This window comes from Bufo bufo, chromosome 11, assembly GCF_905171765.1.
Source record: "Bufo bufo chromosome 11, aBufBuf1.1, whole genome shotgun sequence".
NCBI classification, from domain to species: domain Eukaryota; kingdom Metazoa; phylum Chordata; class Amphibia; order Anura; family Bufonidae; genus Bufo; species Bufo bufo.
In genome coordinates, this window is record NC_053399.1 from 100,003,574 (window position 1) to 100,074,474 (window position 70,901).

Below are 70,901 nucleotides of genomic sequence, written 5' to 3' on the forward strand. Positions count from 1 at the left end.
TGTCACACTTATTACTGCCCCCTGTCTCTGTGTGTCACACTTATTCCTGCCCCTGTCTCTGTGTCACACTTATTACTGCCCCCTGTCTCTGTGTGTCACACTTATTCCTGCCCCTGTCTCTGTGTGTCACACTTATTCCTGCCCCTGTCTCTGTGTGTCACACTTATTACTGCCCCCTGTCTCTGTGTGTCACACTTATTCCTGCCCCTGTCTCTCTGTGTCACACTTATTCCTGCCCCTGTCTCTGTGTCACACTTATTACTGCCCCCTGTCTCTGTGTGTCTCACTTATTCCTGCCCCTGTCTCTGTGTGTCACACTTATTACTGCCCCTGTCTCTGTGTGTCACACTTATTCCTGCCCCCTGTCTCTGTGTGTCACACTTATTACTGCCCCCTGTCTCTGTGTGTCACACTTATTACTTCCCCTGTCTCTGTGTGTCACACTTATTCCTGCCCCTGTCTCTCTGTGTGTGTCACACTTATTACTGCCCCTGTCTCTGTGTGTCACACTTATTACTGCCCCCTGTCTCTGCGTGTCACACTTATTACTGCCCCCTGTCTCTGAGTCACACTTATTACTGCCTCTGTCTCTGTGTGTCACACTTATTACTGCCCCTGTCTCTGTGTGTCACACTTATGACTGCCCCTGTCTCTCTGTGTCACACTTATTCCTGCACCTGTCTCTGTGTGTCACACTTATTCCTGCCCCTGTCTCTCTGTCTCACACTTATTCCTGCCCCTGTCTCTGTGTCACACTTATTACTGCCCCCTGTCTCTGTGTCACACTTATTACTGCCCCCTGTCTCTGTGTGTCACACTTATTCCTGCCCCTGTCTGTGTGTCATACTTATTACTGCCCCTGTCTCTGTGTGTCACACTTATTCCTGCCCCTGTCTCTCTGTGTCACACTTATTCCTGCCCCTGTCTCTGTGTCACACTTATTACTGCCCCCTGTCTCTGTGTCACACTTATTACTGCCCCTGTCTCTGTGTGTCACACTTATTACTGCCCCTGTGTCTCTGTGTCACACTTATTCCTGCCCCTGTCTCTCTGTGTCACACTTATTCCTGCCCCTGTCTCTGTGTCACACTTATTACTGCCCCCTGTCTCTGTGTGTCACACTTATTCCTGCCCCTGTCTCTGTGTCACACGTATTACTGCCCCCTGTCTCTGTGTGTCACACTTATTCCTGCCCCTGTCTCTGTGTCACACTTATTACTGCCCCCTGTCTCTGTGTGTCACACTTATTCCTGCCCCTGTCTCTGTGTGTCACACTTATTACTGCCCCCTGTCTCTGTGTGTCACACTTATTCCTGCCCCTGTCTCTCTGTGTCACACTTATTCCTGCCCCTGTCTCTGTGTCACACTTATTACTGCCCCCTGTCTCTGTGTGTCTCACTTATTCCTGCCCCTGTCTCTGTGTGTCACACTTATTACTGCCCCTGTCTCTCTGTGTCACACTTATTCCTGCCCCTGTCTCTGTGTCACACTTATTACTGCCCCCTGTCTCTGTGTGTCTCACTTATTCCTGCCCCTGTCTCTGTGTGTCACACTTATTACTGCCCCTGTCTCTCTGTGTCACACTTATTCCTGCCCCTGTCTCTGTGTGTCACACTTATTCCTGCCCCCTGTCTCTGTGTGTCACACTTATTCCTGCCCCTGTCTCTCTGTGTGTGTCACACTTATTACTGCCCCTGTCTCTGTGTGTCACACTTATTACTGCCCCCTGTCTCTGCGTGTCACACTTATTACTGCCCCCTGTCTCTGAGTCACACTTATTACTGCCCCTGTCTCTGTGTGTCACACTTATTCCTGCCCCTGTCTCTGTGTGTCACACTTATTACTGCCCCTGTCTCTCTGTGTCACACTTATTCCTGCCCCTGTCTCTGTGTGTCACACTTATTCCTGCCCCTGTCTCTCTGTCTCACACTTATTCCTGCCCCTGTCTCTGTGTCACACTTATTACTGCCCCCTGTCTCTGTGTCACACTTATTACTGCCCCCTGTCTCTGTGTGTCACACTTATTCCTGCCCCTGTCTGTGTGTCATACTTATTACTGCCCCTGTCTCTGTGTGTCACACTTATTCCTGCCCCTGTCTCTGTGTGTCACACTTATTACTGCCCCTGTCTCTGTGTGTCACACTTATTACTGCCCCCTATCTCTGTGTGTCACACTTATTCCTGCCCCTGTCTGTGTGTGTCACACTTATTCCTGCCCCTGTCTCTGTGTCACACTTATTACTGCCCCTGGTCTCTGTGTGTCACACTTATTACTGCCCCTGTCTCTGTGTCACACTTATTCCTGCCCTTGTCTCTGTGTCACACTTATTCCTGCCTCTGTCTCTGCGTGTCACACTTATTCCTGCCCCTGTCTCTGTGTGTCACACTTATTACTGCCCCCTGTCTCTGTGTGTCACACTTATTCCTGCCCCTGTGTCTCTGTGTCACACTTATTCCTGCCCCTGTCTCTCTGTGTCACACTTATTCCTGCCCCTGTCTGTGTGTCACACTTATTCCTGCCCCTGTCTCTGTGTGTCACACTTATTACTGCCCTTGTCTCTGTGTCACACTTATTCCTGCCTCTGTCTCTGCGTGTCACACTTATTCCTGCCCCTGTCTCTGTGTGTCACACTTATTACTGCCCCCTGTCTCTGTGTGTCACACTTATTACTGCCCCTGTGTCTCTGTGTCACACTTATTCCTGCCCCTGTCTCTCTGTGTCACACTTATTCCTGCCCCTGTCTGTGTGTCACACTTATTCCTGCCCCTGTCTCTGTGTGTCACACTTATTACTGCCCCCTGTCTCTGTGTGTCACACTTATTACTGCCCCTGTCTCTGTGTGTCACACTTATTACTGCCCCCTGTCTCTGTGTGTCACACTTATTCCTGCCCCTGTCTCTGTGTCACACTTATTACTGCCCCCTGTCTCTGTGTATCACACTTATTACTGCCCCTGTCTCTGTGTGTCACACTTATTACTGCCCCCTGTCTCTGTGTCACACTTATTTCTGCCCCCTGTCTCTGTGTCACACTTATTACTGCCCCCTGTCTCTGTGTCACACTTATTCCTGCCCTTGTCTCTGTGTCACACTTATTCCTGCCCCTGTCTCTGTGTCACACTTATTACTGCCCCCTGTCTCTGTGTCACACTTATTCCTGCCCCTATCTCTGTGTCACACCTATTACTGCCCCCTGTCTCTGTGTGTCACACTTATTCCTGCCCCTGTCTCTGTGTGTCACACTTATTACTGCCCCCTGTCTCTGTGTCACACTTATTCCTGCCCCTGTCTCTGTGTGTCACACTTATTCCTGCCCCTGTCTCTCTGTGTCACACTTATTACTGCCCCTGTCTCTGTGTGTCAGACTTATTCCTGCCCCTGTCTGTGTGTCACACTTATTCCTGCCCCCTGTCTCTGTGTATCACACTTATTACTGCCCCTGTCTCTGTGTGTCACACTTATTACTGCCCCCTGTCTCTGTGTCACACTTATTTCTGCCCCCTGTCTCTGTGTCACACTTATTACTGCCCCCTGTCTCTGTGTCACACTTATTCCTGCCCTTGTCTCTGTGTCACACTTATTCCTGCCCCTGTCTCTGTGTCACACTTATTACTGCCCCCTGTCTCTGTGTCACACTTATTCCTGCCCCTATCTCTGTGTCACACCTATTACTGCCCCCTGTCTCTGTGTGTCACACTTATTCCTGCCCCTGTCTCTGTGTGTCACACTTATTACTGCCCCCTGTCTCTGTGTCACACTTATTCCTGCCCCTGTCTCTGTGTGTCACACTTATTCCTGCCCCTGTCTCTCTGTGTCACACTTATTACTGCCCCTGTCTCTGTGTGTCAGACTTATTCCTGCCCCTGTCTGTGTGTCACACTTATTCCTGCCCCTGTCTCTCTGTGTCACACTTATTCCTGCCCCTGTCTCTGTGTGTCACACTTATTACTGCCCCTGTCTCTGTGTGTCACACTTATTACTGCCCCTGTCTCTGTGTGTCACACTTATTCCTGCCCCTGTCTCTCTGTGTCACACTTATTCCTGCCCCTGTCTCTGTGTGTCACACTTATTACTGCCCTTGTCTCTGTGTCACACTTATTACTGCCCCCTGTCTCTGTGTGTCACACTTATTACTGCCCCTGTCTCTGTGTGTCACACTTATTCCTGCCCCCTGTCTCTTTGTCACACTTATTCTTGCCCCTGTCTCTCTGTGTCACACTTATTCCTGCCCCTGTCTCTGTGTGTCACACTTATTACTGCCCCTGTCTCTGTGTGTCACACTTATTACTGCCCCCTGTCTCTGTGTCACACTTATTACTGCCCCTGGTCTCTGTGTGTCACACTTATTACTGCCCTTGTCTCTGTGTCACACTTATTCCTGCCCCCTGTCTCTGTGTCACACTTATTACTGCCCCCTGTCTCTGTGTGTCACACTTATTCCTGCCCCTGTCTCTGTGTGTCACACTTATTCCTGCCCCTGTCTCTGTGTGTCACACTTATTCCTGCCTCTGTCTCTGCGTGTCACACTTATTCCTGCCCCTGTCTCTGTGTGTCACACTTATTACTGCCCCCTGTCTCTGTGTGTCACACTTATTACTGCCCCTGTGTCTCTGTGTCACACTTATTCCTGCCCCTGTCTCTCTGTGTCACACTTATTCCTGCCCCTGTCTGTGTGTCACACTTATTCCTGCCCCTGTCTCTGTGTGTCACACTTATTCCTGCCCCTGTCTCTGTGTGTCACACTTATTCCTGCCCCTGTCTCTGTGATCACACTTATTACTGCCCCTGTCTCTGTGTGTCACACTTATTACTGCCCCCTGTCTCTGTGTCACACTTATTACTGCCCCTGGTCTCTGTGTGTCACACTTATTACTGCCCTTGTCTCTGTGTCACACTTATTCCTGCCCCCTGTCTCTGTGTCACACTTATTACTGCCCCCTGTCTCTGTGTGTCACACTTATTACTGCCCCTGTCTCTGTGTGTCACACTTATTACTGCCCCTGTCTCTGTGTGTCACACTTATTCCTGCCCCTGTCTCTCTGTGTCACACTTATTCCTGCCCCTGTCTCTGTGTGTCACACTTATTACTGCCCCTGTCTCTGTGTGTCACACTTATGACTGCCCCTGTCTCTGTGTGTCACACTTATTCCTGCCCCTGTCTCTCTGTGTCACACTTATTCCTGCCCCTGTCTCTGTGTGTCACACTTATTACTGCCCTTGTCTCTGTGTCACACTTATTACTGCCCCCTGTCTCTGTGTGTCACACTTATTACTGCCCCTGTCTCTGTGTGTCACACTTATTCCTGCCCCCTGTCTCTTTGTCACACTTATTCTTGCCCCTGTCTCTCTGTGTCACACTTATTCCTGCCCCTGTCTCTGTGTGTCACACTTATTACTGCCCCTGTCTCTGTGTGTCACACTTATTACTGCCCCCTGTCTCTGTGTCACACTTATTACTGCCCCTGGTCTCTGTGTGTCACACTTATTACTGCCCTTGTCTCTGTGTCACACTTATTCCTGCCCCCTGTCTCTGTGTCACACTTATTACTGCCCCCTGTCTCTGTGTGTCACACTTATTCCTGCCTCTGTCTCTGTGTGTCACACTTATTCCTGCCCCTGTCTCTGTGTGTCACACTTATTCCTGCCTCTGTCTCTGCGTGTCACACTTATTCCTGCCCCTGTCTCTGTGTGTCACACTTATTACTGCCCCCTGTCTCTGTGTGTCACACTTATTACTGCCCCTGTGTCTCTGTGTCACACTTATTCCTGCCCCTGTCTCTCTGTGTCACACTTATTCCTGCCCCTGTCTGTGTGTCACACTTATTCCTGCCCCTGTCTCTGTGTGTCACACTTATTCCTGCCCCTGTCTCTGTGTGTCACACTTATTCCTGCCCCTGTCTCTGTGTGTCACACTTATTACTGCCCCTGTCTCTGTGTGTCACACTTATTACTGCCCCTGTCTCTGTGTGTCACACTTATTCCTGCCCCTGTCTCTGTGTCACACTTATTACTGCCCCCTGTCTCTGTGTATCACACTTATTACTGCCCCTGTCTCTGTGTGTCACACTTATTACTGCCCCCTGTCTCTGTGTCACACTTATTACTGCCCCCTGTCTCTGTGTCACACTTATTACTGCCCCCTGTCTCTGTGTCACACTTATTCCTGCCCTTGTCTCTGTGTCACACTTATTCCTGCCCCTGTCTCTGTGTCACACTTATTACTGCCCCCTGTCTCTGTGTCACACTTATTCCTGCCCCTATCTCTGTGTCACACCTATTACTGCCCCCTGTCTCTGTGTGTCACACTTATTCCTGCCCCTGTCTCTGTGTGTCACACTTATTACTGCCCCCTGTCTCTGTGTCACACTTATTCCTGCCCCTGTCTCTGTGTGTCACACTTATTCCTGCCCCTGTCTCTCTGTGTCACACTTATTACTGCCCCTGTCTCTGTGTGTCACACTTATTCCTGCCCCTGTCTCTGTGTGTCACACTTATTCCTGCCCCTGTCTCTGTGTCACACTTATTCCTGCCCCTGTCTCTCTGTGTCACACTTATTCCTGCCCCTGTCTCTGTGTGTCACACTTATTACTGCCCCTGTCTCTGTGTGTCACACTTATTACTGCCCCTGTCTCTGTGTGTCACACTTATTCCTGCCCCTGTCTCTCTGTGTCACACTTATTCCTGCCCCTGTCTCTGTGTGTCACACCTATTACTGCCCTTGTCTCTGTGTCACACTTATTACTGCCCCCTGTGTCTGTGTGTCACACTTATTACTGCCCCTGTCTCTGTGTGTCACACTTATTCCTGCCCCCTGTCTCTGTGTCACACTTATTCCTGCCCCCTGTCTCTTTGTCACACTTATTCTTGCCCCTGTCTCTCTGTGTCACACTTATTCCTGCCTCTGTCTCTGTGTGTCACACTTATTCCTGCCCCTGTCTCTGCGTGTCACACTTATTCCTGCCCCTGTCTCTGTGTGTCACACTTATTACTGCCCCTGTCTCTGTGTGTCGCACTTATTCCTGCCCCTGTCTCTGTGTGTCACACTTATTCCTGCCCCTGTGTCACACTTATTCCTGCCCCTGTCTCTGTGTGTCACACTTATTACTGCCCCTGTCTCTGTGTGTCACACTTATTCCTGCCCCCTGTCTCTGTGTCACACTTATTCCTGCCCCCTGTCTCTTTGTCACACTTATTACTGCCCCCTGTCTCTGTTTGTCACACTTATTACTGCCCCCTGTCTCTGTGTGTCACACTTATTACTGCCCCTGTCTCTGTGTGTCACACTTATTACTGCCCCCTGTCTCTGTGTGTCACACTTATTCCTGCCCCTGTCTCTCTGTGGCACACTTATTCCTGCACCTGTCTCTGTGTCACACTTATTCCTGCCCCTGTCTCTGTGTGTCACACTTATTCCTGCCCCTGTCTCTGTGTCACACTTATTCCTGCCCCTGTCTCTCTGTGTCACACTTATTACTGCCCCTGTCTCTGTGTCACACTTATTACTGCCCCTGTCTCTGTGTGTCACACTTATTCCTGCCCCTGTCTCTCTGTGTCACACTTATTACTGCCCCTGTGTCTCTGTGTGTCACACTTATTACTGCCCCTCTCTTTTTGTCACACTTATTACTGCCCCCTGTCTCTGTGTGTCACACGTATTCCTGCCCCTGTCTCTGTGTGTCACACTTATTCTTGCCCCTGTCTCTGTGTGTCACACTTATTACTGTCCCTGTGTGTCACACTTATTACTGCCCCTGTCTCTGTGTGTCACACTTATTCCTGCCCCTGTCTCTGTGTGTCACACTTATTCCTGCCCCTGTCTCTGTGTCACACTTATTACTGCCCCCTGTCTCTGTGTGTCACACTTATTACTGCCCCCTGTCTCTGTGTGTCACACTTATTCCTGCCCCTGTCTCTGTGTGTCACACTTATTACTGCCCCCTGTCTCTGTGTGTCACACTTATTACTGCCCCTGTCTCTGTGTATCACACTTATTACTGCCCCTGTCTCTGTGTGTCACACTTATTACTGCCCCTGTCTCTGTGTCACACTTATTACTGCCCCTGTCTCTGTGTCACACTTATTACTGCCCCTGTCTCTCTGTGTCACACTTATTACTGCCCCTGTCTCTGTGTGTCACACTTATTACTGCCCCCTGTCTCTGTGTGTCACACTTATTCCTGCCCCTGTCTCTCTGTGTCACACTTATTCCTGCCCCTGTCTCTGTGTCACACTTATTACTGCCCCCTGTCTCTGTGTGTCTCACTTATTCCTGCCCCTGTCTCTGTGTGTCACACTTATTACTGCCCCTGTCTCTCTGTGTCACACTTATTCCTGCCCCTGTCTCTGTGTGTCACACTTATTCCTGCCCCCTGTCTCTGTGTGTCACACTTATTCCTGCCCCTGTCTCTCTGTGTGTGTCACACTTATTACTGCCCCTGTCTCTGTGTGTCACACTTATTACTGCCCCCTGTCTCTGCGTGTCACACTTATTACTGCCCCCTGTCTCTGAGTCACACTTATTACTGCCCCTGTCTCTGTGTGTCACACTTATTCCTGCCCCTGTCTCTGTGTGTCACACTTATTACTGCCCCTGTCTCTCTGTGTCACACTTATTCCTGCCCCTGTCTCTGTGTGTCACACTTATTCCTGCCCCTGTCTCTCTGTCTCACACTTATTCCTGCCCCTGTCTCTGTGTCACACTTATTACTGCCCCCTGTCTCTGTGTCACACTTATTACTGCCCCCTGTCTCTGTGTGTCACACTTATTCCTGCCCCTGTCTGTGTGTCATACTTATTACTGCCCCTGTCTCTGTGTGTCACACTTATTCCTGCCCCTGTCTCTGTGTGTCACACTTATTACTGCCCCTGTCTCTGTGTGTCACACTTATTACTGCCCCCTATCTCTGTGTGTCACACTTATTCCTGCCCCTGTCTGTGTGTGTCACACTTATTCCTGCCCCTGTCTCTGTGTCACACTTATTACTGCCCCTGGTCTCTGTGTGTCACACTTATTACTGCCCCTGTCTCTGTGTCACACTTATTCCTGCCCTTGTCTCTGTGTCACACTTATTCCTGCCTCTGTCTCTGCGTGTCACACTTATTCCTGCCCCTGTCTCTGTGTGTCACACTTATTACTGCCCCCTGTCTCTGTGTGTCACACTTATTCCTGCCCCTGTGTCTCTGTGTCACACTTATTCCTGCCCCTGTCTCTCTGTGTCACACTTATTCCTGCCCCTGTCTGTGTGTCACACTTATTCCTGCCCCTGTCTCTGTGTGTCACACTTATTACTGCCCTTGTCTCTGTGTCACACTTATTCCTGCCTCTGTCTCTGCGTGTCACACTTATTCCTGCCCCTGTCTCTGTGTGTCACACTTATTACTGCCCCCTGTCTCTGTGTGTCACACTTATTACTGCCCCTGTGTCTCTGTGTCACACTTATTCCTGCCCCTGTCTCTCTGTGTCACACTTATTCCTGCCCCTGTCTGTGTGTCACACTTATTCCTGCCCCTGTCTCTGTGTGTCACACTTATTACTGCCCCCTGTCTCTGTGTGTCACACTTATTACTGCCCCTGTCTCTGTGTGTCACACTTATTACTGCCCCCTGTCTCTGTGTGTCACACTTATTCCTGCCCCTGTCTCTGTGTCACACTTATTACTGCCCCCTGTCTCTGTGTATCACACTTATTACTGCCCCTGTCTCTGTGTGTCACACTTATTACTGCCCCCTGTCTCTGTGTCACACTTATTTCTGCCCCCTGTCTCTGTGTCACACTTATTACTGCCCCCTGTCTCTGTGTCACACTTATTACTGCCCTTGTCTCTGTGTCACACTTATTCCTGCCCCTGTCTCTGTGTCACACTTATTACTGCCCCCTGTCTCTGTGTCACACTTATTCCTGCCCCTATCTCTGTGTCACACCTATTACTGCCCCCTGTCTCTGTGTGTCACACTTATTCCTGCCCCTGTCTCTGTGTGTCACACTTATTACTGCCCCCTGTCTCTGTGTCACACTTATTCCTGCCCCTGTCTCTGTGTGTCACACTTATTCCTGCCCCTGTCTCTCTGTGTCACACTTATTACTGCCCCTGTCTCTGTGTGTCAGACTTATTCCTGCCCCTGTCTGTGTGTCACACTTATTCCTGCCCCCTGTCTCTGTGTATCACACTTATTACTGCCCCTGTCTCTGTGTGTCACACTTATTACTGCCCCCTGTCTCTGTGTCACACTTATTTCTGCCCCCTGTCTCTGTGTCACACTTATTACTGCCCCCTGTCTCTGTGTCACACTTATTCCTGCCCTTGTCTCTGTGTCACACTTATTCCTGCCCCTGTCTCTGTGTCACACTTATTACTGCCCCCTGTCTCTGTGTCACACTTATTCCTGCCCCTATCTCTGTGTCACACCTATTACTGCCCCCTGTCTCTGTGTGTCACACTTATTCCTGCCCCTGTCTCTGTGTGTCACACTTATTACTGCCCCCTGTCTCTGTGTCACACTTATTACTGCCCCTGTCTCTGTGTGTCACACTTATTCCTGCCCCTGTCTCTCTGTGTCACACTTATTACTGCCCCTGTCTCTGTGTGTCAGACTTATTCCTGCCCCTGTCTGTGTGTCACACTTATTCCTGCCCCTGTCTCTCTGTGTCACACTTATTCCTGCCCCTGTCTCTGTGTGTCACACTTATTACTGCCCCTGTCTCTGTGTGTCACACTTATTACTGCCCCTGTCTCTGTGTGTCACACTTATTCCTGCCCCTGTCTCTCTGTGTCACACTTATTCCTGCCCCTGTCTCTGTGTGTCACACTTATTACTGCCCTTGTCTCTGTGTCACACTTATTACTGCCCCCTGTCTCTGTGTGTCACACTTATTACTGCCCCTGTCTCTGTGTGTCACACTTATTCCTGCCCCCTGTCTCTGTGTCACACTTATTCCTGCCCCTGTCTCTGTGTGTCACACTTATTCCTGCCCCTGTCTCTGTGTGTCACACTTATTACTGCCCCTGTCTCTGTGTGTCACACTTATTACTGCCCCCTGTCTCTGTGTCACACTTATTACTGCCCCTGGTCTCTGTGTGTCACACTTATTACTGCCCTTGTCTCTGTGTCACACTTATTCCTGCCCCCTGTCTCTGTGTCACACTTATTACTGCCCCCTGTCTCTGTGTGTCACACTTATTCCTGCCTCTGTCTCTGTGTGTCACACTTATTCCTGCCCCTGTCTCTGTGTGTCACACTTATTCCTGCCTCTGTCTCTGCGTGTCACACTTATTCCTGCCCCTGTCTCTGTGTGTCACACTTATTACTGCCCCCTGTCTCTGTGTGTCACACTTATTACTGCCCCTGTGTCTCTGTGTCACACTTATTCCTGCCCCTGTCTCTCTGTGTCACACTTATTCCTGCCCCTGTCTGTGTGTCACACTTATTCCTGCCCCTGTCTCTGTGTGTCACACTTATTCCTGCCCCTGTCTCTGTGTGTCACACTTATTCCTGCCCCTGTCTCTGTGATCACACTTATTACTGCCCCTGTCTCTGTGTGTCACACTTATTACTGCCCCCTGTCTCTGTGTCACACTTATTACTGCCCCTGGTCTCTGTGTGTCACACTTATTACTGCCCTTGTCTCTGTGTCACACTTATTCCTGCCCCCTGTCTCTGTGTCACACTTATTACTGCCCCCTGTCTCTGTGTGTCACACTTATTACTGCCCCTGTCTCTGTGTGTCACACTTATGACTGCCCCTGTCTCTGTGTGTCACACTTATTCCTGCCCCTGTCTCTCTGTGTCACACTTATTCCTGCCCCTGTCTCTGTGTGTCACACTTATTACTGCCCCTGTCTCTGTGTGTCACACTTATTACTGCCCCTGTCTCTGTGTGTCACACTTATTCCTGCCCCTGTCTCTCTGTGTCACACTTATTCCTGCCCCTGTCTCTGTGTGTCACACTTATTACTGCCCTTGTCTCTGTGTCACACTTATTACTGCCCCCTGTCTCTGTGTGTCACACTTATTACTGCCCCTGTCTCTGTGTGTCACACTTATTCCTGCCCCCTGTCTCTTTGTCACACTTATTCTTGCCCCTGTCTCTCTGTGTCACACTTATTCCTGCCCCTGTCTCTGTGTGTCACACTTATTACTGCCCCTGTCTCTGTGTGTCACACTTATTACTGCCCCCTGTCTCTGTGTCACACTTATTACTGCCCCTGGTCTCTGTGTGTCACACTTATTACTGCCCTTGTCTCTGTGTCACACTTATTCCTGCCCCCTGTCTCTGTGTCACACTTATTACTGCCCCCTGTCTCTGTGTGTCACACTTATTCCTGCCTCTGTCTCTGTGTGTCACACTTATTCCTGCCCCTGTCTCTGTGTGTCACACTTATTCCTGCCCCTGTCTCTGCGTGTCACACTTATTCCTGCCCCTGTCTCTGTGTGTCACACTTATTACTGCCCCCTGTCTCTGTGTGTCACACTTATTACTGCCCCTGTGTCTCTGTGTCACACTTATTCCTGCCCCTGTCTCTCTGTGTCACACTTATTCCTGCCCCTGTCTGTGTGTCACACTTATTCCTGCCCCTGTCTCTGTGTGTCACACTTATTCCTGCCCCTGTCTCTGTGTGTCACACTTATTCCTGCCCCTGTCTCTGTGTGTCACACTTATTACTGCCCCTGTCTCTGTGTGTCACACTTATTACTGCCCCTGTCTCTGTGTGTCACACTTATTCCTGCCCCTGTCTCTGTGTCACACTTATTACTGCCCCCTGTCTCTGTGTATCACACTTATTACTGCCCCTGTCTCTGTGTGTCACACTTATTACTGCCCCCTGTCTCTGTGTCACACTTATTACTGCCCCCTGTCTCTGTGTCACACTTATTACTGCCCCCTGTCTCTGTGTCACACTTATTCCTGCCCTTGTCTCTGTGTCACACTTATTCCTGCCCCTGTCTCTGTGTCACACTTATTACTGCCCCCTGTCTCTGTGTCACACTTATTCCTGCCCCTATCTCTGTGTCACACCTATTACTGCCCCCTGTCTCTGTGTGTCACACTTATTCCTGCCCCTGTCTCTGTGTGTCACACTTATTACTGCCCCCTGTCTCTGTGTCACACTTATTCCTGCCCCTGTCTCTGTGTGTCACACTTATTCCTGCCCCTGTCTCTCTGTGTCACACTTATTACTGCCCCTGTCTCTGTGTGTCACACTTATTCCTGCCCCTGTCTCTGTGTGTCACACTTATTCCTGCCCCTGTCTCTGTGTCACACTTATTCCTGCCCCTGTCTCTCTGTGTCACACTTATTCCTGCCCCTGTCTCTGTGTGTCACACTTATTACTGCCCCTGTCTCTGTGTGTCACACTTATTACTGCCCCTGTCTCTGTGTGTCACACTTATTCCTGCCCCTGTCTCTCTGTGTCACACTTATTCCTGCCCCTGTCTCTGTGTGTCACACCTATTACTGCCCTTGTCTCTGTGTCACACTTATTACTGCCCCCTGTGTCTGTGTGTCACACTTATTACTGCCCCTGTCTCTGTGTGTCACACTTATTCCTGCCCCCTGTCTCTGTGTCACACTTATTCCTGCCCCCTGTCTCTTTGTCACACTTATTCTTGCCCCTGTCTCTCTGTGTCACACTTATTCCTGCCTCTGTCTCTGTGTGTCACACTTATTCCTGCCCCTGTCTCTGCGTGTCACACTTATTCCTGCCCCTGTCTCTGTGTGTCACACTTATTACTGCCCCTGTCTCTGTGTGTCGCACTTATTCCTGCCCCTGTCTCTGTGTGTCACACTTATTCCTGCCCCTGTGTCACACTTATTCCTGCCCCTGTCTCTGTGTGTCACACTTATTACTGCCCCTGTCTCTGTGTGTCACACTTATTCCTGCCCCCTGTCTCTGTGTCACACTTATTCCTGCCCCCTGTCTCTTTGTCACACTTATTACTGCCCCCTGTCTCTGTTTGTCACACTTATTACTGCCCCCTGTCTCTGTGTGTCACACTTATTACTGCCCCTGTCTCTGTGTGTCACACTTATTACTGCCCCCTGTCTCTGTGTGTCACACTTATTCCTGCCCCTGTCTCTCTGTGGCACACTTATTCCTGCACCTGTCTCTGTGTCACACTTATTCCTGCCCCTGTCTCTGTGTGTCACACTTATTCCTGCCCCTGTCTCTGTGTCACACTTATTCCTGCCCCTGTCTCTCTGTGTCACACTTATTACTGCCCCTGTCTCTGTGTCACACTTATTACTGCCCCTGTCTCTGTGTGTCACACTTATTCCTGCCCCTGTCTCTCTGTGTCACACTTATTACTGCCCCTGTGTCTCTGTGTGTCACACTTATTACTGCCCCTCTCTTTTTGTCACACTTATTACTGCCCCCTGTCTCTGTGTGTCACACGTATTCCTGCCCCTGTCTCTGTGTGTCACACTTATTCTTGCCCCTGTCTCTGTGTGTCACACTTATTACTGTCCCTGTGTGTCACACTTATTACTGCCCCTGTCTCTGTGTGTCACACTTATTCCTGCCCCTGTCTCTGTGTGTCACACTTATTCCTGCCCCTGTCTCTGTGTCACACTTATTACTGCCCCCTGTCTCTGTGTGTCACACTTATTACTGCCCCCTGTCTCTGTGTGTCACACTTATTCCTGCCCCTGTCTCTGTGTGTCACACTTATTACTGCCCCCTGTCTCTGTGTGTCACACTTATTACTGCCCCTGTCTCTGTGTATCACACTTATTACTGCCCCTGTCTCTGTGTGTCACACTTATTACTGCCCCTGTCTCTGTGTCACACTTATTACTGCCCCTGTCTCTGTGTCACACTTATTACTGCCCCTGTCTCTCTGTGTCACACTTATTACTGCCCCTGTCTCTGTGTGTCACACTTATTACTGCCCCCTGTCTCTGTGTGTCACACTTATTCCTGCCCCTGTCTCTCTGTGTCACACTTATTCCTGCCCCTGTCTCTGTGTCACACTTATTACTGCCCCCTGTCTCTGTGTGTCTCACTTATTCCTGCCCCTGTCTCTGTGTGTCACACTTATTACTGCCCCTGTCTCTCTGTGTCACACTTATTCCTGCCCCTGTCTCTGTGTGTCACACTTATTCCTGCCCCCTGTCTCTGTGTGTCACACTTATTCCTGCCCCTGTCTCTCTGTGTGTGTCACACTTATTACTGCCCCTGTCTCTGTGTGTCACACTTATTACTGCCCCCTGTCTCTGCGTGTCACACTTATTACTGCCCCCTGTCTCTGAGTCACACTTATTACTGCCCCTGTCTCTGTGTGTCACACTTATTCCTGCCCCTGTCTCTGTGTGTCACACTTATTACTGCCCCTGTCTCTCTGTGTCACACTTATTCCTGCCCCTGTCTCTGTGTGTCACACTTATTCCTGCCCCTGTCTCTCTGTCTCACACTTATTCCTGCCCCTGTCTCTGTGTCACACTTATTACTGCCCCCTGTCTCTGTGTCACACTTATTACTGCCCCCTGTCTCTGTGTGTCACACTTATTCCTGCCCCTGTCTGTGTGTCATACTTATTACTGCCCCTGTCTCTGTGTGTCACACTTATTCCTGCCCCTGTCTCTGTGTGTCACACTTATTACTGCCCCTGTCTCTGTGTGTCACACTTATTACTGCCCCTATCTCTGTGTGTCACACTTATTCCTGCCCCTGTCTGTGTGTGTCACACTTATTCCTGCCCCTGTCTCTGTGTCACACTTATTACTGCCCCTGGTCTCTGTGTGTCACACTTATTACTGCCCCTGTCTCTGTGTCACACTTATTCCTGCCCTTGTCTCTGTGTCACACTTATTCCTGCCTCTGTCTCTGCGTGTCACACTTATTCCTGCCCCTGTCTCTGTGTGTCACACTTATTACTGCCCCCTGTCTCTGTGTGTCACACTTATTCCTGCCCCTGTGTCTCTGTGTCACACTTATTCCTGCCCCTGTCTCTCTGTGTCACACTTATTCCTGCCCCTGTCTGTGTGTCACACTTATTCCTGCCCCTGTCTCTGTGTGTCACACTTATTACTGCCCTTGTCTCTGTGTCACACTTATTCCTGCCTCTGTCTCTGCGTGTCACACTTATTCCTGCCCCTGTCTCTGTGTGTCACACTTATTACTGCCCCCTGTCTCTGTGTGTCACACTTATTACTGCCCCTGTGTCTCTGTGTCACACTTATTCCTGCCCCTGTCTCTCTGTGTCACACTTATTCCTGCCCCTGTCTGTGTGTCACACTTATTCCTGCCCCTGTCTCTGTGTGTCACACTTATTACTGCCCCCTGTCTCTGTGTGTCACACTTATTACTGCCCCTGTCTCTGTGTGTCACACTTATTACTGCCCCCTGTCTCTGTGTGTCACACTTATTCCTGCCCCTGTCTCTGTGTCACACTTATTACTGCCCCCTGTCTCTGTGTATCACACTTATTACTGCCCCTGTCTCTGTGTGTCACACTTATTACTGCCCCCTGTCTCTGTGTCACACTTATTTCTGCCCCCTGTCTCTGTGTCACACTTATTACTGCCCCCTGTCTCTGTGTCACACTTATTCCTGCCCTTGTCTCTGTGTCACACTTATTCCTGCCCCTGTCTCTGTGTCACACTTATTACTGCCCCCTGTCTCTGTGTCACACTTATTCCTGCCCCTATCTCTGTGTCACACCTATTACTGCCCCCTGTCTCTGTGTGTCACACTTATTCCTGCCCCTGTCTCTGTGTGTCACACTTATTACTGCCCCCTGTCTCTGTGTCACACTTATTCCTGCCCCTGTCTCTGTGTGTCACACTTATTCCTGCCCCTGTCTCTCTGTGTCACACTTATTACTGCCCCTGTCTCTGTGTGTCAGACTTATTCCTGCCCCTGTCTGTGTGTCACACTTATTCCTGCCCCCTGTCTCTGTGTATCACACTTATTACTGCCCCTGTCTCTGTGTGTCACACTTATTACTGCCCCCTGTCTCTGTGTCACACTTATTTCTGCCCCCTGTCTCTGTGTCACACTTATTACTGCCCCCTGTCTCTGTGTCACACTTATTCCTGCCCTTGTCTCTGTGTCACACTTATTCCTGCCCCTGTCTCTGTGTCACACTTATTACTGCCCCCTGTCTCTGTGTCACACTTATTCCTGCCCCTATCTCTGTGTCACACCTATTACTGCCCCCTGTCTCTGTGTGTCACACTTATTCCTGCCCCTGTCTCTGTGTGTCACACTTATTACTGCCCCCTGTCTCTGTGTCACACTTATTCCTGCCCCTGTCTCTGTGTGTCACACTTATTCCTGCCCCTGTCTCTCTGTGTCACACTTATTACTGCCCCTGTCTCTGTGTGTCAGACTTATTCCTGCCCCTGTCTGTGTGTCACACTTATTCCTGCCCCTGTCTCTCTGTGTCACACTTATTCCTGCCCCTGTCTCTGTGTGTCACACTTATTACTGCCCCTGTCTCTGTGTGTCACACTTATGACTGCCCCTGTCTCTGTGTGTCACACTTATTCCTGCCCCTGTCTCTCTGTGTCACACTTATTCCTGCCCCTGTCTCTGTGTGTCACACTTATTACTGCCCTTGTCTCTGTGTCACACTTATTACTGCCCCCTGTCTCTGTGTGTCACACTTATTACTGCCCCTGTCTCTGTGTGTCACACTTATTCCTGCCCCCTGTCTCTTTGTCACACTTATTCTTGCCCCTGTCTCTCTGTGTCACACTTATTCCTGCCCCTGTCTCTGTGTGTCACACTTATTACTGCCCCTGTCTCTGTGTGTCACACTTATTACTGCCCCCTGTCTCTGTGTCACACTTATTACTGCCCCTGGTCTCTGTGTGTCACACTTATTACTGCCCTTGTCTCTGTGTCACACTTATTCCTGCCCCTGTCTCTGTGTCACACTTATTACTGCCCCCTGTCTCTGTGTGTCACACTTATTCCTGCCTCTGTCTCTGTGTGTCACACTTATTCCTGCCCCTGTCTCTGTGTGTCACACTTATTCCTGCCTCTGTCTCTGCGTGTCACACTTATTCCTGCCCCTGTCTCTGTGTGTCACACTTATTACTGCCCCCTGTCTCTGTGTGTCACACTTATTACTGCCCCTGTGTCTCTGTGTCACACTTATTCCTGCCCCTGTCTCTCTGTGTCACACTTATTCCTGCCCCTGTCTGTGTGTCACACTTATTCCTGCCCCTGTCTCTGTGTGTCACACTTATTCCTGCCCCTGTCTCTGTGTGTCACACTTATTCCTGCCCCTGTCTCTGTGTGTCACACTTATTACTGCCCCTGTCTCTGTGTGTCACACTTATTACTGCCCCTGTCTCTGTGTGTCACACTTATTCCTGCCCCTGTCTCTGTGTCACACTTATTACTGCCCCCTGTCTCTGTGTATCACACTTATTACTGCCCCTGTCTCTGTGTGTCACACTTATTACTGCCCCCTGTCTCTGTGTCACACTTATTACTGCCCCCTGTCTCTGTGTCACACTTATTACTGCCCCCTGTCTCTGTGTCACACTTATTCCTGCCCTTGTCTCTGTGTCACACTTATTCCTGCCCCTGTCTCTGTGTCACACTTATTACTGCCCCCTGTCTCTGTGTCACACTTATTCCTGCCCCTATCTCTGTGTCACACCTATTACTGCCCCCTGTCTCTGTGTGTCACACTTATTCCTGCCCCTGTCTCTGTGTGTCACACTTATTACTGCCCCCTGTCTCTGTGTCACACTTATTCCTGCCCCTGTCTCTGTGTGTCACACTTATTCCTGCCCCTGTCTCTCTGTGTCACACTTATTACTGCCCCTGTCTCTGTGTGTCACACTTATTCCTGCCCCTGTCTCTGTGTGTCACACTTATTCCTGCCCCTGTCTCTGTGTCACACTTATTCCTGCCCCTGTCTCTCTGTGTCACACTTATTCCTGCCCCTGTCTCTGTGTGTCACACTTATTACTGCCCCTGTCTCTGTGTGTCACACTTATTACTGCCCCTGTCTCTGTGTGTCACACTTATTCCTGCCCCTGTCTCTCTGTGTCACACTTATTCCTGCCCCTGTCTCTGTGTGTCACACTTATTACTGCCCTTGTCTCTGTGTCACACTTATTACTGCCCCCTGTGTCTGTGTGTCACACTTATCACTGCCCCTGTCTCTGTGTGTCACACTTATTCCTGCCCCCTGTCTCTGTGTCACACTTATTCCTGCCCCCTGTCTCTTTGTCACACTTATTCTTGCCCCTGTCTCTCTGTGTCACACTTATTCCTGCCTCTGTCTCTGTGTGTCACACTTATTCCTGCCCCTGTCTCTGCGTGTCACACTTATTCCTGCCCCTGTCTCTGTGTGTCACACTTATTACTGCCCCTGTCTCTGTGTGTCGCACTTATTCCTGCCCCTGTCTCTGTGTGTCACACTTATTCCTGCCCCTGTCCCTGTGTCACACTTATTCCTGCCCCTGTCTCTGTGTGTCACACTTATTACTGCCCCTGTCTCTGTGTGTCACACTTATTCCTGCCCCCTGTCTCTGTGTCACACTTATTCCTGCCCCCTGTCTCTTTGTCACACTTATTACTGCCCCCTGTCTCTGTTTGTCACACTTATTACTGCCCCCTGTCTCTGTGTGTCACACTTATTACTGCCCCTGTCTCTGTGTGTCACACTTATTACTGCCCCCTGTCTCTGTGTGTCACACTTATTCCTGCCCCTGTCTCTCTGTGGCACACTTATTCCTGCACCTGTCTCTGTGTCACACTTATTCCTGCCCCTGTCTCTGTGTGTCACACTTATTCCTGCCCCTGTCTCTGTGTCACACTTATTCCTGCCCCTGTCTCTCTGTGTCACACTTATTACTGCCCCTGTCTCTGTGTCACACTTATTACTGCCCCTGTCTCTGTGTGTCACACTTATTCCTGCCCCTGTCTCTCTGTGTCACACTTATTACTGCCCCTGTGTCTCTGTGTGTCACACTTATTACTGCCCCTCTCTTTTTGTCACACTTATTACTGCCCCCTGTCTCTGTGTGTCACACGTATTCCTGCCCCTGTCTCTGTGTGTCACACTTATTCTTGCCCCTGTCTCTGTGTGTCACACTTATTACTGTCCCTGTGTGTCACACTTATTACTGCCCCTGTCTCTGTGTGTCACACTTATTCCTGCCCCTGTCTCTGTGTGTCACACTTATTCCTGCCCCTGTCTCTGTGTGTCACACTTATTACTGCCCCTGTCTCTGTGTGTCACACTTATTCCTGCCCCTGTCTCTGTGTGTCACACTTATTACTGCCCCCTGTCTCTGTGTGTCACACTTATTACTGCCCCTGTCTCTGTGTATCACACTTATTACTGCCCCTGTCTCTGTGTGTCACACTTATTACTGCCCCTGTCTCTGTGTCACACTTATTACTGCCCCTGTCTCTGTGTCACACTTATTACTGCCCCTGTCTCTCTGTGTCACACTTATTACTGCCCCTGTCTCTGTGTGTCACACTTATTCCTGCCCCTGTGTCACACTTATTACTGCCCCCTGTCTCTGTGTGTCACACTTATTACTGCCCCTGTCTCTGTGTGTCACACTTATTACTGCCCCCTGTCTCTGTGTGTCACACTTATTACTGCCCCCTGTCTCTGTGTGTCACACTTATTACTGCCCCCTGTCTCTGTGTGTCACACTTATTCCTGCCCCTGTCTCTGTGTCACACTTATTCCTGCCCCTGTCTGTGTGTGTCACACTTATTCCTGCCCCTGTCTGTGTGTGTCACACTTATTCCTGCCCCTGTCTCTCTGTGTCACAATTATTCCTGCCCCTGTCTCTGTGTGTCACACTTATTGCTGTCCCTGTCTGTGTGTGTCACACTTATTCCTGCCCCTGTCTCTGTGTGTCACACTTATTACTGCCCCCTGTCTCTGTGTGTCACACTTATTCCTGCCCCTGTCTCTGTGTGTCACACTTATTACTGCCCCCTGTCTCTGTGTCACACTTATTCCTGCCCCTGTCTCTCTGTGTCACACTTATTCCTGCCCCTGTCTCTCTGTGTCACACTTATTACTGCCCCTGTCTCTGTGTGTCACACTTATTCCTGTCTCTGTCTCTGTGTGTCACACTTATTCCTGCCCCTGTCTCTGTGTGTCACACTTATTCCTGCCCCTGTCTCTGTGTGTCACACTTATTACTGCCCCTGTCTCTGTGTGTCACACTTATTACTGCCCCTGTCTCTCTGTGTCACACTTATTCCTGCCCCTGTCTCTGTGTGTCACACTTATTGCTGTCCCTGTCTGTGTGTGTCACACTTATTCCTTCCCCTGTCTCTGTGTGTCACACTTATTACTGCCCCCTGTCTCTGTGTGTCACACTTATTCCTGCCCCTGTCTCTGTGTGTCACACTTATTCCTGCCCCCTGTCTCTGTGTGTCACACTTATTCCTGCCCCTGTCTCTGTGTGTCACACTTATTACTGCCCCCTGTCTCTGTGTGTCACACTTATTCCTGCCCCTGTCTCTGTGTGTCACACTTATTCCTGCCCCTGTCTGTGTGTCACACTTATTCCTGTCTCTGTGTGTCACACTTATTCCTGTCTCTGTGTGTCACACTTATTCCTGCCCCTGTCTCTGTGTGTCACACTTATTCCTGCCCCTGTCTCTGTGTGTCACACTTATTCCTGCCCCTGTCTCTGTGTGTCACACTTATTCCTGTCTCTGTGTGTCACACTTATTGCTGTCCCCTTGTCTCGTTGCTGCCCTTCCCGGTCCGGGGTGCCGCCTCTTCCCATTCTTTCCCTCATTCCTGCAGGTTTGTCCAATCCTGAGTTGTGTGTCCCGGCTGCTCCCCTCCTCCGCCTCCTCCTTCCCATCCTCCGCCTCCTCCCCCTCTTTTTTTACTTTTTGGTCACTTTTCTCCTCCTCTTCAGGTCAATATGGCGAAATCCTACGACCATCTCTTCAAGTTGCTGCTGATCGGGGACAGCGGGGTGGGGAAGACCTGTCTGATCGTCCGCTTCTCCGAGGACAGCTTCAACAGCACCTACATCTCCACCATAGGTGAGTAGTCCCTGCCCCTCCCCCGGCTGGGGGCACCCATAGAGCAGACTGTCAGCTCTGGGGGCCAGCGTGACCTGCTTCTCTGGGCTGTGTGATATGGTGTTATCTCTGGGCTGTGCTGCTGTGTTACGTTGTGTTACGTTGTGTTCCTGTCTGCATCTTGTTTCTGGGGTCTGGTATGTGCTGTCCTGGGGGGTGATGCATCCTGTGTTATCTCTGTGCTCTTGTATCCTGAGTATGTTGTAGTATTGTGTGATCGCTGTATCAGTATGTTGTGTTATATTGTGTGCGATCGCGGTATCAGTATGTTGTAGTATTGTGCGATCGCGGTATCAGTATGTTGTAGTATTGTGTGATCGCTGTATCAGTATGTTGTAGTATTGTGCGATCGCGGTATCAGTATGTTGTAGTATTGTGTGATCGCTGTATCCGTATGTTGTAGTATTGTGTGATCGCTGTATCCGTATGTTGTAGTATTGTGTGATCGCGGTATCAGTATGTTGTAGTATTGTGTGATCGCGGTATCAGTATGTTGTAGTATTGTGTGATCGCTGTATCCGTATGTTGTAGTATTGTGCGATCGCTGTATCAGTATGTTGTAGTATTGTGTGATCGCGGTATCAGTATGTTGTAGTATTGTGCGATCGCGGTATCAGTATGTTGTAGTATTGTGTGATCGCTGTATCCGTATGTTGTAGTATTGTGTGATCGCGGTATCAGTATGTTGTGTTATATTGTGTGCGATCGCGGTATCAGTATGTTGTAGTATTGTGTGATCGCTGTATCCGTATGTTGTAGTATTGTGTGCGATCGCGGTATCAGTATGTTGTAGTATTGTGCGATCGCTGTATCAGTATGTTGTAGTATTGTGTGATCGCTGTATCAGTATGTTGTAGTATTGTGCGATCGCTGTATCAGTATGTTGTAGTATTGTGCGATCGCTGTATCAGTATGTTGTAGTATTGTGTGATCGCGGTATCAGTATGTTGTAGTATTGTGCGGCGCTGTATGATGTTGTAGTATTGTGCGATCGCGGCGCTGTATGGTGTTGTAGTATTGTGCGATCGCGGTGCTGTATGGTGTTGTAGTATTGTGCGATCGCGGCGCTGTATGATGTTGTAGTATTGTGCGATCGCTGTGCTGTATGATGTTGTAGTATTGTGCGATCGCGGCGCTGTATGATGTTGTAGTATTGTGCGATCGCGGCGCTGTATGGTGTTGTAGTATTGTGCGATCGTGGCGCTGTATGATGTAGTATTGTGCGATCGCTGTGCTGTATGATGTTGTAGTATTGTGCGATCGCCGTGCTGTATGATGTTGTAGTATTGTGCGATCGCGGCGCTGTATGATGTTGTAGTATTGTGCGATCGTGGCGCTGTATGATGTTGTAGTATTGTGCGATCGCTGTGCTGTATGATGTTGTAGTATTGTGCGATCGCTGTGCTGTATGATGTTGTAGTATTGTGCGATCGCGGCGCTGTATGATGTTGTAGTATTGTGCGATCGTGGTGCTGTATGATGTTGTAGTATTGTGCGATCGCGGCGCTGTATGATGTTGTAGTATTGTGCGATCGCGGCGCTGTATGGTGTTGTAGTATTGTGCGATCGTGGTGCTGTATGATGTTGTAGTATTGTGCGATCGCGGCGCTGTATGATGTTGTAGTATTGTGCGATCGCGGCGCTGTATGATGTTGTAGTATTGTGCGATCGCGGCGCTGTATGATGTTGTAGTATTGTGCGATCGCGGTGCTGTATGATGTTGTAGTATTGTGCGATCGCGGCGCTGTATGATGTTGTAGTATTGTGCGATCGCTGTGCTGTATGATGTTGTAGTATTGTGCGATCGCTGTGCTGTATGATGTTGTAGTATTGTGCGATCGCTGTGCTGTATGATGTTGTAGTATTGTGCGATCGCGGCGCTGTATGATGTTGTAGTATTGTGCGATCGCTGTGCTGTATGATGTTGTAGTATTGTGCGATCGCTGTGCTGTATGATGTTGTAGTATTGTGCGATCGCGGCGCTGTATGATGTTGTAGTATTGTGCGATCGCGGCGCTGTATGATGTTGTAGTATTGTGCGATCGCTGTGCTGTATGATGTTGTAGTATTGTGCGATCGCTGTGCTGTATGATGTTGTAGTATTGTGCGATCGCTGTGCTGTATGATGTTGTAGTATTGTGCGATCGCGGCGCTGTATGATGTTGTAGTATTGTGCGATCGCGGCGCTGTATGATGTTGTAGTATTGTGCGATCGCGGCGCTGTATGATGTTGTAGTATTGTGCGATCGCGGCGCTGTATGATGTTGTAGTATTGTGCGATCGCGGCGCTGTATGATGTTGTAGTATTGTGCGATCGCGGCGCTGTATGATGTTGTAGTATTGTGCGATCGCGGCGCTGTATGATGTTGTAGTATTGTGCGATCGCGGTGCTGTATGATGTTGTAGTATTGTGCGATCGCGGCGCTGTATGATGTTGTAGTATTGTGCGATCGCTGTGCTGTATGATGTTGTAGTATTGTGCGATCGCTGTGCTGTATGATGTTGTAGTATTGTGCGATCGCTGTGCTGTATGATGTTGTAGTATTGTGCGATCGCGGCGCTGTATGATGTTGTAGTATTGTGCGATCGCTGTGCTGTATGATGTTGTAGTATTGTGCGATCGCTGTGCTGTATGATGTTGTAGTATTGTGCGATCGCGGCGCTGTATGATGTTGTAGTATTGTGCGATCGCGGCGCTGTATGATGTTGTAGTATTGTGCGATCGCTGTGCTGTATGATGTTGTAGTATTGTGCGATCGCTGTGCTGTATGATGTTGTAGTATTGTGCGATCGCTGTGCTGTATGATGTTGTAGTATTGTGCGATCGCGGCGCTGTATGATGTTGTAGTATTGTGCGATCGCGGTGCTGTATGATGTTGTAGTATTGTGCGATCGCCGTGCTGTATGATGTTGTAGTATTGTGCGATCGCGGTGCTGTATGATGTTGTAGTATTGTGCGATCGCCGTGCTGTATGATGTTGTAGTATTGTGCGATCGCGGTGCTGTATGATGTTGTAGTATTGTGCGATCGCGGTGCTGTATGATGTTGTAGTATTGTGCGATCGTGGCGCTGTATGATGTAGTATTGTGCGATCGCCGTGCTGTATCAGTATGTTGTAGTATTGTGCGATCGCCGTGCTGTATGATGTTGTAGTATTGTGCGATCGCGGCGCTGTATGATGTTGTAGTATTGTGCGATCGCGGTGCTGTATGATGTTGTAGTATTGTGCGATCGCGGTGCTGTATGATGTTGTAGTATTGTGCGATCGCCGTGCTGTATGATGTTGTAGTATTGTGCGATCGCGGTGCTGTATGATGTTGTAGTATTGTGCGATCGCCGTGCTGTATCAGTATGTTGTAGTATTGTGCGATCGCGGTGCTGTATGATGTTGTAGTATTGTGCGATCGCCGTGCTGTATGATGTTGTAGTATTGTGCGATCGCGGTGCTGTATGATGTTGTAGTATTGTGCGATCGCCGTGCTGTATCAGTATGTTGTAGTATTGTGCGATCGCGGTGCTGTATGATGTTGTAGTATTGTGCGATCGCGGCGCTGTATGATGTTGTAGTATTGTGCGATCGCGGCGCTGTATGATGTTGTAGTATTGTGCGATCGCTGTGCTGTATGATGTTGTAGTATTGTGCGATCGCTGTGCTGTATGATGTTGTAGTATTGTGCGATCGCTGCGCTGTATGATGTTGTAGTATTGTGCGATCGCGGCGCTGTATGATGTTGTAGTATTGTGCGATCGCGGTGCTGTATGATGTTGTAGTATTGTGCGATCGCCGTGCTGTATGATGTTGTAGTATTGTGTGATCGCGGTGCTGTATGATGTTGTAGTATTGTGCGATCGCCGTGCTGTATCAGTATGTTGTAGTATTGTGCGATCGCCGTGCTGTATGATGTTGTAGTATTGTGCGATCGCGGCGCTGTATGATGTTGTAGTATTGTGCGATCGCGGTGCTGTATGATGTTGTAGTATTGTGCGATCGCGGTGCTGTATGATGTTGTAGTATTGTGCGATCGCGGTGCTGTATGATGTTGTAGTATTGTGCGATCGCGGCGCTGTATGATGTTGTAGTATTGTGCGATCGCTGTGCTGTATGATGTTGTAGTATTGTGCGATCGCGGTGCTGTATGATGTTGTAGTATTGTGCGATCGCGGCGCTGTATGATGTTGTAGTATTGTGCGATCGCGGTGCTGTATGATGTTGTAGTATTGTGCGATCGCGGCGCTGTATGATGTTGTAGTATTGTGCGATCGCGGCGCTGTATGATGTTGTAGTATTGTGCGATCGCGGCGCTGTATGATGTTGTAGTATTGTGCGATCGCGGCGCTGTATGATGTTGTAGTATTGTGCGATCGCGGTGCTGTATGATGTTGTAGTATTGTGCGATCGCGGTGCTGTATGATGTTGTAGTATTGTGCGATCGCGGTGCTGTATGATGTTGTAGTATTGTGCGATCGCGGCGCTGTATGATGTTGTAGTATTGTGCGATCGCGGTGCTGTATGATGTTGTAGTATTGTGCGATCGCGGCGCTGTATGATGTTGTAGTATTGTGCGATCGCCGTGCTGTATGATGTTGTTCTCTAGTATATTTCTCCCCTCGCAGTTGTTAGTTGAGCTATTATTGGTATGACAGTGCGGATGTGTCTTCGGAGAGGACGTTCTGCCCGTATTGTGTCCCTCACCGGAGACGCCATCTTGGATGTCCTTATGGAGGGTCTTTTGTAGCAGTAAAGTGCTGTTCATTGATCGGATTGGCCGGTCACTGACTCCACCTACATGACGCAGCCGCCGGTCGGAGGACTTCCTCGTCCCAGTAACAAAGGCAGGAAGGCGGCTGGCTCTGATCGCTGTCACTCAGGATTCCTCGTCTTCCTTCCTGCCCCTCGTTCCCGCTCCTCGTGGTGGGGGAGGGGCGGCACTGTGGAGATCTGCACGATGACAGGGGGGAGAGGACTCGGCTTCCTGGGAGTTAGTGCCACGTCCCGCTGCCGGCCACGGGTGAAGGCGCCACTCGATCCGACGTCCTTCTGAGGTTCTCTCTCTTTCTGCACAGGAATCGATTTTAAAATCCGGACGACCGAAATCCAAGGGAAGAAAATCAAACTGCAGGTCTGGTGAGTCTGAGAAAGGATCCAAGAGGTTCTGCAGCAGCATGGCCTGAGGAGGGACGATCACTGTCCCCTCCCCCAGATCTGGGAATTAAAGGAACACTCCATTGTATAATGATTAACAAGATAACCACTCCTAGCAGTAGTACACGCCCCCTTCAGGCCCCCGACCAATCAGAAACACACGTTATAGCGGGGCGGGGCCAGACAGTGACTGGTTCCTGTAAATGACACTTTTTCCCCCTTTGTGCCAGGGACACGGCCGGGCAGGAGAGGTTCAAGACCATCACTACCGCCTACTATCGGGGGGCAATGGTGAGTACCCGCTGAGCACCCTCCGGTGTGGGGCGCCAATACTAATGCACACCCCCTGCTATGTAAATCCATGGACGGCGGATGTGAGCGAACACGTATGACCCGGTAGAGCTCAGCTCACGGGTGATACATGGAGGGCCCCCGTTCTGTAAAGAGGAGCGGCAGCATCTGACACTGTGGACCCCCATCTCCTCCTCACCGTGCTCCAATCTATCAACCAAAGGACACCGCCCTCTCCTAGGTCTCTTCCCACCTCTCTGACCGCTCCGTCAGTGTATCAGTCGCTGTCTCCTCCGTATCTCTGTCCACCATCCTACCTGTACTCTCCACAGTGCTGCACCTTCTACATCTCCTCCTCATCTCTGTCTACCATCCTACCTGTGCTCTCCACAGTGCTGCACCCCCTACATCTCCTCCTCATCTCTGTCTACCATCCTACCTGTGCTCTCCACAGTGCTGCACCTTCTACATCTCCTCCTCATCTCTGTCTACCATCCTACCTGTACTCTCCACAGTGCTGCACCCCCTACATCTCCTCCTCATCTCTGTCTACCATCCTACCTGTACTCTCCACAGTGCTGCACCCCCTACATCTCCTCCTCATCTCTGTCTACCATCCTACCTGTACTCTCCACAGTGCTGCACCCCCTACATCTCCTCCTCATCTCTGTCTACCATCCTACCTGTACTCTCCACAGTGCTGCACCTCCTACATCTCCTCCTCATCTCTGTCTACCATCCTACCTGTACTCTCCACAGTGCTGCACCTCCTACATCTCCTCCTCATCTCTGTCTACCATCCTACCTGTGCTCTCCACAGTGCTGCACCTCCTACATCTCCTCCGTATCTCTGTCTACCATCCTAACTGTACTCTCCACAGTGCTGCACCTCCTACATCTCCTCCTCATCTCTGTCTACCATCCTACCTGTGCTCTCCACAGTGCTGCACCTCCTACATCTCCTCCTCATCTCTGTCTACCATCCTACCTGTACTCTCCACAGTGCTGCACCTCCTACATCTCCTCCTCATCTCTGTCTACCATCCTACCTGTACTCTCCACAGTGCTGCACCCCTTACATCTCCTCCTCATCTCTGTCTACCATCCTACCTGTGCTCTCCACAGTGCTGCACCTCCTACATCTCCTCCTCATCTCTGTCTACCATCCTACCTGTACTCTCCACAGTGCTGCACCTCCTACATCTCCTCCTCATCTCTATCTACCATCCTACTTCTACTCTCCACAGTGCTGCACCTCCTACATCTCCTCCTCATCTCCATCTACCATCCTACCTGTGCTCTCCACAGTGCTGCACCTCCTACATCTCCTCCTCATCTCTGTCTACCATCCTACCTGTGCTCTCCACAGTGCTGCACCTCCTACATCTCCTTCTCATCTCTGTCTACCATCCTACCTGTACTCTCCACAGTGCTGCACCCCCTACATCTCCTCCTCATCTCTGTCTACCATCCTACCTGTACTCTCCACAGTGCTGCACCCCCTACATCTCCTCCTCATCTCTGTCTACCATCCTACCTGTACTCTCCACAGTGCTGCACCTCCTACATCTCCTTCTCATCTCTGTCTACCATCCTACCTGTACTCTCCACAGTGCTGCACCCCCTACATCTCCTCCTCATCTCTGTCTACCATCCTACCTGTACTCTCCACAGTGCTGCACCCCCTACATCTCCTCCTCATCTCTGTCTACCATCCTACCTGTGCTCTCCACAGTGCTGCACCTCCTACATCTCCTCCTCATCTCTGTCTACCATCCTACCTGTACTCTCCACAGTGCTGCACCTCCTACATCTCCTCCTCATCTCTGTCTACCATCCTACCTGTGCTCTCCACAGTGCTGCACCCCCTACATCTCCTCCTCATCTCTGTCTACCATCCTACCTGTGCTCTCCACAGTGCTGCACCTCCTACATCTCCTCCTCATCTCTGTCTACCATCCTACCTGTGCTCTCCACAGTGCTGCACCTCCTACATCTCCTCCTCATCTCTGTCTACCATCCTACCTGTACTCTCCACAGTGCTGCACCTCCTACATCTCCTCCTCATCTCTGTCTACCATCCTACCTGTGTTCTCCACAGTGCTGCACCCCCTACATCTCCTCCTCATCTCTGTCTACCATCCTACCTGTACTCTCCACAGTGCTGCACCTCCTACATCTCCTCCTCATCTCTGTCTACCATCCTACCTGTACTCTCCACAGTGCTGCACCTCCTACATCTCCTCCTCATCTCTGTCTACCATCCTACCTGTGCTCTCCACAGTGCTGCACCTCCTACATCTCCTCCTCATCTCTGTCCACCATCCTACCTGTCCTCTCCACAGTGCTGCACCCCCTACATCTCCTCCTCATCTCTGTCTACCATCCTACCTGTGCTCTCCACAGTGCTGCACCTCCTACATCTCCTCCTCATCTCTGTCCACCATCCTACCTGTCCTCTCCACAGTGCTGCACCTCCTACATCTCCTCCTCATCTCTGTCCACCATCCTACCTGTACTCTCCACAGTGCTGCACCCCCTACATCTCCTCCTCATCTCTGTCTACCATCCTACCTGTGCTCTCCACAGTGCTGCACCCCCTACATCTCCTCCTCATCTCTGTCTACCATCCTACCTGTACTCTCCACAGTGCTGCACCCCCTACATCTCCTCATCTCTGTCTACCATCCTACCTGTACTCTCCACAGTGCTGCACCCCCTACATCTCCTCATCTCTGTCTACCATCCTACCTGTACTCTCCACAGTGCTGCACCCCCTACATCTCCTCCTCATCTCTGTCTACCATCCTACCTGTACTCTCCACAGTGCTGCACCTCCTACATCTCCCCCTCATCTCTGTCTACCATCCTACCTGTACTCTCCACAGTGCTGCACCTCCTACATCTCCTCCTCATCTCTGTCTACCATCCTACCTGTACTCTCCACAGTGCTGCACCTCCTACATCTCCTCCTCATCTCTGTCTACCATCCTACCTGTACTCTCCACAGTGCTGCACCCCTTACATCTCCTCCTCATCTCTGTCTACCATCCTACCTGTGCTCTCCACAGTGCTGCACCTCCTACATCTCCTCCTCATCTCTGTCTACCATCCTACCTGTACTCTCCACAGTGCTGCACCTCCTACATCTCCTCCTCATCTCTATCTACCATCCTACTTCTACTCTCCACAGTGCTGCACCTCCTACATCTCCTCCTCATCTCCATCTACCATCCTACCTGTGCTCTCCACAGTGCTGCACCTCCTACATCTCCTCCTCATCTCTGTCTACCATCCTACCTGTGCTCTCCACAGTGCTGCACCTCCTACATCTCCTTCTCATCTCTGTCTACCATCCTACCTGTACTCTCCACAGTGCTGCACCCCCTACATCTCCTCCTCATCTCTGTCTACCATCCTACCTGTACTCTCCACAGTGCTGCACCCCCTACATCTCCTCCTCATCTCTGTCTACCATCCTACCTGTGCTCTCCACAGTGCTGCACCTCCTACATCTCCTCCTCATCTCTGTCTACCATCCTACCTGTACTCTCCACAGTGCTGCACCTCCTACATCTCCTCCTCATCTCTGTCTACCATCCTACCTGTGCTCTCCACAGTGCTGCACCCCCTACATCTCCTCCTCATCTCTGTCTACCATCCTACCTGTGCTCTCCACAGTGCTGCACCCCCTACATCTCCTCCTCATCTCTGTCTACCATCCTACCTGTGCTCTCCACAGTGCTGCACCTCCTACATCTCCTCCTCATCTCTGTCTACCATCCTACCTGTACTCTCCACAGTGCTGCACCTCCTACATCTCCTCCTCATCTCTGTCTACCATCCTACCTGTGTTCTCCACAGTGCTGCACCCCCTACATCTCCTCCTCATCTCTGTCTACCATCCTACCTGTACTCTCCACAGTGCTGCACCTCCTACATCTCCTCCTCATCTCTGTCTACCATCCTACCCCTGCTCTCCACAGTGCTGCACCCCTACATCTCCTCCTCATCTCTGTCTACCATCCTACCTGTACTCTCCACAGTGCTGCACCTCCTACATCTCCTCCTCATCTCTGTCTACCATCCTACCTGTGCTCTCCACAGTGCTGCACCTCCTACATCTCCTCCTCATCTCTGTCCACCATCCTACCTGTCCTCTCCACAGTGCTGCACCCCCTACATCTCCTCCTCATCTCTGTCTACCATCCTACCTGTGCTCTCCACAGTGCTGCACCTCCTACATCTCCTCCTCATCTCTGTCCACCATCCTACCTGTCCTCTCCACAGTGCTGCACCTCCTACATCTCCTCCTCATCTCTGTCCACCATCCTACCTGTACTCTCCACAGTGCTGCACCCCCTACATCTCCTCCTCATCTCTGTCTACCATCCTACCTGTGCTCTCCACAGTGCTGCACCCCCTACATCTCCTCCTCATCTCTGTCTACCATCCTACCTGTACTCTCCACAGTGCTGCACCCCCTACATCTCCTCATCTCTGTCTACCATCCTACCTGTACTCTCCACAGTGCTGCACCCCCTACATCTCCTCATCTCTGTCTACCATCCTACCTGTACTCTCCACAGTGCTGCACCCCCTACATCTCCTCCTCATCTCTGTCTACCATCCTACCTGTACTCTCCACAGTGCTGCACCTCCTACATCTCCTCCTCATCTCTGTCTACCATCCTACCTGTACTCTCCACAGTGCTGCACTCCCTACATCTCCTCCTCATCTCTGTCTACCATCCTACCTGTACTCTCCACAGTGCTGCACCCCCTACATCTCCTCCTCATCTCTGTCCACCATCCTACCTGTACTCTCCACAGTGCTGCACCCCCTACATCTCCTCCTCATCTCTGTCTACCATCCTACCTGTGCTCTCCACAGTGCTGCACCTCCTACATCTCCTCCTCATCTCTGTCTACCATACTACCTGTACTCTCCACAGTGCTGCACCTCCTACATCTCCTCCTCATCTCTGTCTACCATCCTACCTGTACTCTCCACAGTGCTGCACCTCCTACATCTCCTCCTCATCTCTGTCTACCATCCTACCTGTGCTCTCCACAGTGCTGCACCCCCTACATCTCCTCCTCATCTCTGTCTACCATCCTACCTGTACTCTCCACAGTGCTGCACCTCCTACATCTCCTCCTCATCTCTGTCTACCATCCTACCTGTACTCTCCACAGTGCTGCACCTCCTACATCTCCTCCTCATCTCTGTCTACCATCCTACCTGTGCTCTCCACAGTGCTGCACCCCCTACATCTCCTCCTCATCTCTGTCTACCATCCTACCTGTACTCTCCACAGTGCTGCACCTCCTACATCTCCTCCTCATCTCTGTCTACCATCCTACCTGTGCTCTCCACAGTGCTGCACCTCCTACATCTCCTCCTCATCTCTGTCTACCATCCTACCTGTACTCTCCACAGTGCTGCACCTCCTACATCTCCTCCTCATCTCTGTCTACCATCCTACCTGTACTCTCCACAGTGCTGCACCCCCTACATCTCCTCCTCATCTCTGTCTACCATCCTACCTGTGCTCTCCACAGTGCTGCACCTCCTACATCTCCTCCTCATCTCTGTCCACCATCCTACCTGTGCTCTCCACAGTGCTGCACCTCCTACATCTCCTCCTCATCTCTGTCTACCATCCTACCTGTACTCTCCACAGTGCTGCACCTCCTACATCTCCTCCTCATCTCTGTCTACCATCCTACCTGTACTCTCCACAGTGCTACACCCCTACATCTCCTCCTCATCTCTGTCTACCATCCTACCTGTACTCTCCACAGTGCTGCACCTCCTACATCTCCTCCTCATCTCTGTCTACCATCCTACCTGTACTCTCCACAGTGCTGCACCCCCTACATCTCCTCCTCATCTCTGTCTACCATCCTACCTGTGCTCTCCACAGTGCTGCACCTCCTACATCTCCTCCTCATCTCTGTCTACCATCCTACCTGTACTCTCCACAGTGCTGCACCTCCTACATCTCCTCCTCATCTCTGTCTACCATCCTACCTGTGCTCTCCACAGTGCTGCACCCCCTACATCTCCTCCTCATCTCTGTCCACCATCCTACCTGTACTCTCCACAGTGCTGCACCTCCTACATCTCCTCCTCATCTCTGTCTACCATCCTACCTGTACTCTCCACAGTGCTGCACCCCCTACATCTCCTCCTCATCTCTGTCTACCATCCTACCTGTACTCTCCACAGTGCTGCACCTCCTACATCTCCTCCTCATCTCTGTCTACCATCCTACCTGTACTCTCCACAGTGCTGCACCCCTACATCTCCTCCTCATCTCTGTCTACCATCCTACCTGTACTCTCCACAGTGCTGCACCCCCTACATCTCCTCCTCATCTCTGTCTACCATCCTACCTGTACTCTCCACAGTGCTGCACCTCCTACATCTCCTCCTCATCTCTGTCTACCATCCTACCTGTACTCTCCACAGTGCTGCACCTCCTACATCTCCTCCTCATCTCTGTCTACCATCCTACCTGTACTCTCCACAGTGCTGCACCTCCTACATCTCCTCCTCATCTCTGTCTACCATCCTACCTGTACTCTCCACAGTGCTGCATCCCCTACATCTCCTCCTCATCTCTGTCTACCATCCTACCTGTACTCTCCACAGTGCTGCACCCCCTACATCTCCTCCTCATCTCTGTCTACCATCCTACCTGTACTCTCCACAGTGCTGTACCCCTACATCTCCTCCTCATCTCTGTCTGCCATCCTACCTGTACTCTCCACAGTGCTGCACCCCCTACATCTCCTCCTCATCTCTGTCTACCATCCTACCTGTACTCTCCACAGTGCTGCACCCCCTACATCTCCTCCTCATCTCTGTCCACCATCCTACCTGTACTCTCCACAGTGCTGTACCCCTACATCTCCTCCTCATCTCTGTCTGCCATCCTACCTGTACTCTCCACAGTACTGCACCCCCTACATCTCCTCCCTCATCTCTGTCTACCATCCTACCTGTACTCTCCACAGTGCTGCACCCCCTACATCTCCTCCTCATCTCTGTCTACCATCCTACCCGTGCTCTTTACAGTGCTGCACCTCCTACATCTCCTCCTCATCTCTGTCTACCATCCTACCTGTACTCTCCACAGTGCTGCACCTCCTACATCTCCTCCTCATCTCTGTCTACCATCCTACCTGTACTCTCCACAGTGCTGCACCCCCTACATCTCCTCCTCATCTCTGTCTACCATCCTACCTGTACTGTCCATTCAGCTAATGATTTATGACTGACATCCACTGTAATCACAACTTCTCACTTCCGTCTCCCGAGCGGCACCACTTCTCTGGAATGCCCTACTCCAAGATCTGCAATACCCAGTCCCCATAGCTCTGTGTTCTTTTATTGTGTAAAACAACTGATTTGATACATATTACCCCGAGAGGAGTCCTGTATGAAGGAGCCCAGCACCGCATCCTCAGAATCTCCTCCTTGCTCCCTGACGTCAGAAAGCTAGAGCGCTGTAATCTCGCGCATGCGCAGTTCGTTCCCTGAGGCTGATGCCGTCACTGCGCATAAGACAATGTTTCCAGGGTCATGATGGGAGTTATAGTTTTGCAACATTGTGAGAGCCACTGGTTGGAGATAGCTGCTGTGGGGGATGGGATAATGGCCACCTACCATACATCAGTCTGTCTCTCTGTGTTTCAGGGGATAATCTTGGTCTATGACATCACTGACGAGCGATCCTACGAAAATATCCAAAACTGGATGAAGAGCATTAAAGAGGTGAGTGACCGGAGGAGCAACAGAGGGGGAGGGGCTGCAGAGGCCTGGAGGGGGAGGGGCTGCAGAGGTCCAGAAGCTAAGGGGCTGCAGGGTTTCCGGAGGGAGAGGGGCCGCGGAGGCCCGGAGGGAGAGGGGCCGCGGAGGCCCGGAGGGAGAGGGGCCGCGGAGGCCCGGAGGGAGAGGGGCCGCGGAGGCCCGGAGGGAGAGGGGCCGCTGGGTTCCAGAGGGGTAAAGCTATGTAAAGTCTGGATTGTCATAGGTCTGGTTGGTGTACGGTGTCAGAGGTGGTTATTATTGGTGGTCTTCAGTGTGTGGGGGGCCGAACTGTTCCATCTTGCTGTTCTTCCCTGCAGAACGCTGCGGCAGGAGTAGAGCGGATGCTCCTGGGGAATAAATGTGACATTGAGAGCAGACGGAAAGTCCCAAAGGAGCGCGGGGAGAAGGTGAGGGGGTGTACTGGGGGGTAAATGTCCGTGTGTGTACTGGGGGGGGGTGAATGTCCACGTGTGTACTGGGGGGTAAATGTCCGTGTGTGTCCTGTGTACTGGGGGGGGTGAATGTCCGTGTGTGTACTGGGGGGGGGTGAATGTCCATGTGTGTACTGGGGGGGGGTAAATGTCCACGTGTGTACTGGGGGGTGAATGTCCACGTGTGTACTGGGGGGGGTGAATGTCCACGTGTGTACTGGGGGGGGTGAATGTCCACGTGTGTATTGGGGGGGGTGAATGTCCACGTGTGTCCTAGGGGGGGGGGGGTGAATGTCCACGTGTGTACTGGGGGTGAATGTCCACGTGTGTCCTAGGGGGGGGGGGGTGAATGTCCACGTGTGTACTGGGGGTGAATGTCCACGTGTGTACTGGGGGGGTGAATGTCCACGTGTGTCCTCTGTTCTTGCGTGGGACGGGGGTGTCCTTCGGGGTGTGTCCTGTGGTAACCGCCTCTTCTTTTCAGCTCGCTAAAGAACACGGCATCCGCTTCTATGAGACCAGTGCTAAGTCCAGTCAGAACGTGGACGAGGTGAGTGGCCCGGTAGATGTCGGTGCCGGCTGGGGGTCCGGGGTTCTCCTTCACTAAGACGTCTTGTTCTCTCGGCAGGCGTTCAATGCACTGGCCACAGACATCCTGATGCAGATGTCCCGGAGAGCGGTGAGTGCGACCCCCAATATTCCCACCATAGACCCCCGAGTGCTTCCTGCTGACTCTTGGTTTCTTGCAGGGCCACGGGATGAGGGATCCAGTGGATTTAAAAAGTTCTTCCAAGAAAGGAGGCAACAAGTGTTCTGTGCTATAAGGATCCGCTGGAGGGAGGTCAGGCGGCCCCCCATCAGTAACAGGACGCCGCTTATCCAGACTGATATAGAACTGACGGAATTAATATGGCGCCGTCCCTGGGTCCATCCAGCGCTGGCAGGAGCCGGGGGCCCTCATTCTACTGACCCCCATGGACATTGCTTATAGGTCAAGTAATATAGGAGTAGGAAGTGTTAATACCCGAGGGAGGGGGCAGCGGCGGCGGCCATATTTGGACGTTGGCACTGAAGGCACAGCCTGGGACCCCAATCTTCTGTGGTGACCTCTTGACCTTTAGGAGATCTTAGATTTGGCGCCAATTATTGAGGGATGTGATTAGGAGCCGGGAGATGGGTGTAAGGATATGGAACGTGTAGTAGCTGGAGGCTGGGACTTGTAGTCCGCCAGAAGGATTATCTGGAGAGGGGCAGACATTCCTGCGCTGCAGACGAGGGGATTCACAAGCTGTTCAGTGCCGTCCTGTACCCCCTACGAAGCGGTGAACACGTCACGTATTTGTCCGTCGCTCCATGTACTGTATATTAGGGGCCCCACAACAGCCAATCACACACAAGAGAAATAAAGCGTGGCTCCTGATTGGCCGTTGTGGAGGCTTCCCAGTAATACTTCCAGTGGGGCCCCAGGGCCACTCTTAAGGGAGAGTGTGATTGGCGGTCTGAGCTAATAGCAGCGCTCTGGACGTAGAACCGCCGGAGCCGTCTCCTCCGATGGTGCCCCATGTAATAAACGCTGTTTTCTAACATCTGGTGTCGTCTGTGTGTCCCATATACTCAGCATGACACGGTGGGGAGGGATTTATTGCACGCACAGCGCACTTCCTGTCCATGACTTGTCGCTGGTGACAAGCGATTGGTCGGCTCTTGAAGTTGTTGGAAGCAGGAAAACGAGCGAGCGGAAGGATCTGACAGCGGCCATATTATGATATGTAGATAATGAGGTCAGAGCAGCTCCAGGACGGCCAGGTCTTGTGGGGTGTCCCTGGAACGTAGTGCTCAGTACCTACCAACAGTGATCTGAGGAAGGACCACCAGTGACAGGGTCTCATTGATATCTGTGGGTGAAGGTAAGTCCGTCTGGTCCACTGAACAGCTACTGTAGAGCATGTCCGTATCAGAAGTGGAGCAATCGAGGAAGACCTGGTCTGAGGAATCAGGTTACATCATGTGGACGGCCGGGGGTGTGCGTCACTTACCTGGGGAGGAGATGGCACCAGGTGCACTATAGGCAGAAGGCGGCAGCCTGGTCTGAGGAATCACATTACATCATGTGGACGGCCGGGGGTGTGTGCGTCACTTACCTGGGGAGGAGATGGCACCAGGTGCACTATGGGCAGAAGGTGGCCTGGTCTGAGGAATCACATTACATCATGTGGACGGCCGGGGGTGTGCGTCACTTACCTGGGGAGGAGATGGCACCAGGTGCACTATGGGCAGAAGGCGGCCTGGTCTGAGGAATCACATTACATCTCGTGGACGGCCGGGGGTGTGCGTCACTTACCTGGGGAGGAGATGGCACCAGGTGCACTATGGGCAGAAGGCGGCCTGGTCTGAGGAATCACATTACATCTCGTGGACGGCCGGGGGTGTGCGTCACTTACCTGGGGAGGAGATTGCACCAGGTGCACTATGGGCAGAAGGCGGCCTGGTCTGAGGAATCACATTACATCTCGTGGACGGCCGGGGGTGTGCGTCACTTACCTGGGGAGGAGATTGCACCAGGTGCACTATGGGCAGAAGGCGGCCTGGTCTGAGGAATCACATTACATCTCGTGGACGGCCGGGGGTGTGCGTCACTTACCTGGGGAGGAGACAATCGAACAATCAAGCGTTTCATTCAAAATAGTCAACAGGGTCGCAAGAAGCGTGTGGAAAAACCAAGGCGCAAAATAACTGCCCATGAACTGAGAAAAGTCAAGCGTGCAGCTGCCAAGATGCCACTTGCCACCAGTTTGGCCATATTTCAGAGCTGCAACATCACTGGAGTGCCCAAAAGCACAAGGTGTGCAATACTCAGAGACATGGCCAAGGTAAGAAAGGCTGAAAGACGACCACCACTGAACAAGACACACAAGCTGAAACGTCAAGACTGGGCCAAGAAATATCTCAAGACTGATTTTTCTAAGGTTTTATGGACTGATGAAATGAGAGTGAGTCTTGATGGGCCAGATGGATGGGCCCGTGGCTGGATTGGTAAAGGGCAGAGAGCTCCAGTCCGACTCAGACGCCAGCAAGGTGGAGGTGGAGTACTGGTTTGGGCTGGTATCATCAAAGATGAGCTTGTGGGGCCTTTTCGGGTTGAGGATGGAGTCAAGCTCAACTCCCAGTCCTACTGCCAGTTTCTGGAAGACACCTTCTTCAAGCAGTGGTACAGGAAGAAGTCTGCATCCTTCAAGAAAAACATGATTTTCATGCAGGACAATGCTCCATCACACGCGTCCAAGTACTCCACAGCGTGGCTGGCAAGAAAGGGTATAAAAGAAGAAAATCTAATGACATGGCCTCCTTGTTCACCTGATCTGAACCCCATTGAGAACCTGTGGTCCATCATCAAATGTGAGATTTACAAGGAGGGAAAACAGTACACCTCTCTGAACAGTGTCTGGGAGGCTGTGGTTGCTGCTGCATGCAATGTTGATGGTGAACAGATCAAAACACTGACAGAATCCATGGATGGCAGGCTTTTGAGTGTCCTTGCAAAGAAAGGTGGCTATATTGGTCACTGATTTGTTTTTGAATGTCAGAAATGTATATTTGTGAATGTTGAGATGTTATATTGGTTTCACTGGTAAAAATAAATAATTGAAATGGGTATATATTTGTTTTTTGTTAAGTTGCCTAATAATTATGCACAGTAATAGTCACCTGCACACACATATCCCCCTAAAATAGCTAAAACTAAAAACAAACTAAAAACTGCTTCCAAAAATATTCAGCTTTGATATTGAGTTTTTTGGGTTCATTGAGAACATGGTTGTTGTTCAATAATAAAAATAATCCTCAAAAATACAACTTGCCTAATAATTCTGCATTCCCTGTATAGGTGTAGGCTGTATATAGATATAGGCAGTACATATATACAGTACAGACCAAAAGTTTGGACACAGCTTCTCAGTCACAGAGTTTTCTTTATTTTCATGACTATGAAGGCATCAAAACTATGAATTAACACATGTGGAATTATATACATAACAAACAAGTGTGAAACAACTGAAAATATGTCATATTCTAGGTTCTTCAAAGTAGCCACCTTTTGCTTTGATTACTGCTTTGCACACTCTTGGCATTCTCTTGATGAGCTTCCAGAGGTAGTCCCCTGAAATGGTCTTCCAACAGTCTTGAAGGAGTTCCCAGAGATGCTTAGCACTTGTTGGCCCTTTTGCCTTCACTCTGCGGTCCAGCTCACCCCAAACCATCTCGATTGGGTTCAGGTCCGGTGACTGTGGAGGCCAGGTCATCTGGCGCAGCACCCCATCACTCTCCTTCATGGTCAAATAGCCCTTACTTTCAAAGTTTGAACTGACTGACCTTCATTTCTTAAAGTAATGATGGCCACTCGTTTTTCTTTACTTAGCTGCTTTTTTCTTGCCATAATACAAATTCTAACAGTCTATTCAGTAGGACTATCAGCTGTGTATCCACCTGACGTCTCCTCAACGCCACTGATGGTCCCAACCCCATTTATAAGGCAAGAAATCCCACTTATTAAACCTGACAGGGCACACCTGTGAAGTGAAAACCATTTCAGGGGACGACCTCTTGAAGCTCATCAAGAGAATGCCAAGAGTGTGCAAAGCAGTAATCAAAGCAAAAGGTGGCTACTTTGAAGAACCTAGAATATGACATATTTTCAGTTGTTTCACACTTGTTTGTTATGTATATAATTCCACATGTGTTAATTCATAGTTTTGATGCCTTCATAGTCATGGAAATAAAGAAAACTCTGTGACTGAGAAGGTGTGTCCAAACTTTTGGTCTGTACTGTAGGTGTAGAATGTATATAGGTATAGGCTGTATATAGGTGTAGGCAGTACATAGGTATAGGCTGTATATAGGTGTAGGCAGTACATAGGTATAGGCTGTATATAGGTGTAGGCAGTACATAGGTATAGGCTGTATATAGGTATAGGCTGTATATAGGTGTAGGCAGTACATAGGTATAGGCTGTATATAGGTGTAGGCAGTACATAGGTATAGGCTGTATATAGGTGTAGGCAGTACATAGGTATAGGCTGTATATAGGTATAGGCTGTATATAGGTGTAGGCAGTACATAGGTATAGGCTGTATATAGGTGTAGGCAGTACATAGGTATAGGCTGTATTTCGGTGTAGGCAGTACATAGGTATAGAATGTATATAGGTATAGGCAGTGCCTATACCTATATACAGCCTATATACAGCATACAACTATATACAGTCTACACCTCTATACATTCTACACCTATGTACTACCTATATCTATGTACAGCCTATACCTATGTACAGTCTACACGGTGTAGGCTGTATATAGGTATAGACTGTATATGGGTATAATATCTATCTATCTCTCCATCCCACAGGGGTTATATTGTCCGGCATGGTGTAACCTCCATACATTTGCTGTACAATATACATTATAATCTCTGCACCATGCTGTTAAATATAAAATATAACACCTACACTGTGGGGTTATGTTTTATACTGTACAGCATGGTGCAGGGATTATAATTTATACTGTACAGCATGGAGTAGGGATTATACTGTATATTGTACAGCATGGTATAGGGATTATACTGTATATTGTACAGCATGGTGCAGGGATTATACTGTATATTGTACAGCATGGTGCAAAGATTATAATTTATACTGTACAGCATGGTGCAGGGATTATACTGTATATTGTACAGCATGGTGTAGGGATTATACTGTATATTACACAGCATGGTGCAGGGATTATAATTTATACTGTACAGCATGGTGTAGGGATTATACTGTATATTACACAGCATGGTGCAGGGATTATACTGTATATTACACAGCATGGTGCAGGGATTATACTGTATATTACACAGCATGGTGCAGGGATTATACTGTATATTACACAGCATGGTGCAGGGATTATACTATATTGTACAGCATGGTGCAGGGATTATACTGTATATTACACAGCATGGTGCAGGGATTATACTGTATATTACACAGCATGGTGCAGGGATTATACTATATTGTACAGCATGGTGCAGGGATTATACTGTATATTGTACAGCATGGTGCAGGGATTATATTGTATATTGTACAGCATGGTGCAGGGATTATACTGTATTGTACAGCATGGTGCAGGGATTATACTGTATTGTACAGCATGGTGCAGGGATTATATTGTATATTGTACAGCATGGTGCAGGGATTATACTGTATATTGTACAGCATGGTGCAGGGATTATACTGTATTGTACAGCATGGTGCAGGGATTATACTATATTGTACAGCATGGTGCAGGGATTATATTGTATATTGTACAGCATGGTGCAGGGATTATACTATATTGTACAGCATGGTGCAGGGATTATATTGTATATTGTACAGCATGGTGCAGGGATTATACTGTATTGTACAGCATGGTGCAGGGATTATACTATATTGTACAGCATGGTGCAGGGATTATATTGTATATTGTACAGCATGGTGCAGGGATTATACTGTATTGTACAGCATGGTGCAGGGATTATACTGTATATTACACAGCATGGTGCAGGGATTATATTGTATATTGTACAGCATGGTGCAGGGATTATACTGTATTGTACAGCATGGTGCAGGGATTATACTGTATTGTACAGCATGGTGCAGGGATTATATTGTATATTGTACAGCATGGTGCAGGGATTATACTGTATATTGTACAGCATGGTGCAGGGATTATACTGTATTGTACAGCATGGTGCAGGGATTATACTATATTGTACAGCATGGTGCAGGGATTATATTGTATATTGTACAGCATGGTGCAGGGATTATATTGTATATTGTACAGCATGGTGCAGGGATTATACTGTATTGTACAGCATGGTGCAGGGATTATACTGTATTGTACAGCATGGTGCAGGGATTATACTATATTGTACAGCATGGTGCAGGGATTATACTGTATATTGTACAGCATGGTGCAGGGATTATACTGTATTGTACAGCATGGTGCAGTGATTATACTGTATATTACACAGCATGGTGCAGGGATTATATTGTATATTGTACAGCATGGTGCAGGGATTATACTGTATTGTACAGCATGGTGCAGGGATTATACTGTATTGTACAGCATGTTGCAGGGATTATACTGTATTGTACAGCATGGTGCAGGGATTATACTGTATATTACACAGCATGGTGCAGGGATTATATTGTATATTGTACAGCATGGTGCAGGGGTTATACTGTATTGTACAGCATGGTGCAGGGATTATACTGTATTGTACAGCATGTTGCAGGGATTATACTGTATTGTACAGCATGGTGCAGGGATTATACTGTATATTGTACAGCATGGTGCAGGGGTTACACGGTATGCTCTTAGATGTGACAATTGTCTTAGGTTTTCCTATCGCCACCTTTGATGGCGCTGTGCCCAGCTAGGAGCCGACCCCGCTCAGCAGCTGCCAAGGCTTAGAGGGAGCACTGGATGTGACACCTTCCACTTGTCTTCAAATTCCCAGATCTCAATCCAATCTTCATGTGTGGGATCCATGGAGGCCGCACTGAGAAGTTTACATCAGACCTCGAGGTCTCGTGGAGTCCATGACGGGTCAGAGACGGTCAAAATACCAAGATTAGGCGGGTGAATGTGGGTTTTTGGCTGTTCTTTGTATACCTGTTATTTAGAAAGCTGAAGGACATCGAAACAGGCAGAGGATGGAATCACAGGCTTCGGGGGCAGACAGATATGTATTACATTCAGTTTAAATACAATATTATAATACATTTATTATAGGAAGCACACTGAGGACAGTTAGTTCTGAGCTGACAGGGGTGGTCAGAGATGATGCACTGTAGCACTGAGGAGAAATCTCTGTCCCTCCATCCCTGGCCCCCGAACACAGGTGATAAAAGGATCCTGCAATATCACCTACAACCACAAGATGGCAGGAGTGCGCAAAGGACAGCGCGGCTATTCCTCCTCCAGCCAATAGAGGGCGCGCCGAAACTTCCGAACACCACAGTCTGCGGCTCAGACCGAGCGGAAGTTGTGATTCATCCCCAGGAAGAAGCGAGTGACAACTGTGGGACCGGAGAGATGGCGGCGGCGGGGGGCTGGCTGCTGAGAGGCGTCCTGGTGCTGAGCGTACACCGGTGAGTGCGCGTCCTCCTCCCCCCTGTGTCACAGGCATTAGTGTCCCCTCATATCCCCCCTGTGTCACAGGCATTAGTGTCCCCTCATATCCCCCCCCCTGTGTCACAGTCATTAGTGTCCCCTCATCTCCCCGTGTGTCACAGTCATTAGTGTCCCCTCATCTCCCTGTGTGTCACAGTCATTAGTGTCCCCTCATCTCCCTATGTCAGTCATTAGTGTCCCCTCATCTCCCCCTGTGTCACAGTAATTAGTGTCCCCTCATATCCCCCCCTGTGTCACAGGCATTAGTGTCCCCTCATCTCCCCCCTGTGTCACAGTCATTAGTGTCCCCTCATCTCCCCCTGTGTGTCAGTCATTAGTGTCCCCTCATCTCTCCCTGTGTCACAGTCATTAGTGTCCCCTCATCTCCCCCTGTGTGTCAGTCATTAGTGTCCCCTCATCTCCCTGTGTGTCACAGTCATTAGTGTCCCCTCATCTCCCCCTGTGTCACAGTCATTAGTGTCCCCTCATCTCCCCATGTGTAATAGTCATTAGTGTCCCCTCATCTCCCTGTGTCACAGTCATTAGTGTCCCCTCATCTCTCCCTGTGTCACAGTCATTAGTGTCCCCTCATCTCCCTGTGTGTCAGTCATTAGTGTCCCCTCATCTCCCTGTGTGTCACAGTCATTAGTGTCCCCTCATCTCCCTGTGTGTCACAGTCATTAGTGTCCCCTCATCTCCCCCTGTGTCACAGTCATTAGTGTCCCCTCATCTCCCCTGTGTCACAGTCATTAGTGTCCCCTCATCTCCCTGTGTGTCACAGTCATTAGTGTCCCCTCATCTCCCTGTGTGTCACAGTCATTAGTGTCCCCTCATCTCCCCCTGTGTCACAGGCATTCGTGTCCCCTCATCTCCCTGTGTGTCACAGTCATTAGTGTCCCCTCATCTCCCCCTGTGTCACAGTCATTAGTGTCCCCTCATCTCCCTGTGTCAGTCATTAGTGTCCCCTCATCTCCCTGTGCCACAGTCATTAGTGTCCCCTCATCTCCCTGTGTGTCACAGTCATTAGTGTCCCCTCATCTCCCCCTGTGTCACAGGCATTCGTGTCCCCTCATCTCCCTGTGTCACAGTCATTAGTGTCCCCTCATCTCCCCCACTGTGTCACAGGCATTCGTGTCCCCTCATATCCCCCCCTGTGTCACAGGCATTCGTGTCCCCTCATCTCCCCCCCCTGTGTCACAGGCATTAGTGTCCCCTCATCTCCCTGTGTGTCACAGGCATTCGTGTCCCCTCATCTCCCTGTGTCACAGTCATTAGTGTCCCCTCATCTCCCCGTGTGTCACAGGCATTCGTGTCCCCTCATCTCCCTGTGTCACAGTCATTAGTGTCCCCTCATCTCCCTGTGTCACAGTCATTAGTGTCCCCTCATCTCCCTGTGTGTCACAGTCATTAGTGTCCCCTCATCTCCCCTGTGTCACAGTCATTAGTGTCCCCTCATCTCCCCTGTGTCACAGTCATTAGTGACCCCTCATCTCCCCGTGTGTCACAGTCATTAGTGACCCCTCATCTCCCCGTGTGTCACAGTCATTAGTGTCCCCTCATCTCCCCCTGTGTCACAGGCATTCGTGTCCCCTCATCTCCCCCTGTGTCACAGTCATTAGTGTCCCCGTCATCTCCCTGTGTCACAGTCATTAGTGTCCCCGTCATCTCCCTGTGTCAGTCATTAGTGTCCCCTCATCTCCCTTGTGTCACAGTCATTTGTGTCCCCTCATCTCCCCCTGTGTCACAGTCATTAGTGTCCCCTCATCTCCCCCCTGTGTCACAGTAATTAGTGTCCCCTCATATCCCCCCCTGTGTCACACTCATTACCGCTCCCTCATCTCCCCCTGTGTCACAATCATTAGTGTCCCCTCATCTCCCCCTGTGTCACAGTCATTAGTGTCCCCTCATCTCCCCCTGTGTCACAGTCATTAGTGTCCCCGTCATCTCCCTGTGTCACAGTCATTAGTGTCCCCTCATCTCCCCCCTGTGTCACAGTAATTAGTGTCCCCTCATCTCCCCATGTGTCACAGTCATTAGTGTCCCCTCATCTCCCCCATGTCACAGTCATTAGTGTCCCCTCATCTCCCCCATGTCACACTCATTACCGCCCCCTCATCTCCTCCTGTGTCACAGTCATTAGTGTCCCCTCATCTCCCCCTGTGTCACAGTCATTAGTGTCCCCTCATCTCCCCATGTCACAGTCATTAGTGTCCCCTCATCTCCCCCTGTGTCACAGTCATTAGTGTCCCCTCATCTGCATGTGTCACAGTCATTAGTGTCCCCTCATCTCCCTGTGTGTCACAGTCATTAGTGTCCCCTCATCTCCCCCTGTGTCACAGTCATTAGTGTCCCCTCATCTCCCCCTGTGTCACAGTCATTAGTGTCCCCTCATCTCCCCCTGTGTCAGTTATTATCGTCCCCTCATCTCCCTGTGTGTCACAGTCATTAGTGTCCCCTCATCTCCCTGTGTGTCACAGTCATTAGTGTCCCCTCATCTCCCTGTGTGTCACAGTCATTAGTGTCCCCTCATCTCCCTGTGTGTCACAGTCATTAGTGTCCCCTCATCTCCCTGTGTGTCACAGTCATTAGTGTCCCCTCATCTCCCTGTGTGTCACAGTCATTAGTGTCCCCTCATCTCCTGTGTGTCACACTCATTACCGCCCCCTCATCTCCTGTGTGTCACACTTATTACCGCCCCCTCATCTCCAGTGTGTCACACTTATTACCGCCCCCTCATCTCCTGTGTGTCACACTTATTACCGTCCCCTCATCTCCCCCTGTGTCACAGGCATTAGTGTCCCCTCATCTCCCTGTGTGTCACAGTCATTAGTGTCCCCTCATCTCCTGTGTGTCACACTCATTACCGCCCCCTCATCTCCTGTGTGTCACACTTATTACCGCCCCCTCATCTCCTGTGTGTCACACTTATTACCTCCCCCTCATCTCCAGTGTGTCACACTTATTACCGCCCCCTCATCTCCTGTGTGTCACACTTATTACCGCCCCCTCATCTCCTGTGTGTCACACTCATTACCGCCCCCTCATCTCCTGTGCGTCACACTCATTACCGCCCCCTCATCTCCTGTGTGTCACACTCATTACCGCCCCCTCATCTCCTGTGCGTCACACTCATTACCGCCCCCTCATCTCCTGTGCGTCACACTCATTACCGCCCCCTCATCTCCTGTGCGTCACACTCATTACCGCCCCCCTCATCTCCTGTGTGTCACACTCATTACCGCCCCCTCATCTCCTGTGTGTCACACTCATTACCGCCCCCTCATCTCCTGTGTGTCACACTCATTACCTCCCCCTCATCTCCAGTGTGTCACACTTATTACCGCCCCCTCATCTCCTGTGTGTCACACTCATTACCGCCCCCTCATCTCCTGTGTGTCACACTTATTACCGCCCCCTCATCTCCTGTGTGTCACACTCATTACCGCCCCCTCATCTCCTGTGCGTCACACTCATTACCGCCCCCTCATCTCCTGTGTGTCACACTCATTACCGCCCCCTCATCTCCTGTGTGTCACAGTCATTACCGCCCCCTCATCTCCTGTGTGTCACACTCATTACCGCCCCCCTCATCTCCTGTGTGTCACACTCATTACCGCCCCCTCATCTCCTGTGTGTCACACTTATTACCGCCCCCTCATCTCCTGTGTGTCACACTCATTACCGCTCCCTCATCTCCTGTGTGTCACAGTCATTAGTGTCCCCTCATCTCCTGTGTGTCACACTTATTACCGCCCCCTCATCTCCTGTGTGTCACACTTATTACCGCCCCCTCATCTCCTGTGTGTCACACTTATTACCGCCCCCCTCATCTCCTGTGTGTCACACTTATTACCGCTCCCTCATCTCCTGTGCGTCACACTCATTACCGCCCCCTCATCTCCTGTGTCACACTCATTACCGCCCCCTCATCTCCTGTGTGTCACACTCATTACCGCCCCCTCATCTCCTGTGTGTCACACTCATTACCGCCCCCTCATCTCCTGTGTGTCACACTTATTACCGCCCCCTCATCTCCTGTGTGTCACACTCATTACCGCCCCCTCATCTCCTGTGTGTCACACTCATTACCGCCCCCTCATCTCCTGTGTGTCACACTCATTACCGCCCCCTCATCTCCTGTGTGTCACACTCATTACCGCCCCCCTCATCTCCTGTGCGTCACACTCATTACCGCCCCCCTCATCTCCTGTGTGTCACACTTATTACCGCCCCCTCATCTCCTGTGTGTCACACTTATTACCGCCCCCTCATTTCCTGTGTGTCACACTCATTACCGCCCCCTCAGCTCCTGTGTGTCACACTCATTACCGCCCCCTCATCTCCTGTGTGTCACACTTATTACCGCCCCCTCATCTCCTGTGTGTCACACTTATTACCGCCCCCTCATTTCCTGTGTGTCACACTCATTACCGCCCCCTCATCTCCTGTGTGTCACACTCATTACCGCCCCCTCATCTCCTGTGTGTCACACTCATTACCGCTCCCTCATCTCCTGTGTGTCACACTCATTACCGCCCCCCTCATCTCCTGTGTGTCACACTTATTACCGCCCCCTCATCTCCTGTGTGTCACAGTCATTAGTGTCCCCTCATCTCCTGTGTGTCACACTCATTACCGCTCCCTCATCTCCTGTGTGTCACACTCATTACCGCCCCCTCATCTCCTGTGTGTCACACTTATTACCGCCCCCTCATCTCCTGTGTGTCACAGTCATTAGTGTCCCCTCATCTCCTGTGTGTCACACTCATTACCGCCCCCTCATCTCCTGTGTGTCACACTTATTACCGCCCCCTCATCTCCTGTGTGTCACACTCATTACCGCCCCCTCATCTCCTCTGTGTCACACTTATTACCGCCCCCTCATCTCCTGTGTGTCACACTCATTACCGCCCCCTCATCTCCTGTGTGTCACAGTCATTAGTGTCCCCTCATCTCCTGTGTGTCACAGTCATTAGTGTCCCCTCATCTCCTGTGTGTCACAGTCATTAGTGTCCCCTCATCTCCTGTGTGTCACACTCATTACCGCTCCCTCATCTCCTGTGTGTCACACTCATTACCGCCCCCTCATCTCCTGTGTGTCACACTCATTACCGCCCCCTCATCTCCTGTGTGTCACACTTATTACCGCCCCCTCATCTCCTGTGTGTCACACTTATTACCGCCCCCTCATCTCCTGTGTGTCACACTCATTACCGCCCCCTCATCTCCTCTGTGTCACACTTATTACCGCCCCCTCATCTCCTGTGTGTCACACTCATTACCGCCCCCTCATCTCCTGTGTGTCACACTCATTACCGCCCCCTCAGCTCCTGTGCGTCACACTCATTACCGCCCCCTCATCTCCTGTGCGTCACACTCATTACCGCCCCCTCATCTCCTGTGTGTCACACTCATTACCGCCCCCTCAGCTCCTGTGCGTCACACTCATTACCGCCCCCTCATCTCCTGTGCGTCACACTCATTACCGCCCCCTCATCTCCTGTGTGTCACACTCATTACCGCCCCCTCATCTCCTGTGTGTCACACTTATTACCGCCCCCTCATCTCCTGTGTGTCACAGTCATTAGTGTCCCCTCATCTCCTGTGTGTCACACTCATTACCGCTCCCTCATCTCCTGTGTGTCACACTCATTACCGCCCCCTCATCTCCTGTGTGTCACACTCATTACCGCCCCCTCATCTCCTGTGTGTCACACTCATTACCGCCCCCTCATCTCCTGTGCGTCACACTCATTACCGCCCCCTCATCTCCTGTGTGTCACACTCATTACCGCCCCCTCATCTCCTGTGTGTCACACTCATTACCGCCCCCTCAGCTCCTGTGTGTCACACTCATTACCGCTCCCTCATCTCCTGTGCGTCACACTCATTACCGCCCCCTCATCTCCTGTGCGTCACACTTATTACCGCCCCCTCATCTCCTGTGTGTCACACTCATTACCGCCCCCTCATCTCCTGTGTGTCACAGTCATTAGTGTCCCCTCATCTCCTGTGTGTCACACTCATTACCGCCCCCTCATCTCCTGTGTGTCACACTTATTACCGCCCCCTCATCTCCTGTGTGTCACACTTATTACCGCCCCCTCATCTCCTGTGTGTCACACTTATTACCGCCCCCTCATCTCCTGTGTGTCACACTTATTACCGCCCCCTCATCTCCTGTGTGTCACACTTATTACCGCCCCCTCATCTCCTGTGTGTCACACTTATTACCGCCCCCTCATCTCCTGTGTGTCACACTTATTACCGCCCCCTCATCTCCTGTGTGTCACACTTATTACCGCCCCCTCATCTCCTGTGTGTCACACTCATTACCGCCCCCTCATCTCCTGTGTGTCACACTCATTACCGCCCCCTCATCTCCTGTGCGTCACACTCATTACCGCCCCCTCATCTCCTGTGTGTCACACTTATTACCGCCCCCTCATCTCCTGTGTGTCACACTCATTACCGCTCCCTCATCTCCTGTGTGTCACACTCATTACCGCCCCCTCATCTCCTGTGTGTCACACTCATTACCGCCCCCTCATCTCCTGTGTGTCACACTTATTACCGCCCCCTCATCTCCTGTGTGTCACACTCATTACCGCCCCCTCATCTCCTGTGTGTCACACTCATTACCGCCCCCTCATCTCCTGTGTGTCACACTTATTACCGCCCCCTCATCTCCTGTGTGTCACACTCATTACCGCCCCCTCATCTCCTGTGTGTCACACTCATTACCGCCCCCTCATCTCCTGTGTGTCACACTCATTACCGCCCCCTCATCTCCTGTGTGTCACACTCATTACCGCCCCCTCATCTCCTGTGTGTCACACTCATTACCGCCCCCTCATCTCCTGTGTGTCACACTTATTACCGCCCCCTCATCTCCTGTGTGTCACACTTATTACCGCCCCCTCATCTCCTGTGTGTCACACTTATTACCGCCCCCTCATCTCCTGTGTGTCACACTTATTACCGCCCCCCTCATCTCCTGTGTGTCACACTTATTACCGCCCCCTCATCTCCTGTGTGTCACACTTATTACCGCCCCCTCATCTCCTGTGTGTCACACTCATTACCGCCCCCTCATCTCCTGTGTGTCACACTCATTACCGCCCCCTCATCTCCTGTGCGTCACACTCATTACCGCCCCCTCATCTCCTGTGTGTCACACTCATTACCGCCCCCTCATCTCCTGTGTGTCACACTCATTACCGCTCCCTCATCTCCTGTGTGTCACACTCATTACCGCCCCCCTCATCTCCTGTGTGTCACACTTATTACCGCCCCCTCATCTCCTGTGTGTCACAGTCATTAGTGTCCCCTCATCTCCTGTGTGTCACACTCATTACCGCTCCCTCATCTCCTGTGTGTCACACTCATTACCGCCCCCTCATCTCCTGTGTGTCACACTTATTACCGCCCCCTCATCTCCTGTGTGTCACAGTCATTAGTGTCCCCTCATCTCCTGTGTGTCACACTCATTACCGCCCCCTCATCTCCTGTGTGTCACACTTATTACCGCCCCCTCATCTCCTGTGTGTCACACTCATTACCGCCCCCTCATCTCCTCTGTGTCACACTTATTACCGCCCCCTCATCTCCTGTGTGTCACACTCATTACCGCCCCCTCATCTCCTGTGTGTCAGTCATTAGTGTCCCCTCATCTCCTGTGTGTCACAGTCATTAGTGTCCCCTCATCTCCTGTGTGTCACACTCATTACCGCCCCCTCATCTCCTGTGTGTCACTCTCATTAACGCCCCCCGGGCTGATATATCTGTGTTCCCTTGCAGTTGGGTTCTGTCGTCTCCCGCGCAGGATCAGAAGGCCGCGGCAGAGTCCGGTACGTCTCGCTTGTCTCCGCCTTCTTGACCAGATCTCATGGCACGTTACTTCTCATGTGACTGTTGTATGTTGCAGACCCTGCGTCGGTGAGCGCCCCCTGCTGGCAGAGAGAGGCGTACACCATATCTAAGGACTGCTACAGCTGTACTCAGTTTGAGACGGTGAGTGCGTTGTCTGCGGAGCTTACGCTTCACTGCTCCGCTGATCGTCTGCCATTAACCGCCATCTCCCTGTCTCCCCCTACAGAAGACCCTCGATCAGTGCAGCGACTCCGGCTTCGTAGAGCAGGTTGCCTGTACCAACTCCAACAAGTCCGAGTATAAGAGGTGAGGAGGGGCCCGAGGGGCCCGGGGGGTTCTGGCACCTTCACCCTGTGTAACCACATCTGCCCCTCCCCTCAGCTGTCGCTCTGTCCCCATGGAGAAGCGGGTGTTCTGGCAGTTTGTGGGCCTCATGTTGGCGGGCACAGTTGCGCTCGCCCTCCTGGTGATTTCGCGGCAGAGGACGTTGGATCGGCGAGCGCTGGAGAAAGTGCGCAAACAGATCGAGTCCATCTAACTGGGGGCGTCTGTAGGAGACTATGGCCCCCCCCTTCCGCCATCTTGTCCTGTCTCCTGGCCTCTGATGCTCCACCCCGCGCACTCTGCGTCCTCTTCTCCCATCATGGCGGTTGTGGAAAAGTTATTCTCATCGGAGATTTACGTGGAGTGATGACCTCAGCAAATCGGATTATAAAACCAAGTGACATCACCATGTCAATCAGTGAATGTCTGACCAGTCCTCCACCAGCAGAGGGCGCCACCAGGTAACCAGGACGGGCTGAACTGTGGACGACCGGACTGTATTATTATTATTATTGTTGGATTTTTTTTATTATGATCAATAAAGTTCTTAGAGTTTGAAGTTAAATTGGCCATGTCATTACCTAACATTAGATTTCCTACTTCAGATACCTGCAGTGAACACCCGAAGAAGCTGTAATAGCAGGGGGCACTGGAGATTTCAGCTGTGAAGGTACAGAATAGTGAGTGCAGCTCTGGAGTATCATACAGAATAAGTAATGTATGTACACAGTGACTGCACCAGCAGAATAGTGAGTGCAGCTCTGGAGTATAATACAGGCTAAGTAATGTATGTACACAGTGACTGCACCAGCAGAATAGTGAGTGCAGCTCTGGAGTATAATACAGGCTAAGTAATGTATGTACACAGTGACTGCACCAGCAGAATAGTGAGTGCAGCTCTGGAGTATAATACAGGATGTAACTCAGGATCAGTACAGGATAAGTAATGTATGTACACAGTGACTGCACCAGCAGAATAGTGAGTGCAGCTCTGGAGTATAATACAGGATGTAACTCAGGATCAGTAGAGGATAAGTAATGTATGTACACAGTCACTGCACCAGCAGAATAGTGAGTGCAGCTCTGGAGTATAATACTGGATGTAACTCAGGATCAGTACAGGATAAGTAATGTATGTACACAGTGACTGCACCAGCAGAATAGTGAGTGCAGCTCTGGAGTATAATACAGGATGTAACTCAGGATCAGTACAGGATAAGTAATGTAATGTATGGACACAGTGACTGCACCAGCAGAATAGTGAGTGCAGCTCTGGAGTATAATACAGGATGTAACTCAGAATCAGTACAGGATAAGTAATGTATGTACACAGTGACTGCACCAGCAGAATAGTGAGTGCAGCTCTGGAGTATAGTACAGGATGTAACTCAGCATCAGTACAGGATAAGTAATGTATGTACACAGTGACTCCACCAGCAGAATAGTGAGTGCAGCTCTGGAGTATAATACAGGATGTAACTCAGGATCAGTACAGGATAAGTAATGTATGTACACAGTGACTGCACCAGCAGAATAGTGAGTGCAGCTCTGGAGTATAGTACAGGATGTAACTCAGGATCAGTACAGGATAAGTAATGTAATGTATGTACACAGTGACTGCACCAGCAGAATAGTGAGTGCAGCTCTGGAGTATAATACAGGATGTAACTCAGAATCAGTACAGGATAAGTAATGTATGTACACAGTGACTGCACCAGCAGAATAGTGAGTGCAGCTCTGGAGTATAATACAGGATGTAACTCAGGATCAGTACAGGATAAGTAATGTATGTACACAGTGACTGCACCAGCAGAATAGTGAGTGCAGCTCTGGAGTATAATACAGGATGTAACTCAGGATCAGTACAGGATAAGTAATGTATGTACACAGTGACTGCACCAGCAGAATAGTGAGTGCAGCTCTGGAGTATAATACAGGATGTAACTCAGAATCAGTACAGGATAAGTAATGTATGTGCACAGTGACTGCACCAGCAGAATAGTGAGTGCAGCTCTGGAGTATAATGCAGGATGTAACTCAGAATCAGTACAGGATAAGTAATGTATGTACACAGTGACTGCACCAGCAGAATAGTGAGTGCAGCTCTGGAGTATAATACAGGATGTAACTCAGGATCAGTACAGGATAAGTAATGTATGTGCACAGTGACTGCACCAGCAGAATAGTGAGTGCAGCTCTGGAGTATAATACAGGATGTAACTCAGGATCAGTACAGGATAAGTAATGTATGTACACAGTGACTGCACCAGCAGAATAGTGAGTGCAGCTCTGGAGTATAATACAGGATGTAACTCAGGATCAGTACAGGATAAGAAATGTATGTACACAGTGACTGCACCAGCAGAATAGTGAGTGCAGCTCTGGAGTATAATACAGGATAAGTAATGTATGTACACAGTGACTGCACCAGCAGAATAGTGAGTGCAGCTCTGGAGTATAATACAGGATGTAACTCAGGATCAGTACAGGATAAGTAATGTATGTACTCGGTGACTGCACCAGCAGAATAGTGAGTGCAGCTCTGGAGTATAATACAGGATAAGTAATGTATGTACACAGTGACTGCACCAGCAGAATAGTGAGTGCAGCTCTGGAGTATAATACAGGATGTAACTCAGCATCAGTACAGGATAAGTAATGTATGTACACAGTGACTCCACCAGCAGAGTAGTGAGTGCAGCTCTGGAGTATAATACAGGAGGTAACTCAGGATGAGTACAGGATAAGTAATGTATGTACACAGTGACTGCACCAGCAGAATAGTGAGTGCAGCTCTGGAGTATAATACAGGATGTAACTCAGGATCAGTACAGGATTAGTAATGTATGTACACAGTGACTGCACCAGCAGAATAGTGAGTGCAGCTCTGGAGTGTAATACAGGATAAGTAATGTATGTACACAGTGACTGCACCAGCAGAATAGTGAGTGCAGCTCTGGAGTATAATACAGGATGTAACTCAGGATCAGTACAGGATAAGTAATGTATGTACTCGGTGACTGCACCAGCAGAATAGTGAGTGCAGCTCTGGAGTATAATACAGGATAAGTAATGTATGTACACAGTGACTGCACCAGCAGAATAGTGAGTGCAGCTCTGGAGTATAATACAGGATGTAACTCAGCATCAGTACAGGATAAGTAATGTATGTACACAGTGACTCCACCAGCAGAGTAGTGAGTGCAGCTCTGGAGTATAATACAGGATGTAACTCAGGATCAGTACAGGATAAGTAATGTATGTACACAGTGACTGCACCAGCAGAATAGTGAGTGCAGCTCTGGAGTATAATACAGGATGTAACTCAGGATCAGTACAGGATAAGTAATGTATGTACACAGTGACTGCACCAGCAGAATAGTGAGTGCAGCTCTGGAGGATAATACAGGATGTAACTCAGGATCAGTACAGGATAAGTAATGTATGTACACAGTGACTGCACCAGCAGAATAGTGAGTGCAGCTCTGGAGTATAATACAGGATGTAACTCAGGATCAGTACAATATAAGTAATGTATGTACACAGTGACTGCACCAGCAGAATAGTGAGTGCAGCTCTGGGGTATAATACAGGATGTAACTCAGGATCAGTACAGGATAAGTAATGTATGTACATAGTGACTGCACCAGCAGAATAGTGAGTGCAGCTCTGGAGTATAATACAGGATGTAACTCAGGATCAGTACAGGATAAGTAATGTATGTACACAGTGACTGCACCAGCAGAATAGTGAGTGCAGCTCTGGAGTATAATACAGGATCAGTAATGTATGTACACAGTGACTGCACCAGCAGAATAGTGAGTGCAGCTCCGGAGTATAATACAGGATGTAACTCAGGATCAGTACAGGATAAGTAATGTATGTACGCAGTGACTGCACCAGCAGAATAGTGAGTGCAGCTCTGGGGTATAATACAGGATGTAACTCAGGATCAGTACAGGATAAGTAATGTATGTACATAGTGACTGCACCAGCAGAATAGTGAGTGCAGCTCTGGAGTATAATACAGGATGTAACTCAGGATCAGTACAGGATAAGTAATTTATGTACACAGTGACTGCACCAGCAGAATAGTGAGTTCAGCTCTGGAGTATAATACAGGATCAGTAATGTATGTACACAGTGACTGCACCAGCAGAATAGTGAGTGCAGCTCCGGAGTATAATACAGGATGTAACTCAGGATCAGTACAGGATAAGTAATGTATGTACACAGTGACTGCACCAGCAGAATAGTGAGTGCAGCTCTGGAGTATAATACAGGATGTAACTCAGGATCAGTACAGGATAAGTAATGTATGTACACAGTGACTGCACCAGCAGAATAGTGAGTTCAGCTCTGGAGTATAATACAGGATCAGTAATGTATGTACACAGTGACTGCACCAGCAGAATAGTGAGTGCAGCTCCGGAGTATAATACAGGATGTAACTCAGGATCAGTACAGGATAAGTAATGTATGTACACAGTGACTGCACCAGCAGAATAGTGAGTGCAGCTCTGGAGTATAATACAGGATGTAACTCAGGATCAGTATAGGATAAGTAATGTATGTACACAGTGACTGCACCAGCAGAATAGTGAGTGCAGCTCTGGAGTGTAATACAGGATGTACCTCAGGTTCAGTACAGGATAAGTAATGTATGTACACAGTGACTGGCACCAGCAGAATAGTGAGTGCAGCTGTGGAGTATAATACAGGATGGAACTCAGGATCAGTACAGGATAAGTAATGTATGTACACAGTGACTGCACCAGCAGAATAGTGAGTGCAGCTCTGGAGTATAATACAGGATGTAACTCAGGATCAGTACAGGATAAGTAATGTATGTACACAGTGACTGCACCAGCAGAATAGTGAGTTCAGCTCTGGAGTATAATACAGGATCAGTAATTTATGTACACAGTGACTGCACCAGCAGAATAGTGAGTGCAGCTCTGGAGTATAATACAGGATGTAACTCAGGATCAGTACAGGATAAGTAATGTATGTACACAATGACTGCACCAGCAGAATAGTGAGTGCAGCTCTGGGGTATAATACAGGATGTAACTCAGGATCAGTACAGGATAAGTAATGTATGTACACAGTGACTGCACCAGCAGAATAGTGAGTGCAGCTCTGGGGTATAATACAGGATGTAACTCAGGATCAGTACAGGATAAGTAATGTATGTACACAGTGACTGCACCAGCAGAATAGTGAGTGCAGCTCTGGAGTGTAATACAGGATGTACCTCAGGTTCAGTACTCAATGTGCCTGTTTAGCTGTATTGTAGCCCCCCGGGAATGGAGTGGGGTCAGATCCTCGGTTGTTATTTCCCTCATTGTTTCGGTGATGAGATGGGATCAGACTGGAGATAATTATATAGAAAATATTACATTTATTTCCTATCGCCGCTCCGTGTGGCGGGGTCTCGGAGATAATCTCGCACATAGCAGGGGATTATATACAAGACCTGAGGGGAGATGAGCGCGCAGTAATCGTCTGCAGTTCGTACCGCGTAATAGTGTGAAGTCGCTGCAGGCCCTGGATTAGCGGCAGAGCATGAGATAAGCGCCAACGCAGCCTCCGGCATCAGGCGCGGGTGACGACTCCCACAGCTTTATGTAGGACTTGTGTCATTGCTGCGGGGGCGTCTCAGAGACATCGCATGAAGAAGAGGCTGCAGGTGCTCCATGGGGGGCAGTCACAGAGTTTTCCTATGCGGGCCCCCCTCTTCACTGCACACGCGTCTCCCATGATGCACTGGGAAGTAAAAAACAGACGCTGCCATTTTAGGCCAACCAATAGAAATGTGCCCAGATCAGCCATATACTTAAATACTCTGTGCTGCTGTGGACTTTGTTTCTTCCAGTATATCTCTCCCACAATATCAACACACTCCTCCTTAAATCCTCTGTGCTGCTGGGACCCTACTCCTTCCACTATGTAACTCTCATCCGGTGACCTCCACAAGATCTGCACACTCCTCTCCTGACATCCTCTGTGCTGCTGGGAGCACCCCCCTGTGCATTGGTGTGGTGGGCTCACCTTGGGCACCTGGATGTATTTGCTCTCCCACGCTGGACTCCGCTTGGACTGTAGTTTGTACAGAACGTCCTGGAGCTCCAGGAGCTGGAACAGAGAAAACAGCGCGGTCCGTTATATACAAGCCCCGCCCCCTGCACGCTGCCGCCATATTGTCACATGTTGCAGGGAATGGACACGGCATTAACTGGTGCTGGGTCGGCTCTGTGGCTGACGGTAGATCGGACCCTGGTGTTGGGACGGGCGCTGTGGCTGGTGGTGGGTCAGGTTCTGTGGCTGGTGGTGGGTCGGGGACTGGCTGGTGGTGGGTCGGAGACTGTGGATGGTGGTGGGTCTGGTTCTGTGGATGGTGGTGGGTCGGGGACTGGCTGGTGGTGGGTCGGAGACTGGCTGGTGGTGGGTTGGGTTCTGTGGATGGTGGTGGGTCGGGGACTGGATGGTGGTGGGTCAGGTTCTGTGGCTGGTGGTGGGTCGGGGACTGTGGATGGTGTTGGGTCGGGTGCTGGGTCGGGCACTGTGGCTGGTGCTGGGTCGGGGGTGCTGGGTCGGGGGCGCTGTGGCTTTCTGCTGGGTCGGGGGCGCTGGCTGGTGCTGGGTCAGGGGCTGTGGCTGGTGCTGGGTCGGGGGCGCTGGCTGGTGCTGGGTCGGGGGCGCTGGCTGGTGCTGGGTCGGGGACTGTGGCTGGTGCTGGGTCGGGGGCGCTGGCTGGTGCTGGGTCGGGGACTGTGGCTGGTGCTAGGTCGGGGGCGCTGGCTGGTGCTGGGTCGGGGGCGCTGGCTGGTGCTGGGTCGGGGGCGCTGGCTGGTGCTGGGTCGGGGGCGCTGGCTGGTGCTGGGTCGGGGGCTGTGGCTGGTGCTGGGTCGGGGGCTGTGGCTGGTGCTGGGTCGGGGGCTGTGGCTGGTGCTGGGTCGGGGGCGCTGGCTGGTGCTGGGTCGGGGGCTGGTGCTGGGTCGGTGGCTGGTGCTGGGTCGGGGGCTGTGGCTGGTGCTGGGTCGGGGGCGCTGGCTGGTGCTGGGTCGGGGGCTGGTGCTGGGTCGGTGGCTGGTGCTGGGTCGGGGGCGCTGGCTGGTGCTGGGTCGGGGGCGCTGGCTGGTGCTGGGTCGGGGGCGCTGGCTGGTGCGGGGGCGCTGGCTGGTGCTGGGTCGGGGGCTGGTGCTGGGTCGGGGGCGCTGGCTGGTGCTGGGTCGGGGGCTGGTGCTGGGTCGGGGGCTGGTGCTGGGTCGGGGGCGCTGGCTGGTGCTGGGTCGGGGGCTGGTGCTGGGTCGGTGGCTGGTGCTGGGTCGGGGGCGCTGGCTGGTGCTGGGTCGGGGGCGCTGGCTGGTGCTGGGTCGGGGACTGTGGCTGGTGCTGGGTCGGGGGCGCTGGCTGGTGCTGGGTCGGGGGCGCTGGCTGGTGCTGGGTCGGGGGCGCTGGCTGGTGCTGGGTCGGGCGCTGTCTGTGGGCGTTGATCTACAGTGATGGACCAGCAGACCAGGGGCAGGGACTCACCAGCTCCTTCTCATTGACCCGCTGCACTTCTCTGCTGCTGTCGGCCGCTTCTGCTAATGTCCGCTCCATCATCGTGGTGGTCAGGAGGGTGATAAGGCACAAGGAGAGGAGGAGCAGCGGGCACCTGTCAGCCATCACCGGCAGCAGCTTCACTCCTGGACACCGGGCGCAGCACTGACCAGTCCACTGCCCAGTGCCCGAGATTACACCAGTAATGTGATAATGACACCCGGGGCGATAATCCCACAGGAACCGACTTTACCTCATCTCCTCCTCAGGATAAACATATCGGCTGTGTATCTAATCTATCCTGTGTGATACAGTCTGCTGAGCTCTGTATCTAATCCTATCCTGTGTGATACTGTCTGCTGAGCTGTGTATCTAATCCTATCCTGTGTGATACTGTCTGCTGAGCTGTGTATCTAATCCTATCCTGTGTGATACAGTCTGCTGAGCTGTGTATCTAATCCTATCCTGTGTGATACAGTCTGCTGAGCTGTGTATCTAATCCTATCCTGTGTGATACAGTCTGCTGAGCTGTGTATCTAATCCTATCCTGTGTGATACTGTCTGCTGAGCTGTGTATCTAATCTATCCTGTGTGATACAGTCTGCTGAGCTCTGTATCTAATCCTATCCTGTGTGATACAGTCTGCTGAGCTGTGTATCTAATCCTATCCTGTGTGATACTGTCTGCTGTATCTAATCCTATCCTGTGTGATACCATCTGCTGAGCTGTGTATCTAATCCTATCCTGTATGATACTGACTGCTGAGCTGTGTATCTAATCCTATCCTGTGTGATACAGTCTGCTGAGCTGTGTATCTAATCCAGTCCTGTGTGATACTGTCTGCTGAGCTATGTATCTAATCCTATCCTGTGTGATACTGTCTGCTGAGCTGTGTATCTAATCCTATCCTGTGTGATACAGTCTGCTGAGCTGTGTATCTAATCCTATCCTGTGTGATACTGTCTGCTGAGCTGTGTATCTAATCCTATCCTGTGTGATACTGTCTGCTGAGCTGTGTATCTAATCCTTCCTGTGTGATACTGACTGCTGAGCTGTGTATCTAATCCTATCCTGTGTGATACTGACTGCTGAGCTGTGTATCTAATCCTATCCTATGTGATACTGACTGCTGAGCTGTGTATCTAATCCTATCCTGTGTGATACTGACTGCTGAGCTGTGTATCTGATCCTATCCTGTGTGATACAGTCTGCTGAGCTGTGTATCTAATCCTGTCCTGTGTGATACTGTCTGCTGAGCTGTGTATCTAATCCTATCCTGTGTGATACTGTCTGCTGAGCTGTGTATCTAATCCTATCCTGTGTGATACTGTCTGCTGAGCTGTGTATCTAATCCTATCCTGTGTGATACAGTCTGCTGAGCTGTGTATCTAATCCTATCCTGTGTGATACAGTCTGCTGAGCTGTGTATCTAATCCTATCCTGTGTGATACAGTCTGCTGAGCTGTGTATCTAATTCTATCCTGTGTGATACTGTCTGCTGAGCTGTGTATCTAATCCTATCCTGTGTGATACTGACTGCTGAGCTGTGTATCTAATCCTGTGTGATACTGTCTGCTGAGCGGTGTATCTAATCCTATCCTGTGTGATACAGTCTGCTGAGCTGTGTATCTAATCCTATCCTGTGTGATACTGCCTGCTGAGCTGTGTATCTAATCCTATCCTGTGTGATACTGCCTGCTGAGCTGTGTATCTAATCCTATCCTGTGTGATACTGTCTGCTGAGCTCTGTATCTAATCCTATCCTGTGTGATACTGACTGCTGAGCTGTGTATCTAATCCTATCCTGTGTGATACTGTCTGCTGAGCTGTGTATCTAATCCTATCCTGTGTGATACTGTCTGCTGAGCTCTGTATCTAATCCTATCCTGTGTGATACTGTCTGCTGAGCTGTGTATCTAATCCTATCCTGTGTGATACTGTCTGCTGAGCTGTGTATCTAATCTATCCTGTGTAATACAGTCTGCTGAGCTGTGTATCTAATCCTATCCTGTGTGATACTGTCTGCTGAGCTGTGTATCTAATCCTATCCTGTGTGATACAGTCTGCTGAGCTGTGTATCTAATCCTATCCTGTGTGATACTGTCTGCTGAGCTGTGTATCTAATCCTTCCTGTGTGATACTGACTGCTGAGCTGTGTATCTAATCCTATCCTGTGTGATACTGACTGCTGAGCTGTGTATCTAATCCTATCCTATGTGATACTGACTGCTGAGCTGTGTATCTAATCCTGTCCTGTGTGATACTGTCTGCTGAGCTGTGTATCTAATCCTATCCTGTGTGATACTGACTGCTGAGCTCTGTATCTAATCCTGTCCTGTGTGATACAGTCTGCTGAGCTGTGTATCTAATCTATCCTGTGTGATACTGCCTGCTGAGCTGTGTATCTAATCCTATCCTGTGTGATACTGTCTGCTGAGCTATGTATCTAATCTATCCTGTGTGATACAGTCTGCTGAGCTGTGTATCTAATCCTATCCTGTGTGATACTGACTGCTGAGCTGTGTATCTAATCTATCCTGTGTGATACTGTCTGCTGAGCGGTGTATCTAATCCTATCCTGTGTGATACTGACTGCTGAGCTGTGTATCTAATCCTATCCTGTGTGATACAGTCTGCTGAGCTGTGTATCTAATCCTATCCTGTGTGATACTGACTGCTGAGCTGTGTATCTAATCTATCCTGTGTGATACTGTCTGCTGAGCGGTGTATCTAATCTATCCTGTGTGATACTGTCTGCTGAGCTGTGTATCTAATCCTATCCTGTGTGATACTGACTGCTGAGCTGTGTATCTAATCCTATCCTGTGTGATACTGTCTGCTGAGCGGTGTATCTAATCCTATCCTGTGTGATACAGTCTGCTGAGCTGTGTATCTAATCCTATCCTGTGTGATACAGTCTGCTGAGCTGTGTATCTAATCCTATCCTGTGTGATACAGTCTGCTGAGCTGTGTATCTAATCCTATCCTGTGTGATACTGTCTGCTGAGCAGTGTATCTAATCCTGTCCTGTGTGATACTGTCTGCTGAGCTGTGTATCTAATCCTATCCTGTGTGATACTGCCTGCTGAGCTGTGTATCTAATCCTGTCCTGTGTGATACTGCCTGCTGAGCGGTGTATCTAATCCTGTGTGATACTGTCTGCTGAGCTGTGTATCTAATCCTCTCCTGTGTGATACAGCCTGCTGAGCCGTGTATCTAATCCTATCCTGTGTGATACAGTCTGCTGAGCTGTGTATCTAATCCTCTCCTGTGTGATACAGCCTGCTGAGCTGTGTATCTAATCCTCTCCTGTTTGATACTGACTGCTGAGCTGTGTATCTAATCCTATCCTGTATGATACTGTCTGCTGAGCTGTGTATCTAATCCTATCCTGTGTGATACAGTCTGCTGAGCCGTGTATCTAATCCTCTCCTGTGTGATACTGTCTGCTGAGCCGTGTATCTAATCCTATCCTGTGTGATACTGTCTGCTGAGCTGTGTATCTAATCCTATCCTGTGTGATACTGTCTGATGATCTGTGTATCTAATCCTATCCTGTGTGATACTGTCTGCTGAGCTGTGTATCTAATCCTATCCTGTGTGATACTGACTACTGAGCCGTGTATCTAATCCTATCCTGTGTGATACTGACTGCTGAGCTGTGTATCTAATCCTATCCTGTGTGATACTGACTGCTGAGCTGTGTATCTAATCCTATTCCCTGTGATACAGTCTGCTGAGCTGTGTATCTCATCCTCTCCTGTGTGATACTGTCTGCTGAGCTGTGTATCTAATCCAGTCCTGTGTGATACTGTCTGATGATCTGTGTATCTAATCCTATCCTGTGTGATACTGTCTGCTGAGCTGTGTATCTAATCCTATCCTGTGTGATACTGTCTGCTGAGCTGTGTATCTAATCCTATCCTGTGTGATACTGACTGCTGAGCTGTGTATCTAATCCTATCCTGTGTGATACTGTCTGCTGAGCTGTGTATCTAATCCTATCCTGTGTGATACTGACTGCTGAGCTGTGTATCTAATCCTATCCTGTGTGATACAGTCTGCTGAGCGGTGTATCTAATCCTCTCTTATGTGATACAGTCTGCTGAGCGGTGTATCTAATCCTGTCCTGTGTGATACTGTCTGCTGAGCTGTGTATCTAATCCTATCCTGTGTGATACAGTCTGCTGAGCTGTGTATCTAATCTTATCCTGTGTGATACTGTCTGCTGAGCTGTGTATCTAATCCTGTCCTGTGTGATACTGTCTGCTGAGCTGTGTATCTAATCCCATCCTGTGTGATACAGCCTGCTGAGCTGTGTATCTAATCCTGTCCTGTGTGATACAGTCTGCTGAGCTGTGTATCTAATCCTATCCTGTGTGATACAGTCTGCTGAGCTGTGTATCTAATCCTATCCTGTGTGATTCTGTCTGCTGAGCTGTGTATCTAATCCTATCCTGTGTGATACTGTCTGCTGAGCTGTGTATCTAATCCTCTCCTGTGTGATACTGTCTGCTGAGCTGTGTATCTAATCCTATCCTGTGTGATACTGTCTGCTGAGCTGTGTATCTAATCCTATCCTGTGTGATACTGACTGCTGAGCTGTGTATCTAATCCTATCCTGTGTGATACTGTCTGCTGAGCTGTGTATCTAATCCTATCCTGTGTGATACTGACTACTGAGCGGTGTATCTAATCCTATCCTGTGTGATACTGACTGCTGAGCTGTGTATCTAATGCTATCCTGTGTGATACTGTCTGCTGAGCTGTGTATCTAATCCTATCCTGTGTGATACTGACTGCTGAGCTGTGTATCTAATCCTATCCTGTGTGATACTGTCTGCTGAGCTGTGTATCTAATCCTATCCTGTGTGATACTGACTACTGAGCGGTGTATCTAATCCTATCCTGTGTGATACTGTCTGCTGAGCCGTGTATCTAATCCTATCCTGTGTGATACTGTCTACTGAGCTACGTATCTAATCCTATCCTGTGTGATACTGTCTGCTGAGCTGTGTATCTAATCCTATCCTGTGTGATACTGTCTGCTGAGCTGTGTATCTAATCCTATCCTGTGTGATACTGACTGCTGAGCTGTGTATCTAATCCTATCCTGTGTGATACTGACTGCTGAGCTGTGTATCTAATCCTGTGTGATAGGGTCTGCTGAGCTGTGTATCTAATCCTATCCTGTGTGATACTATCTGCTGAGCTGTGTATCTAATCCTATCATGTGAGATACTGACTGCTGAGCTGTGTATCTAATCCTATCCTGTGTGATACTGACTGCTGAGCTGTGTATCTAATCCTATCCTGTGTGATACAGACTGCTGAGCTACGTATCTAATCCTATCCTGTGTGATACTATCTGCTGAGCTGTGTATCTAATCCTATCCTGTGTGATACTATCTGCTGAGCGGTGTATCTAATCCTGTGTGATACTGCCTGCTGAGTGGTGTATCTAATCCTATCCTGTGTGATACTGCCTGCTGAGCTGTGTATCTAATCCTATCCTGTGTGATACTATCTGCTGAGCGGTGTATCTAATCCTATTCTGTGTGATACTGTCTGCTGAGCTGTGTATCTAATCCTGTCCTGTGTGATACTGTCTGCTGAGCTGTGTATCTAATCCTGTTCTGTGTGATACTGTCTGCTGAGCTGTGTATCTAATCCTATCCTGTGTGATACAGTCTGCTGAGCTGTGTATCTAATCCTATCCTGTGTGATACAGTCTGCTGAGCTGTGTATCTAATCCTATCCTGTGTGATACAGTCTGCTGAGCTGTGTATCTAATCCTGTCCTGTGTGATACTGTCTGCTGAGCTGTGTATCTAATCCTATCCTGTGTGATACTGACTGCTGAGCTGTGTATCTAATCCTATCCTGTGTGATACAGTCTGCTGAGCTGTGTATCTAATCCTATCCTGTGTGATACAGTCTGCTGAGCTGTGTATCTAATCCTATCCTGTGTGATACAGTCTGCTGAGCTGTGTATCTAATCCTATCCTGTGTGATACTGTCTGCTGAGCAGTGTATCTAATCCTGTCCTGTGTGATACTGCCTGCTGAGCTGTGTATCTAATCCTATCCTGTGTGATACTGCCTGCTGAGCTGTGTATCTAATCCTGTCCTGTGTGATACTGCCTGCTGAGCGGTGTATCTAATCCTGTGTGATACTGTCTGCTGAGCTGTGTATCTAATCCTCTCCTGTGTGATACAGCCTGCTGAGCCGTGTATCTAATCCTATCCTGTGTGATACAGTCTGCTGAGCTGTGTATCTAATCCTCTCCTGTGTGATACAGCCTGCTGAGCTGTGTATCTAATCCTCTCCTGTGTGATACAGTCTGCTGAGCTGTGTATCTAATCCTATCCTGTGTGATACTGTCTGCTGAGCCGTGTATCTAATCCTATCCTGTGTGATACTGTCTGCTGAGCTGTGTATCTAATCCTATCCTGTGTGATACTGTCTGCTGAGCTGTGTATCTAATCCTATCCTGTGTGATACTGTCTGCTGAGCTGTGTATCTAATCCTATCCTGTGTGATACAGCCTGCTGAGCTGTGTATCTAATCCTATCCTGTGTGATACTGACTGCTGAGCTGTGTATCTAATCCTCTCCTGTGTGATACTGACTGCTGAGCTGTGTATCTAATCCTGTGTGATACAGCCTGCTGAGCTGTGTATCTAATCCTATCCTGTGTGATACTGTCTGCTGAGCTGTGTATCTAATCCTATCCTGTGTGATACAGCCTGCTGAGCGGTGTATCTAATCCTGTGTGATACAGCCTGCTGAGCGGTGTATCTAATCCTCTCCTGTGTGATACAGCCTGCTGAGCGGTGTATCTAATCCTCTCCTGTGTGATACAGCCTGCTGAGCGGTGTATCTACTCCTCTCCTGTGTGATACAGCCTGCTGAGCTGTGTATCTAATCCTATCCTGTGTGATACTATCTGCTGAGCGGTGTATCTAATCCTGTGTGATACAGCCTGCTGAGCGGTGTATCTAATCCTGTGTGATACAGCCTGCTGAGCGGTGTATCTAATCCTCTCCTGTGTGATACAGCCTGCTGAGCGGTGTATCTAATCCTGTGTGATACAGCCTGCTGAGCGGTGTATCTAATCCTCTCCTGTGTGATACAGCCTGCTGAGCGGTGTATCTAATCCTCTCCTGTGTGATACAGCCTGCTGAGCGGTGTATCTACTCCTCTCCTGTGTGATACAGCCTGCTGAGCGGTGTATCTACTCCTCTCCTGTGTGATACTGTCTGCTGAGCTGTGTATCTAATCCTATCCTGTGTGATACTATCTGCTGAGCGGTGTATCTAATCCTGTGTGATACAGCCTGCTGAGCGGTGTATCTAATCCTGTGTGATACAGCCTGCTGAGCGGTGTATCTAATCCTGTGTGATACAGCCTGCTGAGCGGTGTATCTAATCCTGTGTGATACAGCCTGCTGAGCGGTGTATCTAATCCTGTGTGATACAGCCTGCTGAGCGGTGTATCTAATCCTGTGTGATACTGTCTGCTGAGCTGTGTATCTAATCCTATCCTGTGTGATACAGCCTGCTGAGCTGTGTATCTAATCCTATCCTGTGTGATACTGACTGCTGAGCTGTGTATCTAATCCTCTCCTGTGTGATACTGACTGCTGAGCTGTGTATCTAATCCTGTGTGATACAGCCTGCTGAGCGGTGTATCTAATCCTGTGTGATACAGCCTGCTGAGCTGTGTATCTAATCCTCTCCTGTGTGATACAGCCTGCTGAGCGGTGTATCTAATCCTGTGTGATACAGCCTGCTGAGCGGTGTATCTAATCCTCTCCTGTGTGATACAGCCTGCTGAGCGGTGTATCTAATCCTCTCCTGTGTGATACAGCCTGCTGAGCGGTGTATCTACTCCTCTCCTGTGTGATACTGTCTGCTGAGCGGTGTATCTAATCCTGTGTGATACTGCCTGCTGAGCGGTGTATCTAATCCTGTGTGATACAGCCTGCTGAGCGGTGTATCTAATCCTGTGTGATACAGCCTGCTGAGCGGTGTATCTAATCCTGTGTGATACAGCCTGCTGAGCGGTGTATCTAATCCTGTGTGATACTGACTGCTGAGCGGTGTATCTACTCCTCTCCTGTGTGATACAGCCTGCTGAGCTGTGTATCTAATCCTCTCCTGTGTGATACTGTCTGCTGAGCTGTGTATCTAATCCTATCCTGTGTGATACAGCCTGCTGAGCCGTGTATCTAATCCTATCCTGTGTGATACAGTCTGCTGAGCTGTGTATCTAATCCTCTCCTGTGTGATACAGCCTGCTGAGCGGTGTATCTAATCCTGTGTGATACAGCCTGCTGAGCGGTGTATCTAATCCTGTGTGATACAGCCTGCTGAGCGGTGTATCTAATCCTCCCCTGTGTGATACAGCCTGCTGAGCGGTGTATCTAATCCTGTGTGATACAGCCTGCTGAGCGGTGTATCTAATCCTGTGTGATACAGCCTGCTGAGCGGTGTATCTAATCCTGTGTGATACAGCCTGCTGAGCGGTGTATCTAATCCTGTGTGATACAGCCTGCTGAGCGGTGTATCTAATCCTGTGTGATACAGTCTGCTGAGCTGTGTATCTAATCCTATCCTGTGTGATACTGTCTGCTGAGCTGTGTATCTAATCCTATCCTGTGTGATACTGTCTGCTGAGCTGTGTATCTAATCCTATCCTGTGTGATACTGTCTGCTGAGCTGTGTATCTAATCCTATCCTGTGTGATAGACTGCTGAGCTGTGTATCTAATCCTATCATATGTGATACTGACTGCTTATCTGTGTATCTAATCCCATCCTGTGTGATACTGTCTGCTGAGCTGTGTATCTAATCCTATCCTGTGTGATACTGTCTGCTGAGCTGTGTATCTAATCCTATCCTGTGTGATACTGTCTGCTGAGCGGTGTATCTAATCCTCTCCTGTGTGATACAGCCTGCTGAGCGGTGTATCTAATCCTGTGTGATACTGTCTGCTGAGCTGTGTATCTAATCCTGTGTGATACAGCCTGCTGAGCGGTGTATCTAATCCTCTCCTGTGTGATACTGTCTGCTGAGGGGTGTATCTAATCCTCTCCTGTGTGATACAGCCTGCTGAGCGGTGTATCTAATCCTGTGTGATACAGCCTGCTGAGCGGTGTATCTAATCCTGTGTGATACAGCCTGCTGAGCGGTGTATCTAATCCTGTGTGATACAGCCTGCTGAGCGGTGTATCTAATCCTGTGTGATACAGCCTGCTGAGCGGTGTATCTAATCCTATCCTGTGTGATACAGCCTGCTGAGCGGTGTATCTAATCCTGTGTGATACAGCCTGCTGAGCGGTGTATCTAATCCTGTGTGATACAGCCTGCTGAGCGGTGTATCTAATCCTGTGTGATACAGCCTGCTGAGCGGTGTATCTAATCCTGTGTGATACAGCCTGCTGAGCGGTGTATCTAATCCTGTGTGATACAGTCTGCTGAGCTGTGTATCTAATCCTATCCTGTGTGATACTGTCTGCTGAGCGGTGTATCTAATCCTCTCCTGTGTGATACAGCCTGCTGAGCGGTGTATCTAATCCTGTGTGATACAGCCTGCTGAGCGGTGTATCTAATCCTCTCCTGTGTGATACTGTCTGCTGAGCGGTGTATCTAATCCTCTCCTGTGTGATACAGCCTGCTGAGCGGTGTATCTAATCCTGTGTGATACTGACTGCTGAGCTGTGTATCTAATCCTGTGTGATACAGCCTGCTGAGCGGTGTATCTAATCCTGTGTGATACAGCCTGCTGAGCGGTGTATCTAATCCTGTGTGATACAGCCTGCTGAGCGGTGTATCTAATCCTGTGTGATACAGCCTGCTGAGCGGTGTATCTAATCCTGTGTGATACAGCCTGCTGAGCCGTGTATCTAATCCTCTCCTGTGTGATACTGTCTGCTGAGCGGTGTATCTAATCCTCTCCTGTGTGATACTGACTGCTGAGCTGTGTATCTAATCCTCTCCTGTGTGATACAGCCTGCTGAGCGGTGTATCTAATCCTGTGTGATACAGCCTGCTGAGCTGTGTATCTAATCCTGTGTGATACAGCCTGCTGAGCCGTGTATCTAATCCTCTCCTGTGTGATACTGTCTGCTGAGCGGTGTATCTAATCCTGTCCTGTGTGATACAGCCTGCTGAGCGGTGTATCTAATCCTGTGTGATACAGCCTGCTGAGCGGTGTATCTAATCCTGTGTGATACAGCCTGCTGAGCGGTGTATCTAATCCTGTGTGATACAGCCTGCTGAGCGGTGTATCTAATCCTCCCCTGTGTGATACAGCCTGCTGAGCCGTGTATCTAATCCTCTCCTGTGTGATACTGTCTGCTGAGCGGTGTATCTAATCCTGTCCTGTGTGATACAGCCTGCTGAGCGGTGTATCTAATCCTGTGTGATACAGCCTGCTGAGCGGTGTATCTAATCCTGTGTGATACAGCCTGCTGAGCGGTGTATCTAATCCTGTGTGATACAGCCTGCTGAGCGGTGTATCTAATCCTGTGTGATACAGCCTGCTGAGCGGTGTATCTAATCCTGTGTGATACAGCCTGCTGAGCGGTGTATCTAATCCTGTGTGATACAGCCTGCTGAGCGGTGTATCTAATCCTGTGTGATACAGTCTGCTGAGCTGTGTATCTAATCCTATCCTGTGTGATACTGTCTGCTGAGCTGTGTATCTAATCCTCTCCTGTGTGATACAGCCTGCTGAGCGGTGTATCTAATCCTGTGTGATACAGCCTGCTGAGCGGTGTATCTAATCCTCTCCTGTGTGATACTGTCTGCTGAGCGGTGTATCTAATCCTCTCCTGTGTGATACAGCCTGCTGAGCGGTGTATCTAATCCTGTGTGATACTGACTGCTGAGCTGTGTATCTAATCCTGTGTGATACAGCCTGCTGAGCGGTGTATCTAATCCTGTGTGATACAGCCTGCTGAGCGGTGTATCTAATCCTGTGTGATACAGCCTGCTGAGCGGTGTATCTAATCCTGTGTGATACAGCCTGCTGAGCGGTGTATCTAATCCTGTGTGATACAGCCTGCTGAGCCGTGTATCTAATCCTCTCCTGTGTGATACTGTCTGCTGAGCGGTGTATCTAATCCTCTCCTGTGTGATACTGACTGCTGAGCTGTGTATCTAATCCTCTCCTGTGTGATACAGCCTGCTGAGCGGTGTATCTAATCCTGTGTGATACAGCCTGCTGAGCTGTG

General features: G+C 50.0%; 2 protein-coding genes across 2 annotated transcripts; both read left to right on the top strand.

Moving 5' to 3' along the window:
- The first annotated feature begins 21,674 nt into the window (after nucleotides 1-21,674).
- Nucleotides 21,675-37,316, top strand: RAB13 (RAB13, member RAS oncogene family). Its single transcript, XM_040412043.1, has 9 exons — nucleotides 21,675-21,753; nucleotides 21,872-22,001; nucleotides 27,106-27,166; nucleotides 27,415-27,475; nucleotides 35,184-35,261; nucleotides 35,615-35,704; nucleotides 36,213-36,278; nucleotides 36,357-36,407; nucleotides 36,478-37,316. The coding sequence occupies exons 2-9, from the start codon at nucleotides 21,878-21,880 to the stop codon at nucleotides 36,550-36,552; spliced, it is 606 nt and encodes a 201-aa protein (XP_040267977.1). The 5' UTR covers nucleotides 21,675-21,753; nucleotides 21,872-21,877; the 3' UTR covers nucleotides 36,553-37,316.
- A 6,462-nt stretch (nucleotides 37,317-43,778) lies between these two features.
- JTB (jumping translocation breakpoint) lies at nucleotides 43,779-52,672 on the top strand. Its single transcript, XM_040412287.1, has 5 exons — nucleotides 43,779-43,895; nucleotides 51,718-51,767; nucleotides 51,845-51,930; nucleotides 52,016-52,095; nucleotides 52,171-52,672. The coding sequence occupies exons 1-5, from the start codon at nucleotides 43,840-43,842 to the stop codon at nucleotides 52,325-52,327; spliced, it is 429 nt and encodes a 142-aa protein (XP_040268221.1). The 5' UTR covers nucleotides 43,779-43,839; the 3' UTR covers nucleotides 52,328-52,672.
- Nucleotides 52,673-70,901: the final 18,229 nt, after the last annotated feature.

Excerpts from the sequence above, each read along its gene's own strand:
- JTB (XM_040412287.1), top strand. The coding sequence starts at position 43,840 with ATGGCGGCGGCGGGGGGCTGGCTGCTGAGAGGCGTCCTGGTGCTGAGC. Across the intron at positions 51,768-51,844 it reads GAAGGCCGCGGCAGAGTCCG|ACCCTGCGTCGGTGAGCGCC; the intron begins GTACGTCTCGCT and ends TGTATGTTGCAG. Across the intron at positions 52,096-52,170 it reads AACAAGTCCGAGTATAAGAG|CTGTCGCTCTGTCCCCATGG; the intron begins GTGAGGAGGGGC and ends CCCTCCCCTCAG.
- RAB13 (XM_040412043.1), top strand. The coding sequence starts at position 21,878 with ATGGCGAAATCCTACGACCATCTCTTCAAGTTGCTGCTGATCGGGGAC. Across the intron at positions 27,167-27,414 it reads AAAATCAAACTGCAGGTCTG|GGACACGGCCGGGCAGGAGA; the intron begins GTGAGTCTGAGA and ends CCTTTGTGCCAG. Across the intron at positions 36,279-36,356 it reads CCAGTCAGAACGTGGACGAG|GCGTTCAATGCACTGGCCAC; the intron begins GTGAGTGGCCCG and ends TTCTCTCGGCAG.